Below are 57,851 nucleotides of genomic sequence, written 5' to 3'. Positions count from 1 at the left end.
TTCATCTTTGCTGACTACCCAAGTTCAAGCCACCTTACCTCTCACCTGGATTCTTGCTCAGGCCCCTGATGGTCTCTCTGCTTCTAGCCTCGCCCCCTCCAATCTCCATGCGGGCCCCAGACAGCTTACTAAAAGGAAAATCTCATCACATCACCCCAACACTTACAACCCCTGAAGGACAAACACCTTGACAAAGCATAAAGATCCTTCATTTTCTGAGACCATTTCATGTCTCCAGACATATCTCTTCTAATTCTGTTCCCATACATGCCATGTAATTAAGAAATGCTAAATACACTTGCAGTTTCCAGAATGTACCACCCGCTTACCTCTTGGTGCTTTGCACATGCTTCAGGTTGCAGCACCTGAATGCACATCCTCACCCATTTTTGTTGGGGTCTCTTTGAGGTCTCAGTTTAGATGTCACTTCTGGGGACGCCCCTGGACCCAGCAAACCTGAGTGAAGTGTTTTCCCTCATGCTACCAAAATGTCCATCCACCCCTTGTGGTATCACCTGTCACTCTGAACTATAATTGCTTGGTGCCTTGTCATTCTCTTCTAGCTGGCTGTCTCTCACCAGGCTTTCCCTGGGCTCAAGGTCCCCATGACTCCCACACTCTCTGGCTATGACCCTGCCATCAGGTAGAGTTCCGTGTTACTGGGCCCTCTCTACAGGGGAGCGGACTTGCCCCTGGGACTGGGCCAGCCTCCAGAGGGCACCTCGTCTCCCCCCAGCTCCACCTGCACACAGCATCTCACCATTTGGTTACCCTGACACCCTCTTCCCAGCTCATCTTGTCCCCTTGGGCCACCTTTGACTTCCCTCTTTGCTCCCCTGCCAAGGCTCTCTGGGAACAGCCCTGCCTTCTCCTGGGAACTTAAGGCCCTTTGCCCTTCTCCACCATCTGCTCTATTTCCAGAGAGCAAGTGCTTTTCCTTCGTGCAAATCCAAAAAGGGGCACCCTCTGACCAAACCAGCCTTTTAGGCAGGAGCACTCCTGGGCAAACAGTTTGGTCAAGAAAAAGGTGTCCCTTCCTCCCAAGTAGATGTAGTTCCAAGTTATGGTGCCCAACTCAGTGAGCTGAGCACAGGCTGGGTTTTAGGCCCCATTTACTCCTTCTGCAATTTATAAACTGCAGAAACGTAGACAGCCCTCTCTGGGCCATAGGGATTAATATCCCCATTTTACAGATGAACAAACTGATGCTCAGAGAAGCTAAAATGAGGCTGGATGTTGCCTCCTGGATCCAGGATCTCTGGGCTCTGGCCTCAAAGGGCAGGTACTGCCCAGCAGATCCTCTGCTCTGCTGCCTGCAGTGCTTGGTCCTAATCCCAGCTGGCTGTTGGCTACCTAAGGTGCTCTCTGGGCCTTTTCCAAAGGGTAAACACATGTCCTCACTGGAGTTTGGCAGGAGGGCTGGTGCTGCTGTGCCCAACCAGGCAGGATGGAAAACTTCTCAGTTCATCCTCAGGTTGGTGGGGCCTATAATTTTCCCGAGCAGACAAAGCTAGTCCCGTCAGTAGTCTGCCCACCCCCAATTCCCTTGGATCCCCCGACTCAGCCTGACAACTCAGCCCTTGTTGCTATCTCTTGCTTATGCATGGTCAGCAGGATCCAAAATAGTGGCTCCAGAAGCCAGTCTCTAAATCAACATCTGGGTCTATGACTGTGGGCAGCCTGCCCTTGCTGGCTGGGGTAGAGTGCCCTGAATCTGGGACAGAGACACACCCTGGGCCTGGGGCTTGAGTTTCAGCAGGTTACCTTCTTGGAGCTCCGAGGGTTGGGCTCAGATTCTGGGGCTACGGGGAGAAGGCAGGGAAAGCCAAACATTCCCCAGAGCACACAAGGAAACAGAGGTTGAGCTCCAGACTGACACCTCCACCGGGAACCCTTCCTGCCTGCCACACTTGGCCCAGGAAGTCTGCGATGATGCATCTACTCTTCCTGTTCTATAGAGCAGCCTCGTGAAAGGAGTGAGGTATTGTTAAGACTGTGAATTTGGAGCCAGACTGCCTAGGTTCAAATTCTACCTCTGCCCCTTACCAGGTGTGTAAACTCAGTTAACCTTTCCATACCTCAGTTTCCCCATCTGTAACATGGGAGTAATAATAGCCAACATATAGGACTGTTGTAAGGATAAAGTGGGGCATATAGAAAGTGCATTGTACAACATGTGGCAAGCTCTCAAAAATGAGAGCTCTGACTATTGTCATAGTACATAGTACAGGGGTCCCTGGCATCACCTGCTGCACAGGAAGTCCCAGTCTTGGACTAAAGGCTGGCAGCACTCTCAGTGAATTGAATGAATGAATGATTAAAAATTAGCTGACCTAAATGCAACATGGTACCCCGGACTGGATTTGGGCACAGCAAAAGACGTAAGCAGAAAAACTGATGAAATCTGAAAAAATTCTGTGGTTTAGTTAATAGTGTTACACCAATTTTAATGTCTTTGATAAATGGACCATGGTTATATAAGAAGTTAACATTAAAGGAAGCTGGGTGAAGAGTATCTAAGAAATGTCTCTGCTATCTTTATAACTCTTCTATAAACCTAAAATTATTTCAAAATAAAAAGTTTTAAAAATTTGTTGACAATTACTGACTGCTTTGCATATGCCAGGTACTATGCTAAATGCTTTAGATACATCATACACCTTTTTTTTTTCCAGTTTCATTCGTGATGTTTTATTTCTTTATAAAAGACACAAATCAAATACGGCAAAATGTTAAGATTTGACCATCTTGAGATTTGGGAATATAGGTGTCTGTTAATTTTTTTTGTATTCTTAAAATATATCCTAATTTTAAAAATCAAAAATAAATTGACTGACTTTTAAAATTAGAAACATTCTATTCTCTATATTTAGGTTTTGAAAGCCATCAGCAAATGGGTTTTAGGAACTATTCTGAATTAAAATGGTGCCATTATTATTGGCTTTAGGCCTAAAATACTGCAAATTCATGTTATCCTTTTAAAACCTTCAAGAGGCTTGATTATGGATAATCTTGCTTCAAGAAAAAGGTAATAATGACCATTTTATAGAGTTTAGATGAAATAACTGTGATCAAAGGGAAGCTAGGCCAGTAAGTCAAACTATACAGTTGACCCTTGAACAACGAAGGTTCAAAGTTCAGTTAAACCTGTGCGGGTCTGTTTACACACAGATTGTTTTCAATAGTAAATATTGTAGTACTACATGATATATAGTTGGTTGAATCCACCAATGTGAATCACTGATACAATCCAGAGGCACCGTGGATATGGAGGAACCATGTGTAAGGAGAGCCAACTATAAGTTATACACATGAATTTTCAACTCTGTGGAAGGGTCTGTGCCCCTAACCCCCTCATTGTTCACAGGTCAACTGTACATTTCATTTAATCCTCACAACCCTATGGGATAGGTCCCATTATCACCCCATTTTACAGACAAGAACACAGGTGGGGAGAGGTTAAGCCAGATAGCAGCTAACTTTGAGAGCTTATTATGTACCTGAGGGTTAGTCAGGCTTGTGGCTCTGACAAACAAAGCTTTATTTCTCTCTCACAACACAAGTTGATGGGTGCAAAGGGGAGCAAGCATGGAGGATGTAGAGGCCAGATATATTACTTCCCCTCTAGTTTCCAGGACCAGAACTCAGTCACATGGTCACACCTAACTGCAGAGGCATCTGGAAAATGTGGTCTAGCAGGGTGCCCAGGAAGAAGAGGAAACTGCAGATATTGGTGATCTTGAGCAGGTGTTTCCAGAGCAGGCATTGATAAGATATATATATATATATAATCGTTTAATTCTCATAAGCCATAGCAGTAGATACTATTATTAATATTCCCATCTTATAGATGTGAAAACGGAGGTTCAAAGAGAGCTTAAGTAAACTTTCTCAAGGTCACTTAGCTAGCACTTGTAGAACCATATTACAAACTCAGTCAGCAAGCCTATTTTCTTAAACACTTCCTGAGCCTTCATTCTGCGCTGGCCTTTAGTGACTTGCTTGCCAATAGAATTTGGGGAAGGAGTAACATTCTGCAACTTCTGAGGCTGGGTAATAAAATGCCTTGCAAACGTCTGCCTGGGGCAGAACATGCTCTCTGGGAGCCCTGAGCCACCATGCAAGAAGTCTGACTCCCCGAAGGCCACCAGGTTGCAGAAGCCATGTGTAGGTGAACTGGTGTAGGCCCTGCTGAGTCCAGCCTTCTAGCCTCCCTGCCAAGACCCTAGACATTACAGTGACCTCAGCACACCTGCCAGCTGAATACCACTTGAAATAGGTGTCAGTGCCATGTGGAACAAAAGAACAGTCCACTTGAACCTGCCTGAATTAAGGGCCCACAAAATCACAAGCTAAAACAAAATGCTCTTGTTTTAAGTCACTAACATTTGGGGTAGTTTGTTATGTATCAGTAGATAACAACGGTGGAGCCAGGTCTGAACTAAAGTCCCAGTTTTTAATCACTGAATCAGCCTCTGGAGGAATATGTGAATGAGAAAAGGAGAGAGCAACCACATCAATCCACTCCCATGCCAAGTGCATGAAGATGATGTCACAGCTACAGAGGAGTACAGATGACAATAGAGCCCTGGCTTTTATCTGTCCAGAGCCCCACTGGAGACCAAAGATGGTTAGGGGCTCAAGGGGAATGGTGGTGGCACAGGCTTTGGGGTGGGCAAGGTGGGGAGGAATGGGGCAGGAATGGAACATTGCCCTGTTCTCCCAAGCTCTGTCATAAGCTCCGGCCGCCCTACCTTCCAGGCCAAAAGACTCCTGCTGAGTGGTCCAAGACTCCTGGTCCCCAGGAGGCCCCTGTGGGTCTGCTGGCCTCTAGCTCACAGCCTGGCCTTGACACCTGCCTCCTCCATTTCCTGGGGAAGGCAGCTGCGGTATGAACTCTGCAGCCACTGGGGCCTTGGGGAAACCTCGCTGGAGGAAAACTCAAATACCCCACCCCACCCCTACCTACCCAGGTCCCGCCTTCCTGAGTAAGCAGGAGGAACAGGCTACTGGTGTTCTCCCTTTCCCTGATCACTCAGCTCTTCTTAGGTTATGCTCCCAGGTTTCTGCACTAATCTCTTCATCTGTGCTTCCTGAGCCATTTGATGTCTGGTCAGCCTGGCCTTCTCTCCTTGGGACCTGCTAGAATTTCCCCTCCTCTGAGATTTCCTGCACCCCAGCTCCTACTTCAGAGCCTTCCATCAGCCCATCCCTCGAAACACTTCCCCTTTCACAGTCCTGCACAGGTATTCAGACTTTGTCTCCTGTACCCTCCTGGCCCACAATGGGATTCCTGGGACCCCATCAGACTAGTTTTCAAGCTTCTCAGGGCTTAGTGCTGTTGACTGCTCAGGCCCTCCTGGTCCTGGTAGCAACTAGGGCGGAGGTTTGCTCATTAAGCAGACACGAGAAAATATACATGCAAGTATAAAGAATTGAGGATAGGTTAATTTCCCCAGGATCACATGCACACTTTAAAAGGGGTGCCGGAAAAAAGACATACAGATGGCCAGTAGGCACATGAAAAGATGCACAACATCACTAATTATTAGAGAAACGCAAATCAAAACTACAGTGAGGTACCACCTCATACCGGTCAGAATGGCCATCATTAAAAAGTCTACAAATAGCAAATGCTGGAGAGGATGTGGAGAAAAGGGAACCCTCTTACACTGTTGATGGGAATGTAAGTTGGGACAGCCACTATGGAAAACAGTATGGAGGTTCCTCAGAAAACTAAAAATAGAATTACCATATGATCCAGCAATTCCACTCCTGGGCATATACCCAGATAAAACTATAATTCAAAAGGATACATGCACCCCCTATGTTCACAGCAGCACTGTTCACAATAGCCAAAACATGGAAACAATCTAAATGTCCATCAACAGATGAATGGATAAAGATGTGGTACATATACACAATGGAATACTACTCAGCCATAAAAAAGAACAAAATAATGCCATTTGCAGCAACATGGATGCAACTAGAGATTATCATACTAAGTGAAGTAAGTCAGGAAGAGAAAGACAAATACCATATGATATCACTTATATGTGGAATCTAAAATATGGCACAAATGAACCTGTCTACAAAACAGAAACAGACTCATAGACATAGAGAACAGATTTGTGGTTTCCAAGGGTGGGGGAGGGAGAGGGATGGACCGGAAATTTGGGGTTGGTAGATGCAAACTATTACGTTTAGAATGGATAAAAAATAAGGTCCTAATATATAGCACAGGGAACTATATTCAATATCCTGTGACAAACCATAATGGAAAAGAATACAAAAAAAGAACGCCTCTATGTGTATAACTGAGTCACCTTGCTGTACAGAAGAGATGTGCACAACACTGTAAATCCACTGTACTTCGGTAAAAAACAAATAAAAAATAAAAAAATAAAAGGGGTGCAGGGAAGGCACTGCTTCACTTGAATGTTGAACTTGCAGGCAGGGCTACAACGGGGAAACTTGCGAGTGGGTGAAGGGGCTCTCACGGTCCCTTAGAGACCATACCACACAGATAGCACTCTGTACAGCCCATGCAAGGCCCCCATCATGCCAGCACCCCTTTCTGAGGGATTCCTGGTGTCTCCCACTCTCTGTCATATGACTCTGCTGCTCTACTGTCCTAGCCATAGATGGTTGCATCAGGATGGGTCCCAGGGCATGGACTTCTATTTGCTCCCCATATCCAAGTGACTATGTTCCGGCCAATTGGATGTAGTGGAATTACTGTGTGGAACTTCTGATAAGTCTCCTTAAAGGGCAAAGTGTGTGCCCTTTGACCCCCCACCCCACTCCATGGTGCCACTTAGAGTGTGAATGGCACTGGCTGGGCTCCCTGCTAGCCCTGGACTGCTCTGCCTCCACACTTCTTTCACATGAGAGAGAAAGAAATGTCTGTCTTGTTTAAACCATTGTTTTCCAAGTCTCTGTTACTTGCAGCCAAACTGGTCTGATGTAAGAGGCTGTCACTGATGGGTGTTCTGTCCTGGGCAAGGCTACCGATCCAATGAGGTCCTCTCTCCTGGGCAGTCTAAGTGGGAGGTAATTACCTCCTGGGCGGTGGGTACCTGAAATCAGGGAGCAGGAGCCATGCGCAGCAGAAATGACAAAGCGGAGAAGCAGAAGAAGTCAGCTGGTGGTGACAGCAATATTAGAAGCCAAACAGAGAGGGGCCAGGTCCCCGTAAAGCCAGAGCCCTGGAGTGAGGAGCAGCCCACACCTGATGAGACCCCACATGAACCTGGTCACTGGAGTCGTGCTGTATCCTGGGAGGTATTCCCATTCTCCGGGAGATTCATTGCTTTCCAGTATGTTCTTACAATGAATCCCTGAGGTCACTGGAGAGAGAGTTTATCTTTGGGGACCCGAAAGAACCTCATCTATTCACTTCCTGAACTTCTGTAAGACCACAAGCATCCCCTGATGAGAATGAGTCCCTTGGGCAGGACAATGGGTCAGTGGAGGCAGTCCTGTCTCAGAAACGGCCACCATACAGAAGGGGCTGGCCTGAGACCCCTCTCACTCTCAGTCTGGCTTTGTGGCTCCTGAGAAGCAGCACTACATCTCTAGGCAAGGAGATCACAACAGACACCGCCACCGCTGAGCTGAGTGGCCTGGGGTGGGAAAGGGGTGGCAGGGAGGACAGGAGCCCTGGACACACATGGACTCCGGTTTTCTTTCCGGCTCCATCCTTTAACCAGCTATGTGAGCCTGGGCAGGTTAGCTCCTCCGAACCTCACATCCCTCAAGTGTAAAAATGAGATGGATCCCAGCATTGCACAGGGCTGTTGTAAGCATGGAAACAAGAGAAGCAGCCCAGTGCCTGGCTCATAGTAGGACCTCGAAGAAAGCTTGTGCTTCTTTCCTTCCTGCTGAGAAAGCCAGGAACTTGGGAAGGAAGGTCTGGATCTCCATCCTTCCTGGGTGAGGGAGGGGAGGGCTGGTCACACAGACCCCAAGAAAGATGCAATTTTTTCCTGCAGCTTCTCAGAACAGCAATGGGGTGACCACAATCAGCCTGTTTCTCAAAGGCCGTCATCTGGATTTACTTTCACATTCTTTTAAATAGATGTATATGATTTATAAACTTTTGCCAAGCAGTTTTACACATATAAGAGGCTCTGCATTCTATCACAGGTTTCTTAGATATGGTTGTAAACTTACATTAGGATATTAGACTGTAATGACAAATGTAGCCCTCTTACATAAAGCCCTGGTTCTCCAAACACTAGAATATTTGCTTAATGAAAAGAGTTTTACAGGCTCTCCAGACTGCCAGTTCATCTTTATTCTGGTCCTTAACTTAGGAAAGAGAGAAAAGTTAAATGTCACACACACACACACACACACACGCCTGAAGCAGGCTTATGAGAAAAATCTGGAATGTCTTGGAGTTTTTTTTTTTTTTCTTTTCAATTACAGCTCAATAAAAATGCCCTCATAAAAGTTCTAGGTAAGCAATAGCTTTGCCAGCAGGATGGGTCTACCCACATCGCAGGGAGGCCTGCCTGGTGTGATGGGTGGGGTGTGTGGGGGAGGGCAGGAAGCCAAAGCTGGCTCCTTTACCATCCCCCTCTCCATACAACACACACACGATGGACTCCTCGGAGGAACTGGGAACAGCCCATGCTAGGGAGGAGGTGGCGGGGGGCAGCCTCCTTCTTTTGGAAGGCCCTCTAAATCTGTCCAGCCAAGAGGCCAGCAGGAGCGAAGCCTTATATTAGGCATAATATTTTGAAAATACTAAATGGCTGTGTTTTTCATCCCTCTCCCCCATAATCAAGTTCCCTAGAAGCAGGATTGCCAGATAAAGTACAGGATACCAGTTAAATTTGAATTTCAGATAAGCAACAAATAATTTTTTAGTATACGTATGTCCCCGAATATCGCAGAGGACATACTTATACTAAAAATGTATTTGTAAATCAGTCAACCCTACCTGGAAGTCACTTCACTATTATAGCCCCTGATAAATGGGAAAAAGAGGCCAAATCCAGAGGATGTTCAGGTAAGAAAGTAAAAGTGAATGACTGAAGAGAACAAGGCATAAAGGAGGGGGCAGGTGGCAGTGAGGCCTAGAGGTGGTGACCTCTGTTCTCTAAGACAACGCCCCAGGGACAGAGTGAAATGTGCAGGGAGTGCCTTGCTCTTTACCTATTTAGGCTTCTGGAAGGAGACCATTTTGCCCAATGAGAGCAGCAGCCAGGCTCAAGGGGTCCTCCAGCATCAAGGCTCCCTCCCCACCTTGGTTCTTGCAATAAACCCCGATGTACATCCACAGTCCATCTTGTGCAACAGAAGAGGATTCTGAGAGTTTGAGCTTTTAACTGGGAAGAGGCTGGGATATTATTACTTAGCAAATTTAAGTGTCTGCCATTCCCAGCAGATAGGGAGGGGCTTGTGGGAAAGATTAGAAGAGCTAAAGAAAAATAAAGACACCTCACTTTCTTTGTACATCCCAGTGAAAAGAATAACAGCAACATGAGGGCAGTGACGTAGTATACCTTGTTGTTGTCTTTCCCTCCTTTTCTAGAACACTGCCCAGCACATGACAGGTGCTCTACTGGGATGAGCAGAGTGAGTGAATTTTCCACCCATTCCAAGCCAGACTGACTGCAGCAGTGAGGGTCTCCCCGGGTCCTGGGCACACCTGACCTCCCTCCCTGAGAAGTGGCCTCAGGGACAGTCTGAGACCATGTGCACAGACACCAAAGTGGTGAGTCGCTTAATAAAACATGAGTCTCTTTCCTAAGATCCATCAGCATCTTGTGCAGGAAAAAGTTACCTCATCAGAGTCATAGAACCTTTATTAAAACAACAGTAATACTGTGTGCTAAGATCTGTGTTAAGCACTTTATTTCATTTATACCTGAACATACAACAAATACCTCAAAGTCACCAGCTAATTCTTTATAATCTGCCATCAAAACATATCTGGAACGTGACTCCCCTTCTCACAAATTCTGTCTCTGCCATCCTTGACCAAGGCACCAGCATCTCTTCCCTGGACAACCAGAGCAGCCCCCTCCTTAGTTCACTTTTTGTTCACCACATTCCATTCCCCACATACCAGTCAAGATGTTCTTCTTAAAATGCAAATCAAATCATGTAAGCATCCTCCCTAGAAGAAAATCCAAACTCCTTACCATGGCCACAAGGCCCCACGATTATAGGCCCTCACCAGCCAACATTTTCTCCCTCCTTCACCCTGTTGCAAACACACTAGCCTTTGACTGCATTAGGGTCCAGGCTAGGTTACTGTAACCGAGACACCAAAACACAGTGGCTTAAACAGACAGCTGCTTATTTCTCTCTCATGTCACTGTACAGAGGTAGGAGGGCAGTCCAGACAGGTGAGGGGACTCAGCTCCAGGAGGTCAGGCAGGGACCCAGGTGCCTTTCTACCTCACTGCTCTACCAACCCCCAGAGTGTTGTCCTCGTCTGCCTGGTCGAAGCTGGGTCGCAGCCACATCTGTAGCCCCTGGCTTTCCACTGTTGCTACTTCCTGGGTGCTTCGGTATCCCTGGTTTGTTCCCTTAACCCTGCTCACACTCTGTATGTAGGCCATCAATATCTTTTCATTTAAACCATCCCTGGTGAATTCTGTCCCTTTTTGACCCCTGACTGATAAGGGTTCACTGCACACAATGTGTCAAAGTCAACCCCTTCCTAAAATTGAGCCTAGTTCAGCCCATATATATATGTGTGTGTATATATATTTCTATATATATGGGTGTATGTATACATATGGGTATGTGTATATATATTTGTATATATGTGGGTGTGTGTATATACATGGGTGTGTGGGGTGTGTGTATGGGTGTGTGTATATATGCATGTGAGTGTATGTGTATATGTGTGTGTTTTTCCCCATCCCAGATGATGCCCCCAGATCTAAATGGAATTGGTTCAAGGTACCTGTCATGACTAAACTATCATGGGTTGGCTAATGCCAATGATTGAACTAAAAATGTCCATGACAGTTTGTTGAGTGCCTACTGGGTTCATGGATGACCAGCACATTACCACGGGATACTCCCATCAAGCCTTCTTCCCCCATTGCCAAAGTTGGCCTTCTCGGACATTTTTGAGTTTCCGGGCTCTTCTGGGCAACCCTGGCCCCTTATGCACCCCCAACACAGCCCTTGCTCACCAAGCTGCCGGTGGGTGCTTAGAGGTCTGTTTCCCCACTGCACGGTGAGTTCACCCAAGGCAGGCCCTGATTTCCTGCCTCCGGTCCCACCACCTGCTTCTACAACAGGGCCTGGACACAGAGTAGGGCATCACTTCAACAAACATCTGCTGAAACCAGAGGGGGACTTCAGCTCCTAACCTAATGGTTTATTAATTTAATCCTCTTTAGGGATTTCTTAATCCATCCAATGGGAGATAAAACAGTTAACCAGAGTTGAGGGTGAATGAGAAGAACATCGATGCTTCTTCCAAGCCAAGAGCTTCATGTGCATTATATTATTTAATCTGCATGGTAACCCCATAGGTAGATCCTGTTATTAGTCCCAACGTACAGGCTCAGGGAAGTTAAGGGACTTGTACCAGCCCAGAGCTAAGTGGCAGGGGCAGGATTTGAACCCAAGTCTTGATGCTTTGAAAGCACATGCCCGTCCCTCCCCTGCTCTCCTGCCTCCCACACACGAATAATCACACTGTGAAGCCTCATCAATGTCACTTTGATGCACTTACAGGCCGTGAAGAGGAAACAGCCATCTATCTGTAAAATAAATAAGTCCTGGCGTGCAGAGAGAGGTGCTAATAGAGATGCAATTTACCCATTTGCTGAGATCACTGACAGACTTGAGCAGGGCTCAAATGGCAATCTCCTGGGAAAGGGGGGAGTTTGGGAGGACCACGACCCACAGCCCATGCCCTGGGTCCTAAGGGCTCCAGAGCCCTCCAGCAGGAGGTTGGCAGCAGGCACTCCAGTGTTTTGACAGCCAGGGAGATAAACAGAGGTATTGATTTCAGAGAAACATCCTTGGCCCTAGGCTTTCTTTCCAAACATGAAGTCCTGACATCGCTAGGCCATCAAAGTCAAGAGTGACAGCTCCACAACAGACGTGGCCCTGCCGGCTGCCAGCAAACTCCCTGGAGAGCCACAGAAACCTCCAAGGCACCCACACAATGGGCTTCAGGAACGGGGGGCAACCCAGGCTGGAAGGAGGTAGGTCAGGTCTGGGCAAGAGGACAAACAGAAATCCCCATCCTGATTCCCATTAGCACAATGACTTGTCTCACTCTCAGTGATCTAGACCTCGGCTGTCCAATATGGGAGCCCCCAGCCCCGTGGGGCTATTGAGCACTTCAGATGTGGCTGGTCCAAGTTGAGATGTGCTGTAAGTGTAAGATACTCAGATTTCACATGGAAAAAAGAACATCAAATATCTCAATAATTTTCATATTGAGTATTGAGTATATGTTGACATGATAATATTTGGGGCATAGTTAAATAAAATATATTATTAAAATTAATTTCACCTGGGGGACTTCCCTGGTGGTCCAGTGGTTATGTGCTTCTACTGCAGGGAAAGGGGTTCAATCCCTGGTTGGGGAACTAAGATCCCACATGCAGTTAGGCACGGCCAAAAATAAATAAATAAATACACAGATAAATAAATAAATAAAATCCTGCCTGGAAAATTAATTTCACCTGTTTTCACTATGTGGCTACTAGAAAATTTTAAATTGCATACATGGCTTGCATATCTGTTGGACAGTGCTGATCTGAAGGATCAAAAATTACATGTAATTGAGGTCTTTCCTGGTGGCACAGTGGTTAAGAATCCGGCTGCCAATGCAGGAGACACGGGTTCGATCTCTGGTCCGGGAAGATCCCACATGCTGTGAAGCAACTAAGCCCGTGCGCCACAACTACTGAGCCTGCACTCTAGAGCCCATGAGCCACAACTACTGAGCCTGCGTGCCTAGAGCCCATGCTCCGCAACAAGAGAAGCCACCGCAATGAGAAGCCCATGCACCGCAACAAAAAGTAGCCCCCGCTCGCCGCAACTAAAGAAAGCCTGCGCGCAGCAACGAAGACCCAATGCAGCCAAAAATAAAATTAAATTTAAAAATGTAATTGAATTCAAAGTGAACAAAGGTAAATTTTTTATCAAAATGCAAGTCAAATGAAAACAATAAAACATGAAAAACATTCCCATGTACATTTTCAAAAGAGTTCTTTTTCTAAAATATTCAAAGTTTCTATTAAAAGTAAAAAGGAATATGTAATTATTGAATATCAAAGTTTTAAATCAAAATGATCTAAGTAAACCTCAAAATCTTAACTCACGTCTTTGAAACCTTTGTTAAATCTTATAAACAACTGTTACAAAATGCACCAAAATATCCCTCAGCTGTTGTGTGACTGTTGGGAATACCACAACGCCAGGTCACCTCCAGGGCCCTGGAGCAGAACACAGATGCACAATGGATGCTCGGCGCTCGCTACCAGGTTCAGCCGGATAAGCTGTCTGTTCTATCGGCCACGGGCTTCCACAGTTCCAGTCCTCCCTGGACCCCAGATTAGCAGCAACACCACCCACCGACCTTCACCTTCAAGGAATTCAGACCAGTCACCTTTTGTTTTGAGGACACAGAGTAAGGGAAGGGGAAACACACTCTCTGTGGCCTAAGTGGTGTCCGTCACAAAAGTGGATAGAGTTACAGGTCACTCTTTGTCTGTGCCGAGAGCCAAATCCCAGGTGAATGAGGCATCCATATCCTTTTTATTTTTAAATTTAACATAGCAAAGTTCACTCTTCTTAGTTTTACTGACAAATGCGTATAGTTGTGTGACCACCGCTATGACCAAGATATAGAACATTTCCCCACCCCAAAAAAATCTTACCCGGGTTTGGTATTGCTGGGTTCTTGTTTGGTTTTAGCTATTCTAATGAGTGCTCAGCAGCATCTCAATATGTGTGTGTGTGAGAGAGACAGAGAGAGACAGACAGACAGATGCATGGACCTCTAAAAAACAAGCTCAAGGCAGGGGCTCCTGCCTCCAGGGTCTGTGGATGATATTGTCTAAGGGAGTCAAAAAATTCCCCTCTTGGATTGGTGATGGTAACTCATCTAGGAAAATGCCATGGTGGGCTTTTTTTTTTTTTTGCTGTACGCGGGCCCCCCACCACTGCAGCCCCTCCTGCCGTGGAGCGCAGGCTCAGCGGCCATGGCTCACGGGCCCAGCCACCCCGCGGCATGTGGGATCCTCCCGGACCGGGGCACAAACCCATGCCCCCTTGCATCGGCAGGCGGACTCCCAACCACTGCGCCACCAGGGAAGCCCCATGGTGGGCTTTTTGATGAGAAAGGGAGGCCCCTAGCTTAGCCTGCTTGGGAGGCTGAGACTAAGAGGGAGCTGACCCGTTCGGCATAGTCATCAGAGAGGAGGAATCTGGAGCCTTCTGAAGGAGCTCTAGAGAAGAGGGGGAGAGGCCCAGAATGGAGGAAAAGGAAAGTGGAGACGATTGTATACACAGAGGGGAGCCTCGTGAACATGGCAGGTACAGGGACAATCATCGCTAGAGGGAGAAATTCCCTGGAGAGGGGGCCCAGACAACAATTTTATAAGAATAAGGAGCTCAGACATTGAATTTGGAGTTGTCTCCTGTTCTCTGCTGTGGTCCCCTCTGCCGCATACAATGGCGCTGGGTGGGTGGTGCTTTGGAGGAAGAATAGAAGAGGGTGGTGTCGCACTTGGGGTGAGGTTGAAGGAGGGCAAGGCTGGCGGGTGCCAGTGAGGTGGAGTGGCAAGAAGGCTACAGGGAAACTGACTCAGGAGAAATGAGAGCCATCCTACCTGTACTTCTCCCAGAGGAAACCAGTCGTTCAAGATGCCGTGGACAGTTCTGGGTGGCCTGCGGAACATGGGCCTCAGTCTGTTTGCTTTTCTTCTTAATATGAAAGAAGAAAGACACTTCTTGGAGGGCAGGGGACTTATAGCCATCAGACTACACACATCTGCAGCCTAGGTGGGAGTGCACCCTCTCCCCTGGGCTCTAGCTAGATTCAGCATCCACATAAAGTCAGGTGCCCACAGAGCACTAGAAGCCTCTGGAATTTTTCAACCCAGAAAAGTCATGCATTATTAAATCTCACGTGTTAGTTTCCTGCTGCTGCTGTAACAAACCACCTCAAACTTTGTGGCTTAAAGCAGCACTTATCTTCTTACAGTTATGTAGGTTAGAAGCCTGACGTGGGTCTCACTGGGCTAAGTCAAGGCGTTGGCAGGACTGCAGTCCTTCTGCAGGTTCTGGGGGAGAATCCGTTTCCTTGCCTTTTCCAGCTTCTAGAGGCTGTTCTTTGGCTTAGGGCCCCTTCCTCCATCTTCAAAGCCAGCAACAGGGAGTTCAGTCCTTCTCATGTGGCATCACTCCACCCTCTTCTTCAGTCTCTCTTTCACTTTTAAGAGCCTTTCTAATTACATTGGGCCCACCTGGGTGATCCAGGCTACTCTCCCTATTTTAAGGTCAGATGATTAGCAATCATTGCTAATGATTGCAGGTTCCACCTGCAACCTTCATTCCCCTTTGCCTTGTAACATAACCTATTCACAGGTCCCAGGCATTAGGATGTGGACATCTTTGGGGGTGGGGTGGGGGTGGGTGTATTCTGCCTATCACACCTTGTCACTGGGCCTAAGTGGGATTCTGATCCAGAGAAGTTGGGACAAAGAGCAATGTCTACCTACACGTGAAAATGGAGAAAGTAGAGGGAGATTCTGGGGGAAGGACGTTTGCTAATGAAAATCACATGGGTCAGAGAAGGCGATGGTGTCGGGGAGAAACCTATGTCAAATGTTGCCGTATGTAAGTTCCTAAGAAACTACAATGAAAATAACAGCTGTTTCTACAGATCACAGTTTATCTGCACTAGGGCAGCTTGCTGTTGCACAGAATCCTGGTGGACTATGTCTGGAGTCTTGAACAGTTGGAGACATCTCTGAGTCCAGCTGATGGTTACCCGGCTTGCTCCCATCCTTGCATAATGGTGTGTTTGCTGCGTCCACACAAGGCAGCTCTTGGGGCATCTACCCACGGCCTGAGCTCTGCCCTGAGAGTTGCGCAGAGAAGGCTGTTGTTTCTCACAGGTCAGCCCTTCAGCTGCTAGAAGACGGACCAGGTGTCTGTTGCTGCTAGCACCACTCTTTTCTAAAAGCCTCTTCCCAGGGCTTCCTATAGTTCCTCATAATTAATGATGTTTCCACCCTTCCCCACCCTGGTCACTCTCTTTTGGGCATCCTTTAATGTGTGAAGGATTGGGGACATGCGGGGTATGGGGAGAGGGTCACCAGTCTTCTGGTCACAGCATTTAGGGGCTACTCTAATGGAGGTGATAATCCAGCAACCCACCTCATTCTTTTCTTGGCTTTATTTACTTGGCCACCCTTCTAGACAGTGTGAAATATTATCCCCCTCTCTTATCGGTTATCTATCAACCTATCTATCTATCTGTCTATCTCAGATGTCTTTAGCTATTTGGTTTTTTGCCCCCTCTCAACTTATATCTTCAGCAGCTCCTCCTGCCTCCTTAGCCCTTACCTTGGGCTGGGGTTGGGGCTAGGGCTGGGACCGGCCCCCCAGGCTCCCAGCTAGATGGAAATCTTTGTTCAGTCTTTGTCAGATCCAGCATCTCTGGCTCCTCTAGTTCTTGGGGTAATTGCACAAGGGCCTTTGACCCTGCTGCTCTCACTCCAGCACTTGACAGCAAGGACATTTGGACCCTGACATTTTGACCTCCTTGTACACTTAGATCCTGAGAACTCGCCTTGTGAATATTCTCTGCACCAAGAAATCAATAGAAGCAGAGTCTTTTCAGAAGTTTCACAATGAAAAATAGCAGAAGAAATAGTCACCCTAAATAAAACTGCCAGTAGCTAAACATGCAACTTGTGAGGAAGATCTTTGGTTTGCCGAATACAAAGTTGCAGAGGCCAATATAATGACCCCAAAATAAAAAGACTCTACTGAGTGAAGGATGTGGAGAGACTGGGGACCCCCTTCCCACTCCCCCTAATCCTTCACACATTGAAGGATGCCCAAAGAGGGTGAAAGGATGGGGAAGGATGGAAAACCACGTCATTCATTAACAGGAACTGTAGGAAGCGCTGGAAAGATTTTACTAGAAAAATAGAGGAGCCTGGACAGGACTACCCCTCTTCAGCCCTAAAAAGGAGGACCACAGTGGTAGGGGTGGTGGTGGGGATCCTGGAGCAAAGAAGGCTGGAGCTAAAGAGGCAGGAGGTTGAGAGAAGGAATCGCCAAGAAGAGAGACATGGGAATGACTGCTGAATTGGGAATATTTTTGGCACCCTAATACCATCCAGCATTTTTTAAATGTTTAGCATGTGCCAGGCATTGTGCTAAGTACTTTCCAAACTTTATCTCATTTAACCCTCATAACAACATAAGAGGGCAACATTATGATTATTTTCCCCACTGAAGTCCAGATGGATTGGACACTTGCTGGAGGTCCCACAGGAAGTGACACACTGCAAATGAACCCAAGCTTCCAGAGTTTCTCTGGAAGGCGGAGGTGTTTCATTGATCGCCCTGCATGATGTGGCATTCATTCCAACCACTCTCCAGAGATGGCTCCACAAACTCCCAGAAAAGACTGGAGTGGAGAGTTCTCCAGGCTGGGTGCCCCCCGACCCTCCAACAGGCTCTGTGCCAGTGGGCAAACCTCCCCCGTTCCAGCTGTTCCAGGACAGAGCCCTGGGCAGGGCTGAGCAGCCACCTGGCCTCGTCCATCCCAAGAAAACAAAGCTGGGGAATTCCCCCTGCCTGTCCCCGCCCTGGCGCCTGCGTGTCCTGCCTCTGTAGCCGGGCCAGGGACAAGCGTGTGGGCTCCAGGTACAGAACTCCCGAAGTCAAGAGTTTCAGGTCACACTGGCAAATCATTTTGCGAGCAGATGCCACGGGTCTCTTCTCAGACTGGGCAGCACACAAGGTCAGCGTCAGCAGATCTGACCCTAAAAATAGGCTCTTGGATGCCAGTCGGGGTGGCTGGGTGTGCTGCTGCCACACGCCCCACGGACCAGCACCTCCTGACCTGGCCAGGACCTGGCGCGCAAAGGTAAGCCCCTTTGGTGGGAGGCTGGCACCTCTTGGGTCCAATCAAATGTTCTTTGGGGGCCTGGGTGTGGGGATTAGAAGACCCCTTTCCACCCTGTTTCTGGAGCGGCAGAGAACAGCTGACATCTTTTCCGTTTGACAGGCTGCTTCTTGCCCCGTCTTTCCCTAGAGACTCCAAGAAATTTTCTCCACTTCCCTTCCTCTAAATCTAGGCTTCCAGTTCAATGACCATTTCTAAAGGATAATAGGGCAGGTTAAAGCTCATCGGGCCCTTCTGAGGCCCTGGATGCATTGTATCGCATATCATATTCCAGCAAGGTTCTCCATTTATCCATTTAGCCAGGAGAGGGGAAAAAAATCTCAGTGGGAGGTGGGGGCGGAATGGAGACACCCGTAGTGACTCACATCAAGCGTAGGGCAGCACAAATTACAACTAAGTACTCCAAACCCTGGGGATGAGAACTCTTCCTGTGTCCTGGGTAACACTGAGCATCCTTTGGACAGAGTGACTATTTTTGAAGCTTTTCCCAGTCCTGGTGGGAGGATGGGGTTGAGGATGACTGCTCTGGTAGAGACAGGGAGACGGGGTCACCGAGGGACTTGGCCTCTGGACCAAGACAGCAGCGCGTGTAAGCAGGATGGTGGGAAGATGTCTTGTGTCTCAGACCAGGGCTCTCCCATTAGATCCTGGGCCCTTGTCCTGAGGCCCCAGCGGCCCCTCACGGGCCGGGAACCCAAGGAGTGGGGGGCTCTGACTGTTCAGAAAAGCTGAAAACATTCCAAGGGGAAAAACTGCTGAGTAAGATGGGAGAGGGCATGGGGTGTATGTGGGGCGGAGTCTCCTCGCTTCCGATCCCAGCATCTGAGGGGCTCTGGCACTCAGTGTTTGTTCTGTTGCCCTTCCATTGTGACGCCCTCCTTGTTTTCTTCATGGCACAAGCAGTTTGTTTCCACCAAATGACATTTGCAAACAACACCTGAAGGGCTTCTGGCTGAGTCCCGTACAAAGGAAGAGCCTTAGGTACTGGGGGGCGGGGGGCGGGGGGACGTGGGAGAGGGTCTGAGGAGTGACGGGGAGGTCAGAGGTTGTTCGGGGGCAAAAGCTGATCTGGGCTGAGGGTGAGTGGGGGACATTGGTCCTCTACCATCTGATAAGCTGGAAGCCCTCACGGGGGACCTTTCGGTCCTGGGGTGGCACTGGGTTGGAGGGCACTGAGTCCTGATGGAGGGTGGAGTTCCTGTGGCTGTTGACAAACTCGAGGGGGACGAGGACCAGAGAGGGGCCCTGAGGCCAGGGGCTTGGCTGTTAGTGTTCCCTGCAACCCTGGTGACGCCCAGCTGGGTCCACTTGGGGAGGGGGCAGCCTGCCCTCCACGGAGCCAAGGTTGGCCTTCCCCCGACGCCGTGCAACCCCGTGAATCGGTAAGGGGCCCTGGCTGACCGTGTGCCAGGCACGGTTCCGAGAGCTTCCCTTCTGAGTGGTAGCTCACGTACTTACTCCTCAGAACTGAGGCAGCCCTGGGCGGGGTGTACCTTGTCGACGTCACTTCAGATGAGGAAACTGAGACACAAGGCCGTGGAGTGCTTTGCCCGACATCACACAGCCCAGACCATAGTGAGGCCAGTGCGCCTCAGGGCGTGACGGCAGAGCCACTGTGCTTGGGTGTCCCGCCCGCCCGTGGGGTGAGCTGGGGGCGGGGGCACACCTCTCTCTCTGGCTTCCCCCCGCTGCCTGAACTCCCACCTGGGCCTGGGGGCGGCCTCTCCAGGTCCCGGTGCCGGGGAAGCCGGGCTGGGAGCGCGCGCGGGGGTAGCTGCGTTCGTCCTCTTCAGCCTGACTCCAGGGCACACACGTGGTGCTTGACTTTTCACTTCAGGTGAGCCTTGATGGTTCTGGGCCTACCACTTGCGCAGTAAACAGGGGATCAAGTCTCATCACGGCCTGGCATGGCCACCAGGTATCAACAGGCTGGAGAGAGACCTTACTCCTCCTCCCAAAAGCCTTGCCTGTACTTCACCCATGAGCAAAGGAGCCCCATCACTCAGAGGAGGATGTTCAGACTCATTAGCGCCCCAACCCATTTGCCACAAGTACAAAACCCCTTAGTCCCTGCCAAGCTGCTTTACCCCACTCCCTTACTCTCGGCTCAGCACTTAGCTCCCAACGCAGTTGGGAATTCCCCACCCGCCCCCGCCGCTCCTGTCCCTCTACATGACACACTCTCCGAGTCCACGTCCATGTGTTAAGAACTCACGTTATCTTCTTTAACCAACAAGCAGGGAGGCGCCGATGTTATCCCCATTCTGCAGATGAGGAAGCTGAAGCCTGGGTATGTGAGCCCCCAAGGCCTATGGGGGCTCTTCCACAACTTCCCACTGCTCTGGGGTTCACGTGGGGAGGGAGGCCTAGGCCCAGGCCCGCCCTCAGGAACATATACCTTGTGACTAAGATATAGTGACCTATCTAGTGGCCTGGGTGGGGATGCTTGGCTGCCTGGGTTGAGGCCCAGTCATACCACTTACTAGCTTGGTGTCATGTGACTAAACTCTCTGACCCTCATTTTTCTCATCTGTAAAGTGGGGGCAGCTATTCCCTGTCGAGGAGGTTTTGAGAGTAGATAATCACCAGGCACATGTTAAGAGTCACCGAGTGTATTGGTCATTTTGCTGGGTCCTGCCAGGGCCTGGGTTTCTCAGTGAGCTTTTGTGGCATCTTTAAGAGGTGGGAGCATGGCCTCCAGCCTTCCCAAGGTCCAGAGCCTGCCCCGTGCAGCACTGAGACACCGGCCTAGTGAGTAACAGTGGTGGGGACAGGAAGTGAGAGGTGGTGAGACCATGGTAAGGGCTGCACCCCGCCAGTCTACCCCCCCCATCTTTCTCCCACACAAGGAATCCTCATGTTCTGAGGTGACACAGAGTGGGCAGTGATTCTCGAAAGAGCGGGGCTAAAAGGCCATCTGTTCCTGAATTCATGAGCTGTGTAATTGCCTGCAGTGTTTCCACCACAGCTGGCCTGGTCAGACATCATGGCCTCTTGTCTCCTGACCCAGAGCTTCCTCAGCCCCACTGGGCCGACCACAGAGATCAAGTCCATCCCGGCCGGCCGCCTTGTCTAAGAAGGAAGCCACATGTGAGCATTCAGCTTCCTCACAGTTTCCAGGAGGCCCAACTCTGCCAGACTGAGATTGGAAAAATCAATTAGGAGTTCATAAATTACCACCCCGAAGCATTTTGAAACCATCTGAAGAGTTAATCAAACAAGTTAATGACATCAACACCATCTTAGAAGAAATATTAAATTACCTCTTTAAATGAAGTCATTTCTGTTTTTTAAATAAAAGGATTTTCTATTAATTCACATAATTGCCTCCTATTAACATACTTGCCAGAATCCAAAAGAAAAATGTATCTGTTAAACTTGGATTGTGTCTGATACATTAGGAATTAAATTATAGCAACAAAAAATTCCTAGGGTTTTTACAGCCAGGCTTTAATTTTTTTTAAATCCCACAACTTTTATTTCCTAGTTGGGATCGTTTTTGTAGATTTAAGATGAGTAAGGACAAGCATGACTTGCAGTAAATTAAAAATATGTATATGTATATATGTATACTGCTGCCAAATTCTGCCCCTCCACGTACCCTGGCAGTAGGTATTACTCTCCTAATAGAGTAATTTTCCCAACCACAATAACATTTGTACCCTCCCTCTTCTTTCAAGGCACATTCCAAACCCAACTTGGGTGGTGTCATGGAAAAAATGTGGTATGCACGCAACACACACTAACTTTCCCCCATGAGCCCAACGCATCAAGGAACGTAAATATGTGATATCCACAGATACAGAATACCTTCAAAGAAAGAGGACACCTTTTTAAAAGATTATATTATAAATGCTCTACTAGACCAAAAACTTGAAGAAGGCAGAGATCTCTCTGGCCCAGCCCATCCCTGGCGCTGAACAGAGGGATGTGGAGGCATGCGGGGACGGGCAGGGCCAGGCCGAACATCTGAGGTGAAGTAAAAAAAAACAAGGGAATTTCCTGGGTCCAGTGGTTAGGACTCTGTGCTTTCACTGCGGACGACTCGGGTTCAATCCCTGGTTGGGGAACTAAGATCCCACAGGCTGCACACGTGGCACGGTCAAACAAACAAACAAACAAAACAAGGCCACTTCCCATGCCCACTCATGACCCACCAGAGCACCCCTGATGTTGGCTGACTTAGCCTAAACCAAGACCAGGGTAAGGCAAGTCAAAGAGCCCCAAGGGATGGGGAGGGATGCTGCCCTCTTCATCTGAGGTCTGCCTCCAGTCAAAGGGGAAAGAATCTTCTTTCAGAGGTGGATTTACCCCAAAGCTTCAGAACCCCTTGCACCAGCCTCTTCTAAGGCCCTGCACCTATTTGTTTGTCTTTTTCTTAAAGAAATGGTATAAATTTCAGGAGCCATAAACCTTGACTCCCTTCTGGTTTCCCGGGAAGCACTGAGGGACTAGAATGACTTTGTGACACGACCTAGGCCAGGTTCTGCCACCAGAGGGCTCAAGGATGACACAGGCCTGCCTTTGGGGAGCTCACACTGACAGGGAGGGCACTCAGTGCCACATGTGATGTAAAGAACACCTGGTTAGGCCTTGTCCTGAAGGCCACCTTCCTGTGCCTCAGCCCGTAGGTTTAGGGTGCGCATCTACTACATCCAGAACAGTTCTCAAATACAACTTTCACAGGCTTTTTTTCCCCCTCCATATACTCAAGTAATATATGTTCAGCACAGAGATTTTTAGAAAAGATGGTTCCTTAAAAAAAAAAAGAATCACATATAATTTCATCATTCTAAAATAAACATAGAGCCAGTGTTAATATTTTGGTGACATGTATTTTTGTATAAGAACAGAATCAGACTGTCCATGCTGCTGCATAAACTTCTGGTCTCTTCTCTCTACCAGCACAAGCCTCTTCCCCTTTGATTTCTCAAACCCACCACGAACACAGCTGTCTGTCCTAACAATTTCACTGAAGGTTTGGGGTGACAAAGAGAGGGCTGACACTGCCAGGGGGCACTGCAAAGTTAGGCATTAGGATCACTTTTCTCAGGAGTCCCGTGGCTGTGTGCCCTGGATGCTCCTCACCTGGCTGTCTCTGGCCCCAAGCCCTCCCTTCGCCACTCCGCAGCAGGGTCCCTCACATCCCTTCCGGGGATGTTCTAGAGGCTTGGAACGCCCCTTGCTTTCTTGCACAGAACAATTTAGCTCTCTTTGTTCACTCCATCACTTTCTGAGTCATGCTTTAGGACTTACCTTTTCCCCAAGGAAAGGATCCTTAAATTGTGTTTTTTTTGTTAAGCAGGAGGCCTGTTCTGTGGCTCACACTCCTGGGCATGGCTGCCTGGCCAGTCTCTGCAGGCTCAAGGGGTCCACTGAGGGGTTTAAGTTTCCCACTCAAATGAATGATACATCTCTCCACTGGGCTTCTCCCATCTTCCACCTTAGAAAGCAAAATAATTCAGGTTGGGTTTTTGTTTGTTTGTTTTTAAAATCGCCTTTACCCCTCTTGTTACAGCTCCATTTTATTAAAGAAGAAAGCGAAGCTCAGGGAGGATAAGACGTGTAGATCTGAGTCCTCAGTTATTGCTGGGGCTCTGAGAGCAGAGAAGAGCCACAAGCCAGTGAATGTGGGGAGAGAGGGACAGAGAGGTAGAGGAGCCCCAGGAAAGAGCCAGGTCCTGGGAACACGTAAGATGGAGTGAGAAGTCACAAGCAGCTTCCAGCCCAGACTGTTCTATTTGGCCAGCATAGTTAAAAAAAATATAGACATGGTTATTTATTATAAAATAGGATTATTTATTAAAAGAATCCCAAAACAGAAGACAGGGAAAAAATCTCCCTGAGTCCTGCCACTTGCCCACAGTATTGACATTTTGCTGGGGTTTTTTTCTTTTTTCTAGTTAAAAACAAGAACAAAAATATACAAGTTTGTTTTTTTCTTAATTGAAGTATAGTTGATTTACAATGTTGGGTTAGTTTCAGGGGTACAGCACAGTGATTCAGTTATATACAAGAATATATATATATATTTTTTCTTTTCTTTTTCAGATTCTTTTCCCTTATAGATTATTACAAAATATTGAGTACAGTTCCCTGTGCTATACAGTAGGTCCTTGTTGGTTATCTATTTTATATATAGTAGTGTGTATGTGTTAATCCTAAATTCTGTAAGGGTTTTTTTTTTTTTTGTGGTATGTGGGCCTCTCACTGTTGTGGCCTCTCCCGTTGCGGAGCACAGGCTCCGGACGCACAGGCCCAGCGGCCATGGCTCACGGGCCCAGCCGCTCCGCGGCATGTGGGATCTTCCCAGACCGGGGCACGAACCCGTTTCCCCTGCATCGGCAGGCGGACTCTCAACCACTGCGCCACCAGGGAAGCCCTGTAAGGGTTTTTTTAATATAAAGTCAAATCATGGTGTCAAAACTATATTTTTGAATTCAGATTAAAGCCTTTCCTCACTGGGCAAGGGAAACCTTTAACCAAAACCTTTAACCAAACCAAACCTTTAACCAAACGAGCTATACCATTGAAAAGTCTGAAATGGAGTCAGGATAGGGATCCCTATTTTGATTATTCCTGGAAATAGCTCCTCAAAGGCAAGGGCACTGTTTCACAGAGGAAAATGGCACTCCATATCTTATGGGTCAAGTAACACTTGGCCCTGCATTCTCTGTCATCACAGTGTCTTTAAATGCTTTAAAATTAACAGTATCTTAGTTTGGGTTCCCTCAAAGGTGGACGCTGAGACCAGAGTTTGGGAACAAATTGTTTGTGAGGTGTTCCAGGAAGCAGGTAACTCCCTGACCAGCACAAAGACCAGAAAACAGCTTCAATCAGGGAAATACAGGGGCTTGAGTGAGGAAGCCTTTTGTGTAAGGGAGCTGTCCACTTATACCGCAGTGATCTCAGCTGAGGAATGTGACAGGACACGGATAGCCTCTGTTACAGCTGCCTACTGACTTAAAATTTTAAAATCAGCAGATTTCCCACAAAACTCTGGCTTTCTGACTTTTCATAAGACTATCCGACCATCTGGGCTTGCATTCCCACATGGAATGGCAAGATGCCACCCCCTTCAGTGGGGGCATTTGCTCTCTACTCTGCCACAGTCCCCACCACTCCCTGATGCCTCCTACCTGAGGCCAATAGTTAGGTTCTTGCTTGTTTGTTTTATTCTTTAACACCCAATGCACTTAACTCCTCTATGTTACCTGCCTGGCCCGTCCAGGAAGGAGCCTGAGTCTGCTATCCTTTGAGGAAGAGGTAGGCTGCTGCTGCACATATAGGCCACATAGCCTTCAAGTTGGCATTTGGTTTCCTGGGACCAAACCTTTAAATATGAAGCTGTAACAGGAACCTGGAGGCCTCTCTTGACAACCTGCCCAGCTCTCATTATGACATTTAGCCTGTGATTGATATTGTATGTGTCATCAAGACCTTGGCAGTTAATCTCTAGGTCGAATCTATGGAAACCAAACAGAACAGATTTGTCTTCCCCTTCCATTTTGGCTGTGATCTGGGAAACAGACACTCCCGGCCCTTCTGAGATTCAAAGATCTGGGAGCCATGCAGAGAGGGATGCACACAAGCCGCCTTCAGGATTTGGAAAGATTACAGGTCTGTGGTTTCTGGACGGCTCTGTGCTTTGTTCTCGTACCCCATCCAATCTGCATGCTGGAGGATAATAGATCCCAGAGCTCCCTCTGCGTGCCAAGCTGCTCTGGGTAGACCACACCACTTCCTCTTCTGTCTGGAAATCCAGCCGAGGCTTTCAGCACGGAGATGGGGATGGGGATGGCTCCTTCCACAGTATAATGAAGGAGGACCAGCCTCGGCAAGGGTGAGGTCAGTTTCAGTAATACAAGGAGGCGGGCAGAAGGTTCAGCATGCAGTTTCTCCAGTGTCTCCCTAAAATCCCTTCTTCTGAAGCCTCCTTTGGTGGCAGGCAGGGTTCAAAATGGCCCAAACCTCTAAATTTAGGTAAATGGTGCCCAGCTTTGACTCCCTTGGAAAGAAGAAGAGCTGGTGCCATAGACGGGCAGAACTCCAGACTTCTCAAAGTCAAGGCGCCTCAGGCCTGCAGCGGGGAGGGCGTGGCCACTCTCAGGAGACTGAGGTGTCTGGACTGGCTCTGCTGCAGAAGTTTCAGGCCATCCCTTAAAATAACACCTCCTTCGGCGACTGCAAATGCCAGCCGCCAGGCCCCAGAGTGAAGTTCGGGTCTAAGCAAGTCCCTGCTGCAGGGGACTGTCCATCCTGTATTCTGCTCCTCACTCACCTTCCCCCGCCTCCAAATTAGCCCAAGGCTCCGTCCTGCCTCATCAGCTCCAACTGAGCCCCTAGCACAGGCCCCCCAGTCTTGCTCGTTCACCCCGAGTCACTCCTTCTGTTCATTCACTAGGCCATCCCCTCATTCACCTTCTGAGCACCTCTTATGTGTCAGACACCGAGGCTGAAAACAACATGAAAGAGCATCTTCAAGGAGCCTTGGAATAAGGCTGTCCAGCCCTTCCCTCGTCCCAGTCCCACACCCTTACTCTGGGCTAAAGACCTGGGTCTGCACGTCAATGAGAAGAGGGAAAGCATATTGAGTACCCCTCCTACCCTTCTCTTGACTCAACAGCTCCTTGACTCTTTTTTTTCTTTTTCTTTTTTGGCTGCATCAGGTCTTAGTTGTGGCACGCAGGATCTTCATTGAGGTATGCGGGCTCTTGGTTAAGGCGCATGGGCTTCTCTCTAGGTGTGGCTCGCAGGCTCCAGGGCGCGTGGGCTCTGTAGTTTGCGGCACGCGGGCTCTCTAGTTGAGGCGCACGAGCTTGGTAGTCGTGGCGTGCGGGCTTAGTTGCCCCGCGGTATGTGGGATCTTAGTTCCCCAACCAGGGATCGAACCCGCGTCCCCCTGCATTGAGAGGCAGATTCTTTACCACTGGATCACCAGGGAAGTCCCAGCTCCTTGACTCTTGAACCACATTCTTGGGCAATTATTATCAAACTTTAGTGAGCAACAGACTCACCTGGGAATTTGTTAAAATACAGACTCCTAGGCACCACTCTGGCCTAGGGTGCAACCCAGGAATCTGTATTTTTAGCAAGTGCCAGATGATTCTGAGGGAGGTGGTCTTTAGATCACGCTTTGACAGACTCCAAAGAAGGGTGGGCCTCTGCAGCCCATGGCCCCCCCATACCTCAACTCAGGATTCTGCAGGAGGAAGTCACATTTGGCTTCCCCCAAAACACTGCTAGCCAGTGATCCTTTAATTCACCTACTGTGAACTTGGGAGAATCAAATTTCCCAAAGCGGTGGTTTCAGCCTTTTCCTGTTCTTTTAAAAAAAAATGTAATGGACAATTTCAAACACAAAGAGGAACAGAATGACTTGCAGCCATCATCCTTGGCAAATCCTGCCTCATCACACCTCCACCTATACCCCTCTCCCCGACACAATATATTATTGTATTTTCCAATAGTATTATTTTTGAAGCAAATCCCAGACATTATATCATTTCATCTGTGAACATTTTACTACGTATTTCCAAAAGATAAGGCCCTGAGGTATAATTTAACTGTCTTCTGAATCTCCTGCAAATTGGTTGCTAGATCTAGACTCTGAGGACTCTGATCAAAGATCCAGGTCTTCCTTTGGCGAGGCTCCTTTCGTGGTAGCGGTAGTGTGTTCCTCCATCAGAAGGCCTGTGACGTCTGACGTCTCTTATGCTGCCAGCAGTCAGTGCTCAGTGCCTACATCCATTAGCTCATCGGGTGTTGTAAAATGGTGCTTCCTTCCTTCTTTATTGAAGGTCTTCTATAAAAGAAAATTTCCCTCATCTACCCAGTAGTATAGTTTGCATCCAAAAGGAATGACAAATGCTAGATTCTTTCCCTTCCCTTTACTGGCCTGTCTTCATAATGAGCTGGCTCTCGAGCATCTTCCAAAAGTGAATAATTGTTTTGAGTATCATTATGATTTAAATGTTTGATGTGTTTCTACTAACTGCAGTTATTTTTATTATTCGTGATCCAATTTTCCCATTTTTGATAAGTGGGAGCCTCTTCAAGATGTGTTCTGGGTCTTTTTGATAGGACCCTAATGGTCTTTGAAGCTACTGGGGCTTTTCTACATTCTTCAAGTCCCCGGCCTGCCTCTCCTCACGCTGCATCCTCCACCCCAACCCCTGCCCTCTGGGCAACTATTTTTTTTCTCTGAAGACTTAAGACCGTGTGTTATAAGTACCCTCAATTTACAGTTTTCCTCATCTCCAAAATGGAGATAATCATGGTGCCTGCTTCTTAGGGTTGTTAAGAAGATTAAATGAGTTAATAATTGCAAAGCACTTGGAACAGTGCCTAGCACACAGTAAGTGCTACATGAGTATTTGTTACATAAATGAGTCATGTTCCCTCCCCATCACTCACCTGCGCTCACGTTTCTCAGTCACTCCACCCTTTCCCCCTTCCCTCCAGTCTTCCCGCACAGCATGATGAGTATAACCTCCCTTCCCAGGCTGCCTGAGTGTATCGGTCACTCAGCTCACGGAACACGTGGTGCCCAATTCCTCAATGAATTCAGTTCTTTGGGGACAATGGAAACTCTTCACCCATATTCTACCCGCAGAGCCTGACAAGCTCTGCAAATACACGTTCCAATCTGCAGACACAGCTTTCTAGCTTGGAACGTCTCTTCCAAACCCCAGGTGAGCTAGCACAACTGCCAGCCTCCTAGTGTGAGAGCAGCCAGCGTTGACTTCAACTTCCTAACAAGTTGACAAACCCTCACGCAGCCAAGTTTCCTTCCACCCCAAGACTTCCGAAGCCCCGGAATGTGTGTGGCTGCCCAGACCACACAGGCTCTGGATTTCCAGGTGTGCCCTTTCCACTGGATGACAGCTCTCTGCAGACTCTGAATACCACAGGCCTGGAATGGCAGGGACCTCCTGGGCCTTCTTATTCAGGTTCAAAATGGCCTGAGCCAGCAGACTCCAGTCATATAAAGGAAAGAACAGGCACCAAAAAAGGGGTTAAATCTAATAAAAGAAAGGTGGCAAAGGACAGGCAGCCTGCAGGGATTTCTTAGACATGAAGCCTGTTTGTGTCTGCAGCAAATGCCCATGTCAGAGGGTGCCCAGCATGCTTGCTTTGCAGGAGACTGGAATCTTGGGGAAGTGTTGTTTAACTGCTATCATGGCCTTCCCTATTGACCTCTGTGGCCTGGGAAGAGGAAGCAGGAGCATAACAGGCTGGGGAAATGCCTGCCAAATCTTCAGATCAGCTTATACCCTCCTCTTTTTTGTAAAGCCCATTCCCTACCTCTGTCCCTGCTAACCGCAATCCTGACCCTCTTTCATGACCAGCTGCAGAAAGGAAAGAAAATCCCTTGGCTCCAAAATGACATCAAAAGAACCGAAGACAAGCCTCAAGAATGCTTACCCGTCTGCCAAGAAGCTGCTGCCGAAGGTGGAGGAGGAGGGGGAGGCTGAGGATTACTGTACCCCCGGAGCCTTCGAGCTGGAGCGTCTCTTCTGGAAGGGCAGTCCCCAGTACACGCACGTCAACGAGGTCTGGCCCAAGCTCTACATCGGCGATGAGTAAGTGGCGAGGCCCAGCCTCACCTTTGGTAGCCAGTCCTCCCCAGGGCACAGCCCTCACCACATCCCTGCCATGAGCTCTTGCTTTTTAGGTTGGTTCTGAGAGAACTCTATTAGCTAGGCCTGGGTTTATTTTCCTATCACAGAAAACTCAGAAAAGGGGCTTAAGCAAGATAGAGATTGGTTTCTCTCTCACATAAAAGAAGTGCAGAGGAAGGCAAGCTGGGGATGGCATAGTGACTCCAGGGTCACCAAGGGCTCAGGCTCCCAGGCTCCCAGGCTTGGGCTCCACCATCCCCAGGGTGCAGTTTCTTCCTTCAGGGTTGCTTCAAGGTCTGACACTGCTAGCAGGGCTCCTGCCATCAACTGTAGGACCACTGGAAGGCTGAAGGCAAGGAAGAGGAAAAGGACATCTTCCCGAAAGGAAGTCCCACCCAAGACTTCCCCTGCCCTTAGCTGCAAGGGAAGCTGGGAAATGTAGTCTTTTATTTTAGATGGGGATAAGACCAGCAAGAATAAAGTCAGTTTTCAGGTGGGTGGCATAAGAGCACATCACCATATGTGTCAGGAAGCACAGCAGACCTAGCAAAGTTGAGGTCACTGTCCCCTCCTCTAGATTTTTATAGTCACCATTCCCCACTCTTCAAACAATTAGGAAGTGCCTACTGTAAATAATAATAGTAATTATACTTATCCTTTATTGAATACTACGTGCCAGGCGCTGTGCTAAGCATCTTGCATGCATGACCTCACTTTATTTTCACTACAGCCCAATGAGAGGTCATCTAATTACTCCCATTTTAAAGACAAGGAAACTGAGGCACAGAGCAGTTAAGTAACTAGCCCAAGGTCCACAGCTCAGTAAGTGGCTGAGAGCTGGGATTCAAATGCAGTTTTGCCTAACCCAGAAGCTTTCATCCTGACTAGCACTCCTGCTCCTTCCTCCATCCCCCAGATTCCAGCTCATGGTTCACCTCTCTGAGATGGTGCAGGACCACTGCATGTGTGATTTTTAATAAACACCTTGCTGCTTAAAAACCTAGAGACAGGGCTTCCCTGGTGGCACAGCGGTTGAGAGTCCGCCTGCCGATGCAGAGGAAACAGGTTCGTGCCCCGGTCCGGGAAGATCCCACATGCCGCGGAGCAGCTAGGCCCGTGAGCCATGGCCGCTGAGCCTGCGCGTCCGGAGCCTGTGCTCCGCAACGGGAGAGGCCACAACGGTGAGAGGCCCGCTACCGCAAAAAAAAAAAACAAACCTAGAGATAACTGTCTACTCATGGGAAATCCAGGGGTAGAACCCCTTTTCTTTTTTTTTCCTTAATATTTTTAAATGGAAAAAGTTACCAAAATTATATGCCCTTTTACACTAAATTAAACTAAATAGAGGGTTATAAAAACCAACTGCATAATCTCCCTTTGTCCTCTCTTAACTCTGCCCTGAGTAACCAGCATTAAACTCACTTTATGTATGTTATTGCAAACATAAGGAAATATATGCATACATTTAAAGGATTTTTATTTCTTGTAAATAATTTTTAGCAGAAAAAAAGAGTTATACTCTTCTGTACTTTCAATATTCCTTAGTATAGCTGTACCATAATTTATCCAATCATTTCTCAGTTGTGAACATTGGGGAACGTGGGTTTTCCTAATTAGGGACTCTATTGTTTACTTTTTAAAAAATAGCTTTATTGAGATATAACTTGCATTCCACAAAATTCACCCTTTTAGAGTGTACAATTCAGTGGTTTTATTATATTCACAGAGTTGTACAACCACCAGCTAATTTCAAAGCATTTTCGTCACCTCAAAAGGAAACCCTGAACCCATTAAGTAATAACTCTCAATTCCCCATATTCCCCCAGCCTTAGGCAGCCAACAATCTGCTCTGTTTCTATGTATTTACCTATCTTGGACATTTCATATAAATGGAATAATAATAAATGGCTTATTGTGACTGGCTTCTTACACTTAGCATACTGTTTTCAAGGTTCATCCAAGCTGTAGTGTGTATCAGTGTTTTATTCTTTTTTATTGCCAGATAATCTCTGTACTATTTTTGCAACTTTTCTGTAAGTCTAAAATTAGTTCAAAATAAAAAAGGCATGCATACACTTTGACCTCAAATATCGCTTTCAGAAATGTGACTTACAGAAATAAGAGTACCAATACACAAGGAAACATGTACAACAATGTTTATCATTGTTTGAAGTAGCAAAAAAGGGGGGGAAATCTGAATCTCTTATGTTTTAATAATAAAATATTACATAAATGTAGTAACTATATTGTTTTCCTATTTTAAAAGTAATGTAAACTCATTGTATAAATATAGACCTCTTAGCTTCCCTATTTGTAACAGGTTAACAAGAGAACATTCCTCATAGGTTTGTATGGATTGAGATAATATATGTCAAATATTAGTGCAGTGCCTAGTACAGAGTAAGCACTCAAAAAGTTTAGCTATAATAATAAAATAGTGATTAATGTAAGGAAGAAAACTTTTTTTAATTTTTTTTTTTGCTTTATAACAAATTTAATCAGTTATACATATACATATGTTCCCATATCCCCTCCCTCTTGCGTCTCCCTCCCACCCTCCCTATCCCACCCCTCCAGGCGGTCACAAAGCACCAAGCTGATCTCCCTGTGCTATGCGGCTGCTTCCCACTAGATATCTACCTTACGTTTGGTAGTGTATATATGTCCATGTCGCTCTTTCACTTTGTCACAGCTTACCCTTCCCCCTCCCCATATCCTCAAGTCCATTCTCTAGTAGGTCTGTGTCTTTATTCCTGTCTTACCCCTATGTTCTTCATGACATTTTTTTTTCTTAAATTCCATATATATGTGTCAGCATACAGTATTTGTCTAAGAAAACTTTTAAATATCTCAGAACAATCACCCAAGTCCATCACGCCAAGCCACGCCTACTAAGACTGCAGTACATTTCCTCCTACACTTTCTACGTGATACGTTTGGTTTTAAATTCTTTTTATATAGTTGTGACAATATTGATTATTCATTTTATCTTGTCTCTTTTCCACATAGCATCATTCATAAACTTTTCCCTTATTATATACTTCTCATATATTTCATTATAATATAATAGTAGGTATAATTATATATGTATTATATCAGATGGATAGAAGATCATTTATTTAACCACTTTCCCTACTATTGGACATATCAGTCACTTTCACCTTCTCACTTTTATAAATAATGCTGCAGTGGACATCTTTATGCATAAACTTATTTTTAATATTTAGGATTATTTCCTGAGATCTGACCCTACAAATGGTATAAATAGGGGAAGGAGGATTAAGATTTAAAGATTTGCACTGTCTCTATGTCTTTCTCTGTGCTGTTCCCTTTGCCTAAAATGCCCTTCCCTTCACCTCATCTCCGTGTCCAGATTCTATGCATTCTTCAAGGTCCACTCAAGTCACTTCTGCCATGAAGTTAGCTTTCCCAATCCCCATGGTGAGAAGTAAGTTTTTTCTCTCTGTATATTACATACTACATTTACCTTTCCTACAGCTTATAATAGTAACAATAGCCAAATTATATTGGATTCTTACCATGTGCCGTGCCCTGTGCTAGGCATCACTGAAACCCCCCAACAACTCTATGAAGGAGGTACCATTATCTCTCCCATTTAAAAAATGAGCAAACCAAGGCTCATGGAGTTCATCCATTTAGTCAGTCAGTATTTACTGGGCACCTTGCTAGGAGCTTTGGGGGATACAAAGAGGAAACTGAGGTTCAGAGAAATTAAGTGACCAGCCCAAGGGTACACCACCAGGCAGTGGCAGTATATATTCTCAAACCAGGATCAAGAAAATGTGGTCAGTCAGATAAAGAAGCTGTTTTCCAGTTGAGGAGAAGAGATGTGTAGACATGTAACAGGGAATAGAAACAGAAATAGGTAGTGGGTTGGAAGGAGCATGGGGTTGAGTCTTGGCTCTGCCATTTACCAGTGTGTGATTTTGGACAAGTTATTTTACCTCTCTTCCTCTCCTATGGCAACAGTAACAAGGCTTATCTCACAGGTGAAGATTAAATGAATTAAAACTAGTGAAGTGCTAGAGTAGTAGCTGCCACGTAGTAAATGCTCAGTAAGTGCTTGGTATTATGGATCTGAGAAAGCATCACAGGAGTGGTGAGTTCTAAGCTTGGCTTTGGAAGATGGATAGGATTTCAACAGAATTCTAGGCAGAGGGGACAGGGTGAGAACAGGCATGGAGGTGCGAACAAACAGGGCGATTCATCTGGAACATTGGGGATGAATGCGGTAGAGAATGTGCTTCCAGAGGGTCTGAGATTAAGCTAAGTTTGACTACTGTGTGATCAGCTTAGACTTAGCTGTGCTGTGATGACAGGTATCCCCAACATCTTGTTGGCCTACCAGAACAGTGGTTTACTTCTCCCTCATGTGACATGTCCATGGTCTCTCCACTCGACTCCAGGACTCAGGACTCAGCCCCTCTCTGGGATATTGTCAGGCTCCCGGCAGAGAGAAAAGAGAGACATGGCAAACCACAGACTGACTCGGAAGTGACACAAGACACTGATGCCCACATTTCACTGGCCAAAGCAAGCCCATGCCAAAGCCTCATGACAATGGGGCAGGAAAGTGTAACACAGCCCTCCGGATGGGCAGCAAACATTCCAAACGGTAACACACAAGGTACCACAGCCACAGTCGTCTCCAGGTGCAGAGGCTTTGGGTAGGTCCTTTCACCTTTCTGGGCCTCTAAAGATGGTTACTGAGAGGATTCAAAGAAATAACGGAATGTGAAAGCATTTTGTAAATTATGAAGTAACAGATAAATGCAAATGTTGTTATTATTGCTACTTAGTGAGAAAGAAACCTGGGAAGGTAGGTCAGGGCGAAGGGACTTTATTCCGGAAGCCACTGAGTGTCTGAGTAGGATACAAATGGCCTAGTGTAATAGAGTGACAGACAATAGAGTTTGACACAATAAGATATGCTTACTTCCTTGACATCTGACCATAAGTTTGCTTCCTTCAAGCAAGGGAATGTCACTGCCCTTTTGATTCAATCCAGCTCTGCCTAATTGAGCCCCCAAACAAACACAAACGCACAGTCTAGGCAGGCTCCACAGTCAGTGTGTGTGACCTGTGTGCACAGCCCAGAAGAGGACCAAGGTCAGCACCCACCTGACCTTGTCCCCATCTCTGCTCAGGGTCCCTCCTTGACACCCACTTAACAAGGTTAATGAGACTCACAGATGCTTACTGAGAAAGAAGTTAATTCCACCATCAATGCAACCACACCAAGGGTACAGCCTGGCTGAAAGCAGGCACAGCTGCCCGTGTCTCTCCGTCTCTTTGTAGGTATTGCCCAGAGCAGTGAAATGCTCATAGCTGGCTCCTCATGCACGAAGCCTCAGTTTTAATTTGATATTTGCATTTAGGTTCAGTTTTTCCGTTCCCTAAAAGCGCCTAAGATTCTTAAAAGCCAAGGATCTGAAAGTTAAGGTGGTTAGGATCCAGGAGTGAGAATGGGTGCCTTGAGGCAGCCAGAGCCACCGGCTGCTCCTGAAGTCTAGACCAACGATGCCTGGGACCTGCTGGGCACCAGACTGACCCCCAAGAAGAAGCTCACTCTTTCCCCACTCCTCTCTCCTCAAGCACAGAATGGCTGGGCATCTTCTCTGGAGCCACAACGTCTGGGTCAAATTACTGGTTCCCACGTGGCCTTGGGCAAGTCACTCAAGCTTTCTGAGCTTCAGTTTCTTCACCTAGAAGATGTGGATTCAATGGGTTAATACATCTGATTCTCAGCACAGTTCCTGGCACACCCACTGTGTGTGAACTATTAGAGATCAGGCAGCTTCTGGAAATCCAACTCACAGCGTGAGACGGAGGTAAAGAACAGTCATTACACTTTGCCACTCAGCGTCCCTCTGCTAAGGGCAGCCTTGGGACAGAAAACACCCCTGGTCAAATTTCTCCCAGGAGATGCTATCATGAACCCAAGTCCAGGTTGGAAGGAAGGAATTCCCTCTCAATGGGCCTTCTCCAGCCTACTCCCTGCATAGATGCTGTCCCGGCCTTCCAGGGACCCGGGTGGCCTAAGGCCTGAGGGGGCAGTACCACATCAAAGCCCTACACGCCTGTGGGTTTCAGAAGGTCTAAAGCATTTTCTCAATCTCAGCTTATCCCAAGGGGACCACCAAATGGGATGCCTGGTGACTCCAAGTGTCTGTTGCTTACCAGCCTGAGGAGAACAGAGATGTCCCCCCATTCCTCCCACCCACTCCACCATCACCACAGCCTGGAGAGAAGAGGCCACCGACGGGAGAGGGATGTGGCTGGTGTGAAATGTGCTGGGTCAGCGGCGGGGGTCAGTGCAGGCCAGGCAGCTACCTGTTGGTGGCCTCGTGGGGAAGTTTTCCTCGCTCAAGGGCTCAAGGCACAGCCACCCTCTCCCACCCATTTCCCACAACTTGGTAGGGGGTCTGAATCTGCAAGTGGGAACCTTGGGGACAGTGTTGAGTAGAGCAAAAGCCCTCCAGCAGGAGTCGGGGCAGAGAGTTCAAGCCTCGGTGTGGGTGGCCATTCCGTGTGGCCTCTGGCAAAACATCTTATTGTTCTGGGACTCAGTTTCTTTATTTGTAAAATAAAGGGATGATTTCCAACGTCCCTTCCAGCTCTAAAGTAAAATTCTTTAAGAAATGTCTTATTAAATAAATTAGGCTTTATTAGGCTCAAGCAGCACTTGTTTTATTACTTTTAAGTCATACAAATTAGATTCAAATTAGATTAAACAAGGGTTGCCCTCCAGAGAGCCAGGGACCGGCATTGATGATGAGATAAGAATAATTCATCACCTCTTATCAATCAGCAGTCCCTAAATGGGTGCTTCAGAAGTGCTTGAGGATGCTTGAAAGCACTAAATTTCTGTAATTTAAATATTCTCACTTTAATCTCATTCACATCTTCCATTTTCTGAGCAAATTCTTTTTTCTTTCTGTCTTGTTTCTCCCCAGTAGTCAGCAGGAGGGGAAATATCCTGGCTACCATCAAAGAGATTGTAAAGTCCCAGGCAGGACAGGCTCCCCATAGTAAGACTTGCTTGCAACAGCATAACTGAGAAATCTCTCTTCCCTCTCACGTTAGAGGCAGCCCTATAAGCCAACACCAAGGCTCTGCGAAGCTGCTCTGCTTCTGCTTGAATGGTGGGAGCCCTATTTTTATTATAACTACAGTCGCCTCCAAGGTCTGGCTTTTGGGGTCATTGACAGCCAGCAGCCCCTCCCTATAAAGCCTGACTCTTCAAATGCCTGGGCCAGCTCTACCCAGCCTGAGCTCACTTGCCAGGGGCCTCTCCAGCTCACCCTTTCTGCTTTTCTGCTCCCAACGAGACCGACAGCCTCTGAAGCCAGTGGCAGCTCTGGGGCTGGCCTGTAGCCGTAGAGGCTGGAGAGTGAGGTGAAGGCAAATCAATGGCTGAGATGGTCCTCAGCTCAAGAGAGGACCTCTCACTGGTGCACCTGGACAACTGCAATCTCTCTCCCCAAAAAAGAAAGAACTAATTCAGCCTTGAGGCACCAAGTACAGCTAAAGCTTGACCTGCTTCTCCAGGGTGGGCAGCAAAAACACAGCCAAGGTTGACAATTTAACATGCTGAATGTCACCTGAAAGAACTAGAAAACCTGGACTCTGAGCCTCCAGGTACCGAAGGCGACTAAGGTACAACTGGGCACCAGTCATGGGCAAGGTGCCCAGGGTGAGACGCGGTGGCCCTGGTCCAGCTGGGCCTTCTCATGCTGGATGACAGCTTTTCACCCAGCGATGTCAACCATTTCCTTTCATGGTTAGCCAAATGCCTAGTCTAGTGATTAATACAACACCATTTCTTGAAACCAGGCTTCCCATGCATTGTCTTTCCCCTCTTAGCCTCCATCCTTGGAGGTCTAGAGCCTAGGGGGGTGGGGAAGATGATGGAGAGATTTCTAAGGAGTTAAAAACACCGAGACCACCTTATGTCTTTGCAACAGTCTCTGCTGAGAACTAAGGATAGAACATCAATAAAAATCTTGGTATATATTTACCCACTAAGTGCATATATGTTATGTTCATTACTGAAAATTTACAAAGCACAGACAAAAAGAATATTAAAATTCCCTATCATTCCGTTACCCAGAGATAACCACTGATAACATTTTGTCACGCATCTTCCTATTGTTTGCCCCCCACCCCAGAATTTATCTTTTAACCTTTTAAAGAAACTTGAATATCGCATCACTCAACTTTACAAGAATCTTGTAAGGAAAGTACTGCCAATGTAATTGGTTCTATTTAACAAATAAAACTGAGGGTCCCAGAGGGTCATTGCTTTGGTTCATGCAGCAGTTTAAGCTTACAAACTACACCTGTGAGCCCTGTGTTTTCTGCAGAGCCTCACAGCCAAACAGCTTCATCATCAGCAAGTAACAAGAACAGGCAAAAAACCAGACAGCTAGTGAATTTTGCATTCATATCACGTGAATTGAGGGAGATCAAAAGCTAGAAATGTGCCGGTTGTTTTAAAATTCACTTGCAAGGAGTAGGTGTGGTCAAGACTCCAGAGAAGGAGAAGGTCACCATCAGGGTCATGCCCACGAACTGATGTGCCACCACAAGTGTCACATGCATCAGAATAAATAAGGTGCCAGATTACAGGATGTGGGCCGTGGGCGAACAGGAGTCCATGATTAGGTGCGGGAACTCAGTGGGTCCTCACAGACGTGAGGGTACGGAGAACTGCCCAAGCTTTAGTGGACTTTTGTCAATGCCCAGTGCAGAAGCTTGGCAACACGGAAGCAGCTGGTTCCCCACTGCAAGGCAGCGGGTGGATGGCTTGTACAGATGCGTACTTGCATGTCCCTCCTCCTCTCTGTGAGAGCACACATCTGTGGGAAACGGACTGCCGGGCAGGGGCTGAGGTATGTAGGCTAGGAATCAGGAGGGCCCCCAAGGGGTCCGAAAAACTGGAATGCCAAGAGCTCTGCCCAGGGAGACTGCTCTTACTTGACACTCCTCGACGTGGAGGGTATGCTGGTTAAAGCAAGTTTCCTGGAGGAACTCCGAGGGGCTGAAAGGAGGCTGGGCCAGGCCGGAGAAGGAGGAAGGGAGGGAAGGTCTCTGAGGAAGAAAGTCCCTTCCTTGGCCCTCCAACCCAGATTCAGAATCCAGAGCGAGGCCAGAGGTTCACGGGCAGGGAGAAGAGCTAAAGAGATCTGGGTCAAAAACAGGGATGTGATAACGTTCTTCAAAAGTAAAACTGTACAAGTCCAACAAACGTGGGAGAAAATGTTCAGCTTCATTGCTAAAATAAATTAATGAAAATGAGATATTTTTTTGGTCTATGAAATTAGCAATGAACAAAAATCGGAATGTTAATTTGAGCAAACTTTCTGGAAGATAATTTAGTAACGAGTATCAACTGTGTTTAAAATGCTTATGTCCGTTGACCCAGCAATTCCACTTCAAAAAATTCTCTCCTAAGGACACAGAGATGTGCCCAAAGAAACACAGCAAGTTGTTTGTTTACAGTGTTTCTTATTGTAACACCCATCACTCTGTCTCCAGGAGAGAGACAGACGAGAGAGAGAGAGAACACAAATGTCCAGAGCTAGGGGCTTCGTGAGGTAAAATTGAGATTTACCTATGGAATGGAATAGTATGCAGCTATTGAAGGCTGTATGTTGACCTAACAAGATGTTTACAGGGACTTCCCTGGTGGCGCAGTGGTTAAGAATCCACCTGCCAATGCAGGGGTCATGGGTTCGAGCCCTGATCCGGGAAGATCTCACATGCTGTGGAGAAACTAAACCTGTGCGCCACAGCTCCTGAGTCTGCGCTCTACAGCCCATGAACCACAACTACTGAAGGCTGTGCGCCTAGAGCCCGTACTCCGCAACAAAAGAAGTCTCTGCCTGCCGCCAACTAGAGAAAGCCCACGTGCAGCAACGAAGACCCAATGCAGCCAAAAATAAATAAATGAAATAAACTTAAAAAAATGCTTCCAATAAAAAAGTTTACAATATATCACCATGCAAAGTTTTGGAAAGTGTATATATAGTATTGTAACCCCCACCCCAACCTTTATATAAAATATACAAATCTATTCATGGAAAAACAACTGGAAGATCTTTTTTTTTAAATATCTTTATTGGAGTATAATTGCTTTACATTGGTGTGTTAGTTTCTGCTTACAACTGAAAGATCTTATATCAAAAGGCAAATAGTCTTTATCTCTAGGGAGTAGAAATACAGGTGTTTTTGTGTGTGTGTGGGAGGGAATATGTTTTCCACATTCTGCATAGAACATGTGTTATTTCTGTAATTAGATGACATATTATTTTTTTAATATCTTTATTGGAGTGTAATTGCTTTACATTGTTGTGTTAGTTTCTGCTGTATCACAAAGTGAATCAGCTATATGTATACTTATATCCCCATATCCCCTCCCTCTTGCGTCTCCCTCCCACCCTCCCTATCCCACACCTCTAGGTGGTCACAAAGCACCAAGCTGATCTCCCTGTGCTATGAGGCTGCTTCCCACTAGCTAACTATTTTACATTTGGTAGTGTATATATGTCCATGCCACTCTCTCACATCGTCCCAGCTTACCCTCTCCCGCCCCCGTGTCCTCAATAGATTACTTACACCTAAGATTTTTCTTAAACAACCAGAAACTGTTGTTTAGGCTCCTGAATCACCTAAATCCTAGAAGTAACTTCTTAACCCTGTTTTTCTTCTGAGCTTTTCTCCTTCAGCAGAGGCACATTTCTTAGTCTTTCCCACATATCTGAGCAGGTGGCCCTGAAAGTTAAGAAAATTAAACAACGCAGCACCAGGCAGCACCCTCCGACCCCACCCCACTCCCAGTGATAGATGAGCTAGGTGTCTGGGCCAACTGGGGATCTGCCTCCAAAACAGCCACTGTCTACTGAGAGTCACTCTGTGTATTTGCAAATCCCCATCCTGCCGTGGATACCACCCAGAGCCCTCAACTGGACTCTAAGTAAACCAAGCTGGTGGAAATCCAGAGGGGTGTGTGAGGACACTACCTCCCCTTCCGGGCCCAGGTAGCCACAGAGCCTGAAAACCTGCAATGGGCTTCAGGACACCCACCAGGTCTAATCCTCCACATGAGCCCCTTTCTCTCCCTCAGACACAGTCAAAACCAGCTCTGGTGGGGCGGCGTGGTGAATGTAGAGGTGTCATGCAATGAGTCTTGTTGCATATCTACCCTGATCCTTGACCCCCAAAGCAGTAAAGCGCAAACTGTTACTGCCATTTGATTATGTTGAAACCCAGCTGCGGAACCCAGCGAGACCAGTCTTTATGGTGGGTAGGAACTTCCTGTCAAGGACAGTTAATTTTAATTTTTCCACTGAGCTCAACCTCAAAGTAAGGTTGATTGCTACTCAGCAAGATGGACTGCATTAGTGGAGGCTTTAATTGAGCGCAGATCTATGTCCCCAAAGCATAATGTTTGTTGTATACATACTTTGGGATGAGGAGAAAAATGAAAAACAGACCTTTCTGAGGAAAAATTGAAAGCAGAATGGGTTTCGTAGTCAGGAATGGCAGCCCTAAAAGCCAGCTGCGGGGCTTGGTGGAACTCCCCATCTCCCCACGCCTCAGCTCCCATGGGCTGTTTGCACGTTTCTAAAAGCTCAAGGCCTGTGTTCAGGTCTCCCTCTCCCAAACACTGGACTCCACTGTGGTTCCTCTCATGACCAATAAAAAGCCCCAGGAAACCAGCGATACACGAGGGCCCCTTGGCCGAGGGACCATGGCTTGTGTTTCTACTGCATGGAGCCTCCCCGCCCAGGGTGTTGATCCACGTTGGCATCCAATATGCTCACTTCTGCCCACATCCTTTTACCAGTGGCCTTGAGATAAGTCCTCAGCTGAAGCGCATTGCCACTTTTAGCCTCTTACTGTTATAATTCCAGACCCTTGTCACCTCTTCCCTGAGCTGTAGAACTGGGCTTTGTGCTGTTGAGGGAGATGTCATCTCGAAGCTCAGATGGGATCACCCTCCTCAAACACCATCAAAAGCTCTCCTTGACCCCCAAATGCAGATCCTGACATCCAAGCACTCCATGGTCAAATCCCACACTCCCTCTCCAGACCTTTCTCATCTCTCCTCTCATATGCTATGCTCTGGCCAAACCAGTCCCCTCCTCCCTGCCCCCATTCCCAATCCATCAGCAAGTCTGCTGTGACTTAGTCCACCCACCTTCCTCTCTTGGCTGTATAACTGTGACAGCCTCCAACAGAGCTCCCTCTTCTATTTTTTGTTCCTCTCCAACCCATCTCCATGAATCAGCCAGACTGATCTTTAAAAAAGTAAACAATGCTCAGCCCTTCCTTAAACTCCTCTGTGGCATGTGGCATACCACATTACTTAAAGTAAAATCCAAACTCTTCCCTATGGTCTACAGGGCCCACCGTGAACCAGCTCCCCTTTTCAGCTTCCCCTTGTACCACTACCACCCTTGCACACTAGTCTCCCTTCTGTTCTTAGCATTTGCTGTTGCCTCTGCCTGGATGAAACACTTTCTCTCCAACTCTTCCTCTGCCTAGGCCCTTATCACCCTTCAGTCTTAGCTTAAATGCCACCTCCCTGCAGGGGCCTTCCCTGACTACCTTACCAAAAATAGGACCACGGTCACTCTACACAGCTCTTACTGCTACCTGAAATTATTTATCCACTTATTTGCTTTCCCCATCAGAATCTAAGCTTCCCGAGGGATCTTGACTAACCTGCTTATTGCTGCATCATCAGTACCCAGGACAGTGCTCAGCACACAATAGATTCTAAATCATTAAATTGGGGATAAATGATTGGTTACAGGAAATAATAAACATTTCCTGGAAGGCCTTCATTATCTCCAGCCTCCATCCCTTAGGTTGTGCTATTTCTTTGGCTTGGGCATGTCCTTGCCTCCCTCTTCCCCTCCATCACCAAGTGTTGACACTTGTAGTAAGGCAGGCTCAAAGCCCTCTCTCCAATAAAGTATCCCCTGGCCCTTCTAGGCCGAAATAACTCCTGCTTCCTTTGCCCCATGTTCCAAGGCCACCCACTTTAACATGACTTTTACTCTTTGTTCCTGGAAATTCTTGGCTTCAAGAACTTCCTAAAATCAATTCCAGTAACAGACTGCTCAAACAGTTCTCCTCTTCAGAACAGTGCTTTGCCCAAGTAGACAATGATTCACTTATCAAAGAAAAGGTTTTGCACTGTGTTCACCAATCTCTTGAACATCCAAGATTAAGAATTTTGCCAGAGGGCTTCCCTGGTGGCGCAGTGGTTGAGAGTCCGCCTGCCGATGCAGGGGACACGGATTCGTGCCCCGGTCCGGGAGGATCCAACATGCCGTGGAGCGGCTGGGCCCGTGAGCCATGGCTGCTGAGCCTGCGCGTCCGGAGCCTGTGCTCCGCAACGGGAGAGGCCACAACAGTGAGAGGCCCACGTACCGCAAAAAAAAGAAAAGAATTTTGCCAGATCCCAATCAAACCGTCACACTGAATGACCCATCTTTTTTTTTTTTTTTTCAAGTTTTTGTTTTTGTTTTTTTGCGGGGAGGGCACAACACACTGGCTTGCGGGATCTTAGTTCCTCCGCACAGGGATCGAACCCATGCCCCCTGCAGTGCAAGGGTGGAGTCCCAACTACTGGACCGTCAGGGAATTCCCTGAATGACCCATCTTAAACCATTCATTCGAGCCCCAACCTCCAAACACTGTAAACACCCAGAGGGTTCAGAGGAGGGGCCCGCTTTAAAGGGTCTCCCCGAGGCTCTATGAAGGTGGCCCTCTCCCTTACATTCAGCTTTGCCTGATGAACAGGTTATTCTGATGGCCTTAGAGGGGATCTGGCAGCTGACAGTCCACTCCCGCGGACCACTGGAGTCTCCAGCACCAAGCTCTTCTGCATTTGGTGAATGAAAGAATGAATGGACAAAAGAATAGGGCACAGTGGCCAAAGGATCAGTAAGAGCAGGGCTTGGACTAGGGAAGTCCTTCATTTCAACGGCTAGGCCTTATTTTGGAAGCCGGAATCGAGAGCAGAAACCCATGGGCTGCACCCGACTTTCCCCCAGATACAGGACAAGGCTCCGCGCGGCCGACCAGCCTCTTTCCCTCGCACCCAGGGCGACAGCGCTGGACCGCTACAGGCTGCAGAAAGCAGGCTTCACGCACGTGCTGAACGCGGCCCACGGCCGCTGGAACGTAGACACCGGACCCGACTACTACCGCGACATGGCCATCGAGTACCATGGCGTCGAGGCCGATGACCTGCCCACATTCGACCTCAGCGTCTTCTTCTACCCAGCGGCCGCTTTCATTGATGCTGCGCTCCGCTACGATCACAGTAAGAGACCTTCGGCCCGCGCACGGCCCCGCCCCCAGCCCTTGGCCACCTCAAGGCCCCACCCCAGTCCGAGGCCCCACCCCCAGCCTGAGGCCCCGCCCCTCAACCTGGTGGAAAGAGGCATCTGCACACTTTAAGTAAGCTCCCCTTGCAAATCCCGCCCTGCCAGGGTTGCTGGAAATGTCTGCTCCCCTGGAGGCTATGAGCACCACTGAGCTTGCTGCTGCTGAGGTTTGGCCCTTGGTTGCCGCTATGGGAAATCAGAATCAGGAGGGCTCAGAGGAGAGGCCTTTGGCCTGAATCTGTCTTCCCTAAGGCACAGCACAGCATCCATCTTTTGAACGCCATGGGTGGTTGGGAGCCCTCAAAGGTGGGATGCTGCCAAGGTGCTAATTGTGCCTGGGTCCAGACCAGACTAATAGCCAAGGGCCTCGATGCTCGAAAACCCTCAGGGAGCTGACTTGAGTGGGAATCTAGGGGAGACTTCAGATTCTCCTGCCAGCCAACCAAGTTCATACCTGCCTCCCTCATCCTCCCACCCTAGTCATAATCAGTCTAGTGAACCCTCCTGTAGAAAGCTAACAACCTATTCTTTCTAAGTGGCAAACTATATTTGAGAATCTGAGTTTTACACTCATGATGTCCAAGTTTCCCAAAGTTAATTAACCGCCTTTTAAATCACAGTGCTAGTCCTCGTACCCAAAATGCAGTTTTAGCGGCCCTAATCCAGGTAAAGTCTACGAGGCTATTCTGGAGAGAAGGGCACAGTGTAGGTATGCATCTGGCTGAGCCAATATGCCGTGACTGCTGCAGGATGTATCTCAGTGACATTCAACAGAGGCCAGAGGGACTTCAACTCCCTGATCCGTGCTCTGACTTCAGCCCCATGTGTCACACCCTTTTATGGGGCCATCACATAATTCAGGGTATACAGTTACTAAAGGCCTTTCTTACCACAAGTGGTTGAGATTACAAGGCTCAGTGACTGACCAACTGGCCTGTTTCAGGAACTGCAACCTGCAGCTGGGCCTAGGCCACGTCTGCTGGACAGTCCCAGAGTTTGTCTTTATTTTGGCTCAGAAGGCTATGACAGAGGGAAGGAAAAAAAAAAAAAAAAACCCACAGAGCTGAAGTTCTTGTCTTAGGGGATACCTCATTTCAAAGTCATCCTTTTTATGAGTCTATTTATGGACCATCTTTTGAGTTAGGCACATTCTGGGTTTCCAAGCAGGATCAAAAAAGCAACTGGACTCTGACTCATCACCATAAGGTGAAATTCGCCTCACAGTATTTGAAGTTAACTGAAAACATATTTGACATGAAAAAACAAAAAGCTACCACCACACGATCCTTCCGATTCTGTTTAATGTGCTCAACTTGCCGTTACTATATCTTCAACCATCCCCTTAATGCAAGGGGCCTGGAAGGCTTTGGAGAAGACAAGGCTGCATTCAAATTCACGCTGCACAACAATGTGATTTCTAAGCCTTGATTTCTCCATCCGGTGATGAAAATATTTACCTTGAAAGGTTATAATGAGGATCAGCAGTAAGCCACAAAAAGCACTTAGCCTAGAACCTGGTGCACAGCAGGCTGTCAGATGTGTTTGATAAAGAGAGGTCTCGCACCACGAAGCACATAACCACACCAGCACGTGCACATCATCATAATAAAGTTTCCAACCCCCAGAGGGGGTAAAAAAAAAAAAGGAAAAAAAGACATTCCAACTTTGAACTACAGTGGTATGATACACGCACAGGACAGCCTGCCGGGGTCCTGGCATGCCATTTTAGAGTCTGCCCCCACTGCCGGATTAGGAAAGAACGGGCTTTGCGGTCATATGTTTAGGCCTGGGCAGATCTCAGAGCATCGATGTGGAGATGTCAGGCTGGTGTGGATCGTGACAGGTAGACCGGGTGGTCGAAAGCACCTAGCCAAGAAAGGGTCAAGAGGGAAAAGCATATCCACAGGTCAGAGGACATGCAGGGAGTGTGGGCCTAGCCCAGCTGGCTAGGGATGGGGAGCAGGACAGGACCCTGTTGCCAGTGGGAGGCCAGACTCCCTTCTCTGTGCCCTTTGTACTTGCATATCTAAAGACTTCCTCAAGCTGAGGGCTCAAACCCCAACCCTTCAGGACCAGGCAGAGGCCATAAATGGATGACGCTGGCTGCATGTGGCCATGGGGTGAGGGGAGAGGGTGATTGTGGCTGAGCTGAGAGCCCCATAGCCCCTCCAAAGGGGACAGCTGCTACTCAGTCCCAACCAATGATTGTCTTGTGAGAATCAGTGCCAATGTGGTAGATCTGACTTTTCAGGAAAAGTCTCCAATCTGGATTTTAACGTAAAATTGTTCAAATTTTAAGTGTTGGCAACAAATTGAAAATCTCTTAAAACACGGCATAGCCCAAACAAAAGAAACCCAGTGGCTGTCAGTTTGTAACCTGTGCCCTGAGTAGTCAGAGTAACAAAATAAAAAGCTCATCAGCATTGTCAGAGACTCCATACGTGGAGATGGCGTGTGCTCAGCATGTATGGCACAGGCAGTAGGCAGCCAGGACGGGTCTAGTCATGCCCTGGAAAACCACGGGACACCCCTGTAGCATTTTAGGAGCCAGACGCACTCGTATATTCCTTATTATACTCTTGATGGAAGAGGTGTTGATGGACGGTCTGGCCGAAAGGCAAAGACATGTCTTTTTCCTCGCTCTGTCTTTCCTGTTCTTCCTTGGTTAGCTTCAGCTTAGTGTATAGCGTTTCCCACCGCGGCTCCTCACAGCCAGTCTCGTTCCCTCTTTTGGAAAAGCATCCCTTGTGGTGCTGCAGAGCTGTACGTGTGGTCTGTAATCAGCCACATGGGGCCCACCCCTGTGTCTGCCCTACCCTGATCTGACCCTTCCGAAAGAACTCACCAGGCAACCTCAGACACTCTTGAAAAATCTTAGAGATAATCTAGTCCAGTGTTCTGCCCTGAGAGCTGGGGAAACAGAGACCCAGAGCAGCCAGCTGATGTGCTGAGGGTCACAGAGTTAATCAGGGGCCAACGGGCATCGCTTCTGTCCCTCAGGCCTCACGGAAGAGTCCTTTGTCCTTATTTTGAGCACCTGATGACTTTGCTGTATAAGAGGTCACCCAATATCATGGAAGGTGAGACATTCCAGCTGGTTATAGGATCTAAAACAACTGAACTTGTCCTTCTTCATCAGAAAAAGAAGTATGGACAACATACTGCCTTGGGAGCCCCATTTGGACTGCCTTCACCGCTCCTTGCACAGCATCCTCAGAGCTGAGTTACTGTGGTTTTAATTTAATGAAATCTTCTAAGAAATCCCAGGGCGGATACCATGTGGCTCTAAAGATCAGATTTTAGTATCACCACTCTCCTTTTATTCTTTCTTTTACTTGAACAAACAGTCCACAGGCTGCTTTGGAAGCCATCTTACAATCTATTATGGATACGGTAGGTTTGAAGAAATAAATGAAGTCTGTGTTTGAGCAAGAGGCTGTTTCTCCGGCGCTTCTGAGCTTTAATCAGACCAGATTTTCAGGGTATTTTAAGGGTATCCTGACCCACTGCAGCACATACAAGCCTGCCCCCTGGCAGTTCTAAAACACGCCATGCATCCTTTTTCTGAGGACTTCCATGTGTGCAGAACTATTTTGGGAGAAGTAGGAACTCTGCTTCTGCAGGTTCCAAGGTAGTGAGTGGGAGACAAAGGGCATCCCACACAAACCAAGGAAGTCGGGGGGTGGTTGGTGATAACAGGCTTAGCCTATACGTCTGATTTGAGTGACAGAGGCCCACCTTCTGGTTGCCAGTGAAAACGTGCCATTAGGTAAACAGTAGAGGTTCTGGATTTGGCTTTTCTTCATAAGATTGTGGGAATTCACCTTCTGGTGAAGGCCAAAGGAGAAATATTTAATTGAAACCATCATTTTTCAAACATAAATTGTGGCCTATCAGTGGGTTGTAAAATCAATATCGTGGCTTTGACTAGGATTTCTTTAAAAAAAAAAATTGAAAAGATTAGGAAAGAATAGACGACATCAGCCTACACTGCATGTAAAAAAAGCACAAATATTTGTGAAACTCTTGTCTGACACACACATACCTGTGAAGCCCCCTTAACATCTAAGTCCTCTGGTTTCAGTGGCCTGGGCTTGAATCATAGTCCTGCCACTTCCCAGCTGTGTGACTCAGACACATTGCTTCTCTGCACTTTAGCTACCTTCTCGATAAAACAGGGATACTAATTTCATCTACCTCATCAGGTTGTTCTGAGGACTGACTACAACGAACATATAAAGTGTTTGGAAGATATGGGGTAGGCTGAACCCATGTACTTGTTAGCTGTGATTTTTTGATTTGCGGGGGGCGGGAGGTGGTTGTCACACAAAAATGTGAAAGCCACTGACCTAGAAAATGCCAAGCCTGACAATGCTCCCTTCAGCTTCCTCTGGTGTGGACCATGCTGTGAACAGGCTGAATGCAGCCTTCCTTGCATGTCTCCCGAACTCTCCTGAGAGCAGTTTCTCACCATCCAACGCTGGGCCCCAAAGGGTGGTGATTAGCAGAGCCACAGAGCAAAGAGGGAGCAGTGCCCTGAGAGTCTGGGGACAGGTCCTCTACCCTAGGAGGCCCACCAAGCTCACATGGCTGACTGACGGCATTAGTGCTGCTGTCGTGAAAGCAAAGTTCAGCCGGGAGGAGCTTCTGCTGGAGCACAGGAACCCCATCCCCTTCCCCCTCTCTCTCCCCTCCCCCTCCGCCCGCTTAACAGACTTCAGGCTCCCTAAAGACTTAATGAACTACAGCTTTCGTCTGTTTCAAGTCTTCAGTCATGACAGAAAGAATTACCCTTTTTGCCAGGGGAGGAAGAAACGCTTTAGTTATCAGCAGAGCTGGCAAGGGGCCAGGCAGCCTCTGGAACAGTCTGTGGGGATTAGAACGCCAGAGGTAGACATTCCAGTCCAGGAGGACAGTCATGTCCATGAGCTGGGCCAGCCGCCCCCAAACCCCACCCAGCACTGAAGAAGCTGCACTGCTTCTCGCCCTCTGGCCTTTCTGGCCCAGGTGCACGGGGGAAAAGGCAGTCACACTCTTGCAGCTCAGCGATGGAGATTGGAGGCCTGCATGGTTAGCCTGTGGAGATTCGTGGAAACGAATCGTGATAAAATTAACAGTTCTTTATGGGTGCCTTCTGTGTCAGCACTGTGTGTGTGGAAAGGCCACCGGCAGGGTCCTTACCATAGGGCAGGGTGTGCAGGCCTCTCCAGCTGGGGTGGGTGGGGAAAGAGAATCCTGGTGCCTGGTATTGGGCCCACTTGCACGGCTAATGCTGCCACGGTTGCTGACCATCACCGCTGTCCTGGGCTTGGTCCCATGAGGCAGGTGGGGAGTGGAGGTGAGAGGGACACGGGGAGCCACGTCCATTCCGAAGTGTTCTTTGCCAAGCTCTTCTCATCTCCTCCATAAACCCAGTGATGTCCATGAGTGTCTCCTTGGTCATCCTTCCAGGCCTCAGGCATAAGAATCAGGAACAGGGACAGCACTGGGGTCACACAGCTCAAGGTGCCCCAGCCAGCTTGACCCAAGCAAAGGGATCCCAGAACCACAGGAGAGGGCCGCCACTGGGATGGCAGTGGTGGCAGTGCTGGGGACAGCCAGAGACGCTAACCTCATTACTTTTTCTGTCCCCAGAGCACAGCAGCAAGTAGCCACCACACAGTAGGGTCTCAATAACAAGTTGCTTTGAACTATTTCTAGAGATGGCACCATCTTTCTGGGTGACCTCTAGCAGTCATTTCGCCTCGGCTCTTTCCCCATCTGTAAAGCAGGGATGAGGATAATGAAACCTTGATGGTTGTATTAAGGATGAAATGAGATAAAACATGTTGAGGTGCTTTGTGAGCTCTAGAGCGCCACCAAATGGAGGCCTGAAGGATGGAAAGCTGCTTCTCATGGTGATTTCTCATTTGGCCCAGCTGTTGCCATGATAGTGGCGGAAGGGAGCTTTTTTCTTGTGGAGGGCTTTCTCTAGTTGTCTAGTCGTAATGAGCGGGAGCTACTCTTCGTTGTGGTGCATGGGCTTCTCATTGCGATGGCTTCTCTTGTTGCGGAGCATGGGCTCTAGGCGCACGGGCTTCAGTAGTTGTGGCTCACGGGCTCTAGAGCATAGGCTCAGTAGTTGTGGTGCACCGGCTTAGTTGCCCTGTGGTATGTGGGATCTTCCCAGACCAGGGCTCGAACCCGTGTCTCCTGCATTGGCAGGGGGATTCTTAACCACTGGACCACCAGGGAAGTCCGGTGTGGAGATGCTTCTAGATCTTCCAGTTCTCAAACTTTATGGTCTCAGGTCCCTTTCACACTCCTAAAAATTACTGAAGGCCTCAAAGAGCATTTATGTAGGGTAGATCTATCAATATCTACTCTGTTAGAAATAAGAACTGAAAATTGTAAAAATATTTATTTAAAACTAATAAAGTGAACCCACTGCATATTAACATATTTTTATGAAAAAAATTATATTTTCCAATAAAGTAGGGAGAAGCATGGCATTATTTTACATTTTTGCAAATCTCTTTGATGTTAGGCTTATGAGAATCCAGGTGGGTTTTTATATCTGCTTCTGCATTCAGTCTGTTGTGATATGGTGTCTTGGTGGAAGTATATGAAGAAAATCCAGCCTTACTCAGATATATAGCTGGAGAAGGAAGGGATATGTTAACAGCCTTTTCAGAAAACTGTGGATATTCTTCTTTGATACTACACCAAAACTTGACAAGTGATAGCGTCTTAAAGGTGAGTTGTGATGTGGAATCTGAAACCATATCTATAAACTTCATACTCTGTTACATGAAAATCCATTGGTCTCTCTTGCATTTTGAATGGATTTTTTACCCACACATGATTTTGTAATATCTCACATTGGTTATGTGGAAAATCTTGTTCACTAAGTTATGCAGATCTTCCAAATGTTGATACTTTCACCATACATTGTCAGAAGACACATTTGTTAATATGACTGCCAATCTTAACAGAAAAATCTTAAGAGTATTGTGAAACTGTCAATCTCACAGTAGATACAAGTTTTCCAAAATTCTAATTTTTGCTTGAAAGCTTGCATTTTATCACTGGCAACGGATACTCTCAATTGTTTTCTTTGATGTGACAGACTCACTTTGTTCACCTTCGAGAAAAAGTCTGCCAAATACCCAAGTTTGAATTACCATGGTTTTTCTGTCATTTACTCTTTTAAGTAAAAATGGTGTTTCATGAAACAGTGGCTAATTCAGCTTGCAACTTAATCTCCCATAAGCTTTTCCTTGAGATAACAATCATACTTCGGTATGCAGCCAGAGTGCTTTACGTACACATCCCATTTCATCACACAGAATATTAAGAAGTGTAACCAAGGGCTGAAATTCGATAAAATTAATTTTTACTGCTTCATCAAAGATATTCTTAAGGGAAATTGGCTTGTTTTTTCCCCAAGAGTGCTTGGTGGTGAATGCAACGATTACTACTACAGTTCAGTGTCCTTGCCATAATTCACGCTAAGGCACCAGCAGTTCTTCCCACCACTGCCTTTGTACCATCAGTGCAAATGTCAAAACAGTGAAAGAGACAAACACCGCCATAGTACTATTTTGAAAATAATGTTAACTCCACAGATCTCCTCAGAGTACCTTGGGAACCCCCAGGGTCTTGGCTCATGCTTAGAGAACCGCTGATCTAGACAACAATTTGGTCACCTAAGCTGTAAGAATATTCATCCCCTGGTTTTACCACATGACACAATAAAACTATTTTAATTTTTAAAAAATCTGACCATGTGATTTTTACTGAGTTGGCTTTGCTCACAGCTGATCTGAGGTTGCTGCCCCTTTTGATAATTGAGGAAGTCGAGGCGCCACAGGCTGAGTGGGTTACCCCACACCCAGGTGGTCAGTAGCAGAACCGATCTCGAACCCAGGACTGCAAGAGAGAAGGCCAGGGCTCTGCAGGCTCCTGCGGCCACGTGAATGCTCACAGACTCCACGGCAAGCAGACTGCACCCTCTGTCTCGGCCCCTCAAAGGGCCCTTTGGGACTGTGGGTGCTCTCTCCTTATCCGAGGTCAAATGCAGCAGCACGGCAAATGGTGCAGAAAGCCTGCATTCCTCCACAATCCACCTGCAGCCGTGGACGGGATGGAATGCACCCCGTTTAAAGTGGATTATGGTTCATCCATACAGAGGAACTCTGTGCAGCCACAAGAAAAAAATAACAAAGAGAGAACTCTTCAGAGACTGATATACAAAGGTCTCCAAGATATATTGTTAAATGGAAGAAGCAAGGTATAGAAAAGTGTGTAAAGCTTGCTACCTTTTGGGCAAGAAAAGAAGAGAAAAAATATGTTTTGGCTATGTATATGCACAGATAATTCTCCGGAAGAAGAAACTGGTAATACTTGTTGCTTTGGGGAACTGAGGAGGTGGGTGCGAGGGAGGCTTTTCAATGCCATCATTTTATACCTTTTGAAATCTGAACCCTAGTGGCTGCCCTATTCAAAATAAGTAAGCATTAAGTAAATAAATAATATGAATATATTATAAATATAAATAAATTAAAAGTGAGCGTTAAAAAAAACTCGTAAGGCTCTCCCTTGGAGGTGCTTTGGCAGGTAGGAAGCATCAGTTTCAATCCCTCCTCCTCCTCACCGAGGCAACAATAATATCTGTGACTTATTGAACCTTTAATACTCACCAAGCAGTGTACCAAGTTGCTTTGCACCAATTGCCTTCACACCGACCCTAATGAAGAGGATACTGACAGTATCCCCATTGTACAAATGGGGAAGCTGGGGCTCCCAGCCACTCCGTAACCTGCCCAGGTCCTACAATAGTGGGAGAGTCAGGATCTGAGCTGGCTCTGCGTGAGCCTCACACCTATGCCCCACCCTCCAGGCCACCCTGCCCCTACAACGCGGGTATTTCTTCTCCCCACTCCACTGCAGATAAGATCCTGGTTCACTGCGCCATGGGCCGCAGCCGGTCGGCGACTCTCGTCCTGGCCTACCTGATGATCCACAGGAACATGACCCTGGTAGACGCCATCCAACAAGTGGCCAAGAACCGCTGTGTCCTACCCAACCGGGGCTTTCTGAAGCAGCTCCGGGAACTGGACAAGCAACTGGTGCAGCAGAGGCGACAGGCCCGGCGCGGCGGGGACGGTGCGGAGCTGTAAGGCCCCCTCACGGGGTGAGCAGGATACTCGGGAATGAAGGGGCGAGGCTGAAAATAGCTCTGGCCTGTGACTTCCTTTGTCACAGAGAAGGGACGTGAAACCAAAGCTTGACTCCTTCCAAACAATCTTAAACTTCCCAGGGGCTGGTGAACAGAGGGGGTAATTCATAGCGGCCTCCGGTAGGAGGCCAGCACTTGGCTTCACAGCAAATTGGGGCAGACGGGCTTCCCAGCGGAACTGGCTACAAGTGAGCACGCATGCGCCGCTTTTCTGTTTTTGTTTTTTGTTTTTTGTTTTTTGCTCCGGATGCGCAGGCTCAGCGGCCATGGCTCACGGGCCCAGTCGCTCCGCGGCATGTGGGATCTTCCCGGACCGGGGCACAAACCCGTGTTCCCTGCATCGGCAGGCGGACTCTCAACCGCTGCGCCACCAGGGAAGCCCCCGTTTTTCTGTTTTTTGTTGTTGTGTTTTTTTTTGGTAAGACAGATGCGGAAAAGGATTTAAAGATGTGTAGACATTGTGCTGTGATTAAATATTTGGCTTTGCCTGAAAGTCACATTCTTTAAAAAATAATTTAAAAATATAACTTTATTTTCTAACCACAGAAAAGTGCCTGCGAGAGCTGTTACAGGAGAGTTTGCACCGGTTGTTATTCAGTCGGCTGTCTGGGGTGGGGGGTGGGCATGGGGAGGACGCGCATTTCCTTACCGGTGGCTCCTGCATCTTCCTTTCGATGGAATCCCCAGGCTCAGGTCACCATCCATAGATGCTGCTCTCTGGAAGAGGCAGAGAGCAATTCATCTGGTAGGGGTAGGGAGTGGCGGTCCCCTGCACAGAGGCCCCCCGCTTTGGGCTCCCCTACCTTCCTCAGGAAACCAGGGCTGTGCAGAATCTTAGCCAGAAACGCCACTACCCAGAAAAATTCAACAAATTCTGGTAAATTTGAACAAGAGTTTGACTTCATAATTTTGGAAGGAGATAATCTTTGGGGGACCGGAACTTGGGGAAGCTTCTTTTCCTTTGATTCTAGTCAAAGCAACATGAGCTTGTTTTCAGTCCCGGAAGAAAGTATTTGCAAATGTGTTTGCCCTGGAATGAGAGAACCAGGCAGCCGGGTGAGCTCAGGTGTGGAGATGCCCCCGCCCCTGAGAGCTAAGCCAGTCACCATGACGGCGTGATTCTCATTCTTGAGGAGAAAACAGCAGCAGGCACCAAGCGGGGAGAGATGGCTTCTAGAACCAGGAACTGGAAACCAGACAGACCCCAGAGAGAGAGAGATGCTGATGGAGATGCCAGCAGTCCAGGACCAGAAATCAAAACTGCCTGATAAAGGCCTACGGGGAAAACAGGAAAAGGGGCCACTAGGGGCTCAGCAGCTTTGTAAAGCCACCTGAGGGTCACCCTGTAACCTTAGGGTGGCTGCCCTGCTTTTGTGCCAGAGAGGAGGACCTGTGGCCTGGGCCCCTGTGGCTGGTAGGGCTTCCTGGGACTGCCTAGTATCTGCTCTGGGATGGTCACCTTGGCCCATAATGGGTCCTCATAATGACTCAGATTTGGATGTAAGGGGAGCCATATACACAGGCTTTTGGGAAAGAGATGTAGACCAAAAGGGATTCTAGTGGCCCCTACCTAGACCTTCCCATCATAGGATCCCAATAGACCCCTCTAAACTCAGTTATCTCCTAGGTCTGATCTATTACTTATCCAGAAAGAAAGAAATATTTCCATTTTAATAAAATGTTACTTTTATCCATCATAATGAAGTATTTACATTTAAATGAATCCGTATGTGGGAAGGACAGGCCCAGTGCTGGTGTTCCTTGGAGTGCTCTTTGGTGTTCTCTCTCAAACCTTCCCACATGTTCCCACCCCTTTGTGGGGCTGTAAGTCCTGCTGAGGAAAGCAGAAGTTGGAGGTCTGGTCTCTTTAAGATGGGAGCCAGGGGTAGGAGAAAGGAGAAACAGAAGTTTTTTGTTTTTTTAATAAATGTATTTATTTTTGGCTGCGTTGGGTCTTCGTTGCTGCACATGGGCTTTCTCTAGTTGCGGCGAGTGGGGGCTACTCTTCGTTGCGGTGCATGGGCTTCTCCTTGCGGTGGCTTCTCTTGTTGTGGAGCACGGGCTCTAGGTGCACGGGCTTCAGTAGTTGTGGCTTGCAGGCTCTAGAGCGTAGGCTCAGTAGTTGTGGTGCACGGGCTTAGTTGCTCCGCGGCATGTAGGATCTTCCCGGACCAGGGCTCGAACCCGTGTCCCCTGCATTGGCAGGCAGATTCTTAACCACTGAGCCACCAGGGAAATCCAAGGAACAGAAGTTTTTGCAAAAGCGTTTAAATTCTTCAGAAATAAAATATTCATTTGGTCAACAAGTATTTGAGAACCTACCACATGCTAAAATTTGGGTTAGGAGGCCAACGCAAAAATGTATGCTGTGATAAAGTGGAATGAGGGAAGCAGGTACTGAGGTGGAGAAGCATGGGGATGGGATGGGGAAAAACCCACTTTAGATGGGGTGGTTGAAGAAGACCTGAGCGGATGGGATGAGATGAGACTTGAAGGAGAGCACCTGCCAAATGGGGAGGGAACATTCTAGGCTGAGGAACAGCACAGGTGAAGTGGCACCAAAGTGGCAAAGAGATGTGTTTCTAACCTGAGGTGGTGTGTTTCAGGAGCTGCCCATCAGTGGAGCTGGAGCTTGTGGGTGAGAGGACAAGTGGACACGGAAGGGAAGAGAGATTGGACTTTATTCCAAGTGCAAATAAAAACCACCAATGAATTTTAAGCAGCGGAACGGTCTATGTTTTAAGAAGATCACTCTGGAAAGAAAAAAATATCACCCAGACTGAAGTAGAGAGAATGGACTGCAGGGAGGAGGCAACCAGTAAGGAGGTTGTTGAACTGTTGACAGGAAGGAGGAAGATGGTCTGGGCTAAGCTAGTGCCAGGGGACTAGTATTCAAGATTATTTTGGAATTATCTTGGGGAATACACAGAACCTGCTGGGAGGAGCGAGAGAATTGGAAAATAGTGATTCGGTTTCTTGGTGGTGCCTTAATACTGAGATGGGGTTGACAGGGCCAGAAATGGGGGTAGGGGTTGGACATCACCAGTTATATCATGTCTAAGACATACAAAAGGCATCCCATGTCATTTCATCTTAAATCTAGAGAGAGCTCAAAGGAAGGTCCACTACTAGAGACATAATCCTGGGCATTATCTGCATAGAGGTGGTGTTGGAAGTCAGTGTACTGGGTGAGATAATGAGAGAAAACAGAGAGGGAGCCCCAGGCCTGAGTGTTTGTTTGTTGGGGGGCAGATCCAGGAAAGAAGATGGGGGGGGAAGGAAAACCAGGAGTGTGGGTACTGAGAAATTGAAGGTCCTGCTTCATAATATAACAGTACTTGTACTGTAAACCAGTACTGCTTGTAACAACAAAGTAACCTATACATGTAGAGCACCTAACAGCTTTAAAAGCATCATGTATTTGTTACCTAAGCCTTTAAATCAGAGAAATGACAAGTTAGGGCTTTCTCCCAGAGTGAAGTGTTCTAGGACAAAGGGCTGTGATTTGGAGAGAACCAAGTTTGTTTCTGTTCACAGATTTCAGCTGAGTGTGTTTGGGCAATTAGGTTAGCTTGTTTGAGCCTCAATCCCCTCGTGTAAATTGGAGAAACTGCCCCCATTTCCTACATAGGGTGGATGTTTGTGAGTCATTATTTTTGTGATACTGTTTGTGAGCCATTGTTTCTAAAACGTAATGTTGGCGAGGAAAGCCGATGCCTTCACACCTGGGTAGGCACCACTTGTGCCCGTAAAAAATAAAGGCTGCAACTGACAACCACTTGTTAAGCCTCTTATAATGAAAGAACACATTACTGGGTTTACAAGATGTGGCCTGCTGATGAATCTCACCTAATGGTGACTCTGTTTCAGTCCTGATGAATCCAAGCTCCTGTTCTCCCAGATCGTTGGTGTCGCATTTAAGGCCGAGCTGATTTCTCTAAGTGAGAGTAAGGAAGTGCAGAGCAGCGGGCAGGGTGACCTGAGGCCACCTCAGATCAGCAGTTTCCCTCCTACACCAAGCCTTTCCCTTCTGTCAATGAACGTTAGGACTTCGGGCCAGCAGAGGGGCTCCCCTTTCTGGCTATGCCGCAATCCCTAGGGAGCCTGTGAAACACAAGGAGTCCCCAGTACTGTTCTTAAATTATGGTGTGGCAGGTCTGGGGCAGTGACTGGGACTTGTCCTCAAGTTCCCGGGAGGACTATGAGGCAGGCAGAGTGGGGGAAGCCCAGATGCCACACAAACCACTAGCGTGTGGTTACAAGCCATTGCAACACATGGAACAGAGAACCATCTCAGTTCCCAAAGAACCTTACTTAACCCAAGAGAAGAGACCAAACATGAGAAGGTTTCAAGGTGGGGCCTGTGGGAGGTTCTGCCTGGTTTCCCTTCAGCTGGTTACCAGGTTCCCCCCCACCCCCGCCCCCGCCTC

The 57,851-nt window shown here is 47.6% G+C and overlaps 1 protein-coding gene across 1 annotated transcript; it reads left to right on the top strand.

Annotated features, from left to right (window-relative positions):
* Positions 1 to 29,491: 29,491 nt before the first annotated feature.
* Positions 29,492 to 54,756, top strand: DUSP29 (dual specificity phosphatase 29; the record flags this gene model as incomplete). The annotated part of the gene is made up of 4 exons (XM_079710768.1): positions 29,492 to 29,733; positions 43,917 to 44,137; positions 53,133 to 53,358; positions 54,555 to 54,756. 4 exons carry the CDS (start codon positions 29,492 to 29,494, stop codon positions 54,754 to 54,756), a joined length of 891 nt encoding a protein of 296 aa, XP_079566894.1.
* Positions 54,757 to 57,851: the final 3,095 nt, after the last annotated feature.

This window comes from Hyperoodon ampullatus, assembly GCF_949752795.1.
Source record: "Hyperoodon ampullatus genome assembly, chromosome: 1".
NCBI lineage: Eukaryota > Metazoa > Chordata > Mammalia > Artiodactyla > Ziphiidae > Hyperoodon > Hyperoodon ampullatus.
This window is presented reverse-complemented; position numbering and strand designations above follow the sequence as displayed.